The sequence below is a fragment of the Pavona decussata genome, unplaced genomic scaffold, assembly GCF_977016875.1.
Source record: "Pavona decussata unplaced genomic scaffold, jaPavDecu1.1 SCAFFOLD_107, whole genome shotgun sequence".
NCBI classification, from domain to species: domain Eukaryota; kingdom Metazoa; phylum Cnidaria; class Anthozoa; order Scleractinia; family Agariciidae; genus Pavona; species Pavona decussata.
In genome coordinates this window covers 565,171-637,259 of record NW_028145521.1, presented here as the reverse complement: position 1 = coordinate 637,259, position 72,089 = coordinate 565,171, and the positions used below count along the sequence as shown (strand labels likewise).

Sequence of the window (72,089 nt, the reverse complement as noted above, 5' to 3'; positions counted from 1 at the left end):
GGGATCATTCTGAAGTGATTTATGATGCAAAGCAGAATATCAATCCTTTCTTGCAAATTCAAGGCTATACCCTTGTGCTTAATAAGCTCAATGGTATAAGTCAAATGAGTTCAACGAGCTTGAACAAATGAAAATATGGTGCATATGTTATAGCCCTGCTTGTCTAAATCACATTTCTTTTTTGTCAAGCAATGTAACTGATGTTAACAGAGGGCCTTGAAGCCCGAACTTAGCCTGTCATTTCAGGATATGTTGTATCTAAGAGACCTGTTAGCCTTTGTTCTATGGCAGTCATTAAGGACATGATTTCTAGCCAAAAAATACAACTCTTAAAAGCACCGTTTCTTGTTCATTTCATTTCTAGGGATCATTCTGAAGTGATTTATGATGCAAAGCAGAATATCAATCCTTTCTTGCAAATTCAAGGCTATACCCTTGTGCTTAATAAGCTCAATGGTATAAGTCAAATGAGTTCAACGAGCTTGAACAAATGAAAATATGGTGCATATGTTATAGCCCTGCTTGTCTAAATCACATTTCTTTTTTGTCAAGCAATGTAACTGATGTTAACAGAGGGCCTTGAAGCCCGAACTTAGCCTGTCATTTCAGGATATGTTGTATCTAAGAGACCTGTTAGCCTTTGTTCTATGGCAGTCATTAAGGACATGATTTCTAGCCAAAAAATACAACTCTTAAAAGCACCGTTTCTTCTTCATTTCATTTCTAGGGATCATTCTGAAGTGATTTATGATGCAAAGCAGAATATCAATCCTTTCTTGCAAATTCAAGGCTATACCCTTGTGCTTAATAAGCTCAATGGTATAAGTCAAATGAGTTCAACGAGCTTGAACAAATGAAAATATGGTGCATATGTTATAGCCCTGCTTGTCTAAATCACATTTCTTTTTTGTCAAGCAATGTAACTGATGTTAACAGAGGGCCTTGAAGCCCGAACTTAGCCTGTCATTTCAGGATATGTTGTATCTAAGAGACCTGTTAGCCTTTGTTCTATGGCAGTCATTAAGGACATGATTTCTAGCCAAAAAATACAACTCTTAAAAGCACCGTTTCTTCTTCATTTCATTTCTACGGATCATTCTGAAGTGATTTATGATGCAAAGCAGAATATCAATCCTTTCTTGCAAATTCAAGGCTATACCCTTGTGCTTTCTGAGCTGATTTTCCAGAAGGTGGCTACAGAAATTGACGTTTTTGTTACCTTTTTTTAAGATATTTATTTATGTTTTTTTTTTAGCGTTTCTTATTGAATTTCACATCAGTAACTTAATAGATTACAATGGTCATTATCAAATATTTATAAAACCAAAATATTTTTCTACTACCCCCCCCCCCCTCCCTCCCTCCCTGATTTGCTAACCTAGCCCCACTCTCTCTCAAATGTCTTCTAACCGCGCAACGATTTGGCTTTGAATTCGGCGCGCGCTCTAAGATCAGAACTAAGTCATTAGACCTAGCGTTTCGTTTGGCTTCCTGAAGCAAAGTTTTCCTGAGGACATCATTAAGTCTAGTGATGGGAGAAGTCTTACGAGTGCAGTTTCTGCCTCGTACTAATATGCTTGCTACCAATAGTCCTCTTTTAAGCTAAACGAGTAATTTTCAGTTACTCGGGCTTGGACTATTAAAGGCTTGTATATTGTGGGCTTTGCTTGAGGAGGTGACAGTCTTTGGCTTTAAAAAGTAGGTCTTAGGGATGAGTTCTTTTCGGGCAACGTGAAATTTTCGCGAATTGTTTACCCAGCCAAAGACTTAATATATTTTTGTGGTGGAAAAGGGCGCTAACCCTTCCCTTTTCAAATGTTGATTTCAACATCCGGGATATAAGCTGATATGGAAAACACTAGCAAGAATGGGCAAGGATTTTCTCTTCAAGAAGCGTGAGTTTGAAAAGCTTTTCTATTATTTTTCGCCGTTATAACTGTAGCGTTGTTAGGCTAGTCATCGATTAGTCGAGAAGTGCGATTTTGGTCGGATTTCCGGACTCAATGTCATAAATAATTTCCAGATGTTCGTTCGGCGTGATTCTCATTACGTCTTGAACTTATAATTAACACGGAAAATCAATTTAAAACGCTGTCTTGCCCCGATTAAGCCGATTCTTTTGTGGAAGGCTAGTCTTGAGCGCTTAACGACCGGGTTTTGGTTGAGATTTAAGATGCGTTGGCGCCATTAATAATTACCAAGTGTTACACTTGTTTAGTCGGATCACAGGTCATGTTTCATTTCACTCGGATGTCAATGTCACGTATAATTCCAAAGAAAAGCCCCTCTTTTCTCTTGCATAGCATTTCCTGACCTTACTTTCTTGTGATGAACCGTAACTGGAGTATTGTTAATGACTAGCATATTCCTTCAGCTTAGAAAGTCTCAAAATGTGCTCAATTTCTGTAGCCACCTTTTTGAAAATCAGCTCAGAAAGCTCAATGGTATAAGTCAAATGAGTTCAACGAGCTTGAACAAATGAAAATATGGTGCATATGTTATAGCCCTGCTTGTCTAAATCACATTTCTTTTTTGTCAAGCAATGTAACTGATGTTAACAGAGGGCCTTGAAGCCCGAACTTAGCCTGTCATTTCAGGATATGTTGTATCTAAGAGACCTGTTAGCCTTTGTTCTATGGCAGTCATTAAGGACATGATTTCTAGCCAAAAAATACAACTCTTAAAAGCACCGTTTCTTGTTCATTTCATTTCTAGGGATCATTCTGAAGTGATTTATGATGCAAAGCAGAATATCAACCCTTTCTTGCAAATTCAAGGCTATACCCTTGTGCTTAATAAGCTCAATGGTATAAGTCAAATGAGTTCAACGAGCTTGAACAAATGAAAATATGGTGCATATGTTATAGCCCTGCTTGTCTAAATCACATTTCTTTTTTGTCAAGCAATGTAACTGATGTTAACAGAGGGCCTTGAAGCCCGAACTTAGCCTGTCATTTCAGGATATGTTGTATCTAAGAGACCTGTTAGCCTTTGTTCTATGGCAGTCATTAAGGACATGATTTCTAGCCAAAAAATACAACTCTTAAAAGCACCGTTTCTTCTTCATTTCATTTCTAGGGATCATTCTGAAGTGATTTATGATGCAAAGCAGAATATCAATCCTTTCTTGCAAATTCAAGGCTATACCCTTGTGCTTAATAAGCTCAATGGTATAAGTCAAATGAGTTCAACGAGCTTGAACAAATGAAAATATGGTGCATATGTTATAGCCCTGCTTGTCTAAATCACATTTCTTTTTTGTCAAGCAATGTAACTGATGTTAACAGAGGGCCTTGAAGCCCGAACTTAGCCTGTCATTTCAGGATATGTTGTATCTAAGAGACCTGTTAGCCTTTGTTCTATGGCAGTCATTAAGGACATGATTTCTACCAAACAATACAACTCTTAAAAGCACCGTTTCTTCTTCATTTCATTTCTAGGGATCATTCTGAAGTGATTTATGATGCAAAGCAGAATATCAATCCTTTCTTGCAAATTCAAGGCTATACCCTTGTGCTTAATAAGCTCAATGGTATAAGTCAAATGAGTTCAATGAGCTTGAACAAATGAAAATATGGTGCATATGTTATAGCCCTGCTTGTCTAAATCACATTTCTTTTTTGTCAAGCAATGTAACTGATGTTAACAGAGGGCCTTGAAGCCCGAACTTAGCCTGTCATTTCAGGATATGTTGTATCTAAGAGACCTGTTAGCCTTTGTTCTATGGCAGTCATTAAGGACATGATTTCTAGCCAAAAAATACAACTCTTAAAAGCACCGTTTCTTGTTCATTTCATTTCTAGGGATCATTCTGAAGTGATTTATGATGCAAAGCAGAATATCAATCCTTTCTTGCAAATTCAAGGCTATACCCTTGTGCTTAATAAGCTCAATGGTATAAGTCAAATGAGTTCAATGAGCTTGAACAAATGAAAATATGGTGCATATGTTATAGCCCTGCTTGTCTAAATCACATTTCTTTTTTGTCAAGCAATGTAACTGATGTTAACAGAGGGCCTTGAAGCCCGAACTTAGCCTGTCATTTAGGATATGTTGTATCTAAGAGACCTGTTAGCCTTTGTTCTATGGCAGTCATTAAGGACATGATTTCTAGCCAAAAAATACAACTCTTAAAAGCACCGTTTCTTCTTCATTTCATTTCTAGGGATCATTCTGAAGTGATTTATGATGCAAAGCAGAATATCAATCCTTTCTTGCAAATTCAAGGCTATACCCTTGTGCTTAATAAGCTCAATGGTATAAGTCAAATGAGTTCAACGAGCTTGAACAAATGAAAATATGGTGCATATGTTATAGCCCTGCTTGTCTAAATCACATTTCTTTTTTGTCAAGCAATGTAACTGATGTTAACAGAGGGCCTTGAAGCCCGAACTTAGCCTGTCATTTCAGGATATGTTGTATCTAAGAGACCTGTTAGCCTTTGTTCTATGGCAGTCATTAAGGACATGATTTCTAGCCAAAAAATACAACTCTTAAAAGCACCGTTTCTTCTTCATTTCATTTCTAGGGATCATTCTGAAGTGATTTATGATGCAAAGCAGAATATCAATCCTTTCTTGCAAATTCAAGGCTATACCCTTGTGCTTAATAAGCTCAATGGTATAAGTCAAATGAGTTCAACGAGCTTGAACAAATGAAAATATGGTGCATATGTTATAGCCCTGCTTGTCTAAATCACATTTCTTTTTTGTCAAGCAATGTAACTGATGTTAACAGAGGGCCTTGAAGCCCGAACTTAGCCTGTCATTTCAGGATATGTTGTATCTAAGAGACCTGTTAGCCTTTGTTCTATGGCAGTCATTAAGGACATGATTTCTAGCCAAAAAATACAACTCTTAAAAGCACCGTTTCTTGTTCATTTCATTTCTAGGGATCATTCTGAAGTGATTTATGATGCAAAGCAGAATATCAATCCTTTCTTGCAAATTCAAGGCTATACCCTTGTGCTTAATAAGCTCAATGGTATAAGTCAAATGAGTTCAATGAGCTTGAACAAATGAAAATATGGTGCATATGTTATAGCCCTGCTTGTCTAAATCACATTTCTTTTTTGTCAAGCAATGTAACTGATGTTAACAGAGGGCCTTGAAGCCCGAACTTAGCCTGTCATTTCAGGATATGTTGTATCTAAGAGACCTGTTAGCCTTTGTTCTATGGCAGTCATTAAGGACATGATTTCTAGCCAAAAAATACAACTCTTAAAAGCACCGTTTCTTGTTCATTTCATTTCTAGGGATCATTCTGAAGTGATTTATGATGCAAAGCAGAATATCAATCCTTTCTTGCAAATTCAAGGCTATACCCTTGTGCTTAATAAGCTCAATGGTATAAGTCAAATGAGTTCAATGAGCTTGAACAAATGAAAATATGGTGCATATGTTATAGCCCTGCTTGTCTAAATCACATTTCTTTTTTGTCAAGCAATGTAACTGATGTTAACAGAGGGCCTTGAAGCCCGAACTTAGCCTGTCATTTAGGATATGTTGTATCTAAGAGACCTGTTAGCCTTTGTTCTATGGCAGTCATTAAGGACATGATTTCTAGCCAAAAAATACAACTCTTAAAAGCACCGTTTCTTCTTCATTTCATTTCTAGGGATCATTCTGAAGTGATTTATGATGCAAAGCAGAATATCAATCCTTTCTTGCAAATTCAAGGCTATACCCTTGTGCTTAATAAGCTCAATGGTATAAGTCAAATGAGTTCAACGAGCTTGAACAAATGAAAATATGGTGCATATGTTATAGCCCTGCTTGTCTAAATCACATTTCTTTTTTGTCAAGCAATGTAACTGATGTTAACAGAGGGCCTTGAAGCCCGAACTTAGCCTGTCATTTCAGGATATGTTGTATCTAAGAGACCTGTTAGCCTTTGTTCTATGGCAGTCATTAAGGACATGATTTCTAGCCAAAAAATACAACTCTTAAAAGCACCGTTTCTTCTTCATTTCATTTCTAGGGATCATTCTGAAGTGATTTATGATGCAAAGCAGAATATCAATCCTTTCTTGCAAATTCAAGGCTATACCCTTGTGCTTAATAAGCTCAATGGTATAAGTCAAATGAGTTCAACGAGCTTGAACAAATGAAAATATGGTGCATATGTTATAGCCCTGCTTGTCTAAATCACATTTCTTTTTTGTCAAGCAATGTAACTGATGTTAACAGAGGGCCTTGAAGCCCGAACTTAGCCTGTCATTTCAGGATATGTTGTATCTAAGAGACCTGTTAGCCTTTGTTCTATGGCAGTCATTAAGGACATGATTTCTAGCCAAAAAATACAACTCTTAAAAGCACCGTTTCTTCTTCATTTCATTTCTAGGGATCATTCTGAAGTGATTTATGATGCAAAGCAGAATATCAATCCTTTCTTGCAAATTCAAGGCTATACCCTTGTGCTTTCTGAGCTGATTTTCCAGAAGGTGGCTACAGAAATTGACGTTTTTGTTACGTTTTCTTAAGATATTTATTTATGTTTTTTTTTTTAGCGTTTCTTATTGAATTTCACATCAGTAACTTAATAGATTACAATGGTCATTATCAAATATTTATAAAACCAAAATATTTTTCTACTACCCCCCCCCCTCCCTCCCTCCCTGATTTGCTAACCTAGCCCCACTCTCTCTCAAATGTCTTCTAACCGCGCAACGATTTGGCTTTGAATTCGGCGCGCGCTCTAAGATCAGAACTAAGTCATTAGACCTAGCGTTTCGTTTGGCTTCCTGAAGCAAAGTTTTCCTGAGGACATCATTAAGTCTAGTGATGGGAGAAGTCTTACGAGTGCAGTTTCTGCCTCGTACTAATATGCTTGCTACCAATAGTCCTCTTTTAAGCTAAACGAGTAATTTTCAGTTACTCGGGCTTGGACTATTAAAGGCTTGTATATTGTGGGCTTTGCTTGAGGAGGTGACAGTCTTTGGCTTTAAAAAGTAGGTCTTAGGGATGAGTTCTTTTCGGGCAACGTGAAATTTTCGCGAATTGTTTACCCAGCCAAAGACTTAATATATTTTTGTGGTGGAAAAGGGCGCTAACCCTTCCCTTTTCAAATGTTGATTTCAACATCCGGGATATAAGCTGATATGGAAAACACTAGCAAGAATGGGCAAGGATTTTCTCTTCAAGAAGCGTGAGTTTGAAAAGCTTTTCTATTATTTTTCGCCGTTATAACTGTAGCGTTGTTAGGCTAGTCATCGATTAGTCGAGAAGTGCGATTTTGGTCGGATTTCCGGACTCAATGTCATAAATAATTTCCAGATGTTCGTTCGGCGTGATTCTCATTACGTCTTGAACTTATAATTAACACGGAAAATCAATTTAAAACGCTGTCTTGCCCTGATTAAGCCGATTCTTTTGTGGAAGGCTAGTCTTGAGCGCTTAACGACCGGGTTTTGGTTGAGATTTAAGATGCGTTGGCGCCGTTAATAATTACCAAGTGTTACACTTGTTTAGTCGGATCACAGGTCATGTTTCATTTCACTCGGATGTCAATGTCACGTATAATTCCAAAGAAAAGCCCCTCTTTTCTCTTGCATAGCATTTCCTGACCTTACTTTCTTGTGATGAACCGTAACTGGAGTATTGTTAATGACTAGCATATTCCTTCAGCTTAGAAAGTCTCAAAATGTGCTCAATTTCTGTAGCCACCTTTTTGAAAATCAGCTCAGATATATATATATATATATATATATATATATATATATGTATATATTTTTGTTCTGCATGATCAAAAATTGCACGGTACCTCTCATTAGACGGTACGTAAATGAGCACCGGCATGCCACAGACTTAATTCGAATTTATCCTCGCCATCTTCTTATATGAGGAGTAATGCGGCAATTTTGTATCGAGTTACGATATTCAAAAACACTGTCCAGATCGCAAAGAAAGAAGTGAGAATAACACGAGCCATTCATTCTATGACATATTGGATGAGATTACTGACGCCTCAAGGAACCACAAAGATTAAATCTCTGCGTGAAGTCGTACTTACAGTAGACTTCATCTGCGTCCGGCGGGGGCGGGCGGGGGCGGTGATTTGCACTGATTCCTTTATGTTAGTTCACGGCATCTCAGAATATGTTATCTTCTTTGCTGAAGCCATTTTTAGGGGCTTCTACGCGGCTACTTACCAAACAAGTCATTTTAAAGTAATTTTATCGTGTACGGCTGATTTTTGACATTGGTTAATAATATTTAATTAAGGCCACTCTGTTCCATAACAATGGCTGTAAGGGGAATCAATCTTCAAACTGCTTGCTGAAATTGGAGCTTGGAAAATTGACTGCAAAAGTATAGTTAGGAAGCAGAATAAACAAGTAGGGCCAAGATGGACAAAATCTGTACTAAAGAAAATACACGGTATCATCATGCAGAGGTTACTTGTGTAGTTAATGCCTCTATCGTATAATTCTGACTTGTATATATTAACATTATAAACAATTGACAGTATCACTTGCTTGAGCATGTTGAGCACTTGCTGTCAATCAATAAATTGAATTAATTTAAAGTAATAAGTCAATTATTAAACTGTGTTGTAATCGATCACAATGTACAAAAGTAATTACTGCGGTTTACATTTGCTGTAAAACATTATTATGTGACGCGAGTAAATTTGTAATATAAAAGTAAAGAATTTTAAGTAATGTACCTAATTAATTGGGTGAAAAAAGACTCTTGTTATTAATCTATTAATAGCGTCTGTTCCCGCAAACTATACTTTGTGTGGGAATGTAATAGCGCAGACTGTAAACACTAAATTATTTATTAAGGTAAATTTCTGAATTCATCCAATAAAAGTAATTTAAAAAATTTTAAAAAAGGTGTCTACGTTTCGTTGCATAACGTTGTTTTACCGTTCTGCGCCCTCTGCTGTGAACTATAAGACGGATTTTGGGCTGTCTGTAGACACACCAGCAACTTATGCAAAAATAGCGTGTGTGCCCACATTTCTTCACCATGAATTAATGTCACACACTTGAATAGGGCTAAAGTGCTTCGGATCGGATAGATTTCATCTGATTATCGCAAATAAAATTAAATTCAAAATTAAACAATCTTAATAAGAACTTACAATAAGTTGAAGTATTTTAAAAGTCTGTTTTATTGGAAATTGCAACTTTACTACGTATACATGTGCTCTGAAATGCAATCATTGATTGCACAGGAACTACAAAGCAAAGAGTGTGATGCGATAGGTAGGTGTAAGATCGGCCAATACCAAGATTACCAAAGATTTAATAACCCACCATTCAGTGCTGTCAAACTAAACTTTGTTGTCAACTTTTGTAGTTTTTGTAACAGCCGCCTTCTTTATCGAAACAATTTCCTCTAAAGTAAACGTGGCCAAGCGTGAAGCCATTTGTTTCTCTTCAATGATCAGATGGCTGATTTCGGAAAAGACAGGTAAATTGTCAACCTGTTTATAAGATGATCCCATCATCGTAACCTAAGCGTCATTTACTTCGTACAGAAGTTATTCCATTAAGGAAAAGGCAGTCGAAGTGTCAGCTTAAACAGTCACTACTTGATCCTCTTTTGGGACCCCAGGGATAAACTTCAAATTCCGACCCTGGCTAAGCAAACGTATCCTGGGCACACTGATTTCTTTATCAATCGCTATGAGCAGGTAGTACAGAGACCCTTTGGTTATCTCCTCGTTGATTTAAAAACCACCAGTCAAGACAACTGTAGGCTACGAAAAACATACTACCTGGTAACATAGAGGTAACGGAAAATATCTCGCAGGATCAAATGCAGTATCTCAAGCAACAGAACCTTATGACTCCCCCAGTAATTCCATGCAGCAATGCAGAAATTACTCGACTCTATGGATCAGATCATACCTCGGAGACAATGAAAGAGCAAAGCATTACAGGCAGCTGCAAAACAAGTATTTGGCGCCTAAACCACAGTTGAATTACAGACCCAGAAAATCAAATACACACTACTCTAAAGAACACAGAGTAATTTCAAGCAATCTCCCACCAGGTGATGTGCCATCGTTTATTCAAAAACCAGTGACTGTACAGGAGAACGCTGTCCAAACACCAATGACACAGGCGACGGCTGCTTAAGAACCAATAACAGCACAAACAACTCCCGCAGAAGCCTCACTTCCCTCATCCATCTTAACACCCCCTCCCACAGTACTCTCACCTACACCGAAAAGAACAAAACTTCCCCGAATTCGGTTTAAAAATTACCCGGATCAGATGACCATGCTCGTCCATCGAGAAGATCGCGGCAAATTCGCAGAAACCAAACTTACAAGGATAAAAACTTTGCTTTGTATTTGAAATGTTAAATAATTTAATAAATAGTTATTACTAAAATCTTTGTGTGTGTGTGTTGAGTGTGCGTTGTTATTGACATGCAACAATTTGGGAGCTGGAATATTTTTATTCGGAGCACTGTATTAAATAAAGACAACAAAAGACTGTTTTTTTTTTTATTTACAGAACTGTTTAATCGCCAACAAATCTTAACTGAATTAACATAATAACCTGGGTAATGGTGCATGGTGCATGAAAGGGAACACGCGACTGGTTTGTTAATGGAGTTGAATGTTTTGAACCATCTTGCAATAAATTTACAACAACAAATGTATTTAGCAAGACTTGGCTCAGAGATAATAACGCTTGCCAAATGTGCGTCAGGTGATTATATAGAAAAAGGGGCACTTACGCTATACTTAAGGAGTTTGTACATTAATTATTTACCTAGGCAGTTTGAATACTAATGATTTACCTGGCCAGTAACATTGCAGTTTGAATATTAATGATTTATCTAGCCACTTAACTAGACAGTTTGAATATTAATGATTTACCTAGGCAATTACCTAGGCACTAACGGGGCTTATATTTTAACATATATAACTACAGTGCGCTACACAAACCCAGTTGAAAACAGACATCTGATCAGAATACAACGTTTGCAAATTTGAGGTATGTGCTACAGAGTCGAAAATTGATCTTTGTTTTGTTTCCGTGTTGTTTTTCTTCTTTTTCTTTTCCTTTCTAGCTTTTCTGTTCTTTTCTTTTTTTTTTTTTCTTTCGGTAGCCTGTCAACACTGTTTCCTCACTAAGATAACGCATCGATACGTGCAAATAAAACTACTCATCTTTCAGGCAAAAAAAGGAGAGAATAGTTCACATTGGAGTCGTATATATTGATCTTTCACCACTGCTAAATTACACAATACGAATCAGTAACTAGACTATGAGCAGCTCCTTAATTTCTTAGCCAGGGAGTAAAGCTGGCGAACCTCACAAGTGAGCGCGAAAATTGTTTCCCTTGATTATACTCCCTGAGAAAACTAAAACTTTGCTCATTGTCTACGGTAACAAATGTATAACTAATCCCCGGGGTTTTTCTTTTATTCGTTTGAATCAAGATGGCTTTTGAAAAAACAATGCTCCTTGTCTTCGTCATCACAGTGTTCCATGTGGCGGTGATGGCAAAACGCTCCATGGAGTCTGGAGGTAAATATTCATCATTTCATTAGCTTAGCCTGTGATCAGAGTTCTCCCAAGGGTGGGCGCAAACCGTAAAGCCTTTTTACCCTAAGCTGACATTTGAGACGCGAAAAGGAAATTAAGAGGTTTTGTTATGAACTGAAAAAGGCTAAAAATACGTAGTCAGGCGCAGTTTAATGGCCTAGCTCTCACGAGTCCCTTGTAGCTCAATAAATAGGTTCGACTCCTGTTGCTGTTACAACCATATATATTTTCAGGCAACAATTTAATTTACGCCAAACCTTTCTGGAGTTAATTAAGGAAACAAACACCACATTTCGTTAGTTTTCTTTTTTGTGGAAAAGAACTACAATATTTAGTTACCTAATTTCCTCGATTTAATTTCGCGCCATTTAACGTTCATATAAACGCCGGGTAAATGGGGCATAACTTAAACGTCTCGTCCGTTTATTGCAAATACCACGACTGACAGTTAGGTTTGAAATTTATTTGACAATGACGGTTGTGTACCTGATTTTCATAGACAATTTATTCCACTCATTTCCGTAGAAGAAAACAAGCCGTGTTACCCTCTTCCTCACAAACGTCTCCTTCCCAGATGTGGCCATTCAATTCCACTCCTTTCTCTTAACCAATCACATTTTATCTATCGAAGTCGGGGAAGCCCACCTCCGCTTGATATTAAAGTCGTTTGCGCGTGATACCTCAAAAAGAACAGAAACATTTTTTTCTATCTAGTGAAAGATAACCGTGGTTATTTTTTTTTAATTTATTTAAAACAGTGGAAGGCAATTTAACCTACGCTGTATTATCGTGTAGCAATAACTTTTTGCCAGCTGAAAACATCCACTTCAAAACCTCTCGTACTTAAAACATAAACACACTTAAATCTCCTTTTAAAATAACACAATCCCAACTTTGTTTGCACAAAATTATTTTTATTGATTCGAATTCAGTTTCCTTAGTTTGTCTTTAATTTAACTTCATAAGTATTGAGTCTTAGATGCTCACTCGTTTTCGCTTGAACGCAAAAGTTTTCACAGCGAGAGCAAATGGGCCTCGCTAATCTTGTACCCAGATGTTTTCTTTTCGAAGAAAACTCTGGGAAAATCGGTCACGTTCTTCAATCTGATTGGCCAATGAAAATGGCTTGTGCGCACAACTCTTCAGATCTTTGCTTTGCATGCTCGTAGAAAAATTTATCTTGACACTTCTGTCATTTTTTTGAAAGCGGTTTCGCATATCGGTTTAAATTTTTCGTTGATTAAACTGTGACAAGTTTTCATAAACATACAGCTTTTTTAATAGTGTTGTTTCTCTGTTCAAAGTCTTGTGAAAAGTTTTGTTTGGCAATGTGACCCGTACAACTCACTTATACGCGTGATACAGCGCGCACACTTTGGCTACCATTGTCAAAGTTCAAAACTTATATTAGCGGCGTCTTTGTTCTTTCCCAGAAACTTGAAATCGTTGATTTTCTTTTTCTGGATACGGAAGGTGAAATATTATTACAGACATTTAAAGCGGTAAAATTGGTATTGAAAATCCATCTTGGGCAATAGGTGAGCAAAAACGTTTTGCTACAAATGTTGAGCATGCGCAGTTATGCTGTGTCACATTCCTGACACATCAATCTTGTATGCAGAGTCCACAGGCTCTTTCGCCAGCGGCTGGTCGTCAGGGAGAGACTCTGGGGGAACTGGAATTTTATTACCGCCGGATTTCTGTGGTAAACAAAACAAGCCGTTAGGGGCAGCCAATCAAAACGTTTAATTTTTTCCGAACTCACCAGAGTCTCTCCTGGCGATCAACCGCTGACCAAAGAGCCCAAGGACTTTAGGTTCCAGATTGCTGACACATGAAAACGGACTTTACCAGTTGTTATCTCCCAAAAAATAAGAAGATTTATTGTAGGTACGGGAGAAGGTCGTCACTTTATTACAACTGCCAGAATCCTCCACTTTTTCGTTTTCTTATAATTACCCAAATTAGACCTATTGCTATTGAAATTTTTACTGGGATTATAGAATTTAAATCAAGAAAGAAAGGAATTTTGATATCTATAATAATTAAAAACGATGCCATACTTACAATAGACAACGTTTTTAAGTTATGAGGAAGAACGTTTTTGAACGTATGTATCAAGAATCGTTTAATTCCGCTATTATTTTGCCCGAAAAAGTTTCAATGTTTAAACTCCTTTCGTTTGAAAGCTTTGTTATTTGTCATAGCTCAAGGAAACTCAGACTTGGTTGATTGTGAAGCTTTCCAAACAGGATTTTGGGGAAAAAAGGTCAAGTCGGGGAGGGGATTAGGAGTACTCACGGAGTGCAAAAGTTAGTTGTTTTTGAACAACAGTTTATTGATTGTTGAATATGAAGAAAGGGATTAAACAAACAAACATAAAATGTGTTGTTTAGTCTATTATTTCTGATAAACCAAGATTATTACAACCGCGTGATAATTATAATTATCGAAAGTTCTCCTCCAGAGTTGTCAATGACTAAAATAACATTTTTCTCGTGGTATTATATGTTTTTAGAGTGTTACCAAAAACAAGTTGCAGCTACCACCGCTGAAAAGGAAGTCATTGAAGCGATTTGTAAGCAAAACGACGAGGTTAAGAAACAGCAAGAAAAGGTTAAGAACCTAATCGACAGAATAGCCGCAGAGATTGAACGCACCCGTTGCTTTGAAGGTAGGTAAAAATGACTTCACATTATACAGACAGAATCAGTTGGATCCTGAATGTTGCGTTACCATAGTAATGTTGATTAAACTGCGACAATTTTTCATAACCATACAGCTTTTTAATAGTGTTAGTTTTCTCTCTGTTCAAAGTTTTTGGGAAAAGTTTTGCTTGACAGCCTCAGGTTGAAAACAGTAAACTTACAAACTCCAAACTCGTCTCACTCATCACTGTACGTTTTATCATTGTCTTTGTCACTAAAACTATAAAGATTCACGTTGTTGCACAAACACCGTTTCAGTGAGATGACGTAGCATAGTTTAAAAGGGAGAAAAAACGGGTTGTACTACCACGCAAAAACTCTAGTAATTGATAGGCATAATAAATACTTACTGAACACATTTGAGCTTCCAGAACTGGAAACATGATAAGATGAAAATTCACACACTAAAAGACCGCCTAGAAAACATGATAGTGATTCTTCTTTTCACAAACTTTTTACCTTTATACGGACACAAATCTACACAAGCGATCTATTCAAAAACTGATCGTTTTACATCCATGCACCTCTAATAATGTTATCAGTTGCATAAAATACGTTATACATTGGTGAGAAAGGAGCGAGACTAGGTGACCGATTTCGGGAACATCTCCGAGACATTAAATAAATTACATCCAGACCGGTCGGTCGACACTCTTAAGACCCATGTACACCATAAAGGCTTTATATTGCGCGCAGAGCTAAATTTCGCACAAAAACTACCAAATAGCGAAAACAATCCACGTCCATCGAGCTTATTTCCTCAAGTATCGCTATTTTTCGCGTTATCAAGCTTTGTGCAATATCCGCAACTTCGTTCAACTTTTTGGGTTGACAATAGGACACATTTTCACTCCTTTTATGGTTATTTTTGCGATGAACTATTGTTTAAGGGAAAGACCGTTTATTGTTCGTAAACAGGGGCCATAACCTGAGTAGCCTGATCACCGACCGCGAAATTCAAATATCTTCGTACGCGACTGTGTTACAATGCCTCCTTTGAGGTAGTGAGGTGTGAAACCAATTGTCGAGGCAGAAATAATCCAACGGGAGAGGGCTGGGGAACTTGTGACGTAAACAGTTGTTTCACTCGCGCAAATGTCTCAAAACAAGGCTTCCAAGAGTTTTCGTTCAGGCATTTTTAAACACGAAACTAACCGAGTGCTTACGAAATTGTCATCTCTAAAAATAACCAGTCTTTCAGGCCCCAAAAAAATTTCAGACATTTTAAAAGTAAACACCTCAGGACAGAACAGCCGCTAAAGAGTCGACGTCCTCATCATGTCTTCCGAGCTAGGACTTTCATAGCCTGCGACTTTTAGAAAACCGTAAAAAACTGGAACGACCCCAAAATAATTTTGCGCTGAACTAAACAAAAACTAATCCATTAAGCGTTGTTCCATGCATTGCTTTCAAAATTCGCGCCCCACCAGTCGCTCTTTGTTACAAACGCGAACACAAACGCAACACTTACAACTAAGGTTTGCTTTCACTTGTAAAGTTACAATTCATATAGAACGTTGAATATAAGAGTGAAAAAAAGTTAATATCTCTAGTGGATTCCAGCTACCGCCGCTATCATAGAAAGCCGTAATAAATTAATACGAACACGCAATTATTACTGTCGCGATTGCGATGAGTGAAACTGAAACTGAGCCATTTAGCCTTGTTCCTCGTATAGCGCTTTCAAAGTTAACGTCTTTTTCACGTTATTGTTCCGAACGCTTTGAGCAATAAATTGTGCAAACTTCACCTTGAGTTTGCTCGCGAGCCGCTTAACAAAAATCGATAAAGGAAATAACGGGAGATGTAAAGAATCAACCATAAGAGGACACAGAAAACTGAAATCTGAGCCCAAGATGGGATTCGAACCCACGACCCACCATGTTCTATATTGGATGCTCTAACCTCTGAGCTACTGAGGACTCGTCGCAAGGATCATTTTTGTGGGTTGAACTTACGAACCGCATCACGCTGTCACGCAGTCCATCATAAGCAACACATTAAGGCTCAACTGCACCACGCAGTCACATTAATTACAAGAAATGCTTCGCCTATGAAGGAGCCTCCGGCCAACCAACCTATGTCACTGTATGATATTAGTATAAAGGAAATAACGGCCCTCCGTGCAAGAACGGTCGAATCCCATCTGGGGCTCAGATTTTTTCTGTGTCCTCTTATGGTTGATTCTTTACATCTCCCGTTATTTCCTTTATACTAATATCATGCAGTGACATAGATTTTGAGGATAATTGTTCAATTCACAATCTTACAATGCAGTTCCTGACTTCTACGGACAACTGACCTTGGCACGCAACTTTGATCCGTTTGACTTGATCAATTTGACCTGATTCTTCTAAATACAATTGCGAAAAGATATTTAATAAATGGAATGGTTTTCCAGGAAGGTTTCCTTCGTTTGTTCCTATTGACAAAGGCAATTGGATAATAATAATAATAATCTTTATTGAGGAAATCAATGTCACTAATAAGTGATTTACAAAAGAGTCCTCGAATAAAAAAAAAAAAAAAAAAAAAGAAAAATAAAGACTAATATATGAATATACAAAAATTAGACTAAAGACTATTTACATTTCTTACCACTCTTTTAAAACTAGCTAATGATGGGCTTTGTCTGATTGAAAGGTCTAATTTATTCCAATCGTTTGAGGCAAAATTTGTCGATGTCCAATGCCCCCAGTTCCTACTAGATGCACTCTTACGGATATTATTTTTACATCTAGTATTATAATCGTGTTTATCCTTATTGAATTCAATATTAAAACGATGAGAAAATAAGTTATTCAAACATACTCATTTGCTTAGTAAGCTGCCGGTTTATAAACGGTCGAATTAAGAATATCTCATCATTGCTATACCATCCAAGGGAGAGATAATGTAATGATAGAGCGATAGACCGGCGGATCAGCACTACACGAATTTTGAAAGCGATATTAAATGAGCTACACGTTTAATTCCTTTTCATACAAACTTCTATCAAGATCACCGTTTATCTTATACAGCAATAGGATCAACATTTCCAAACTAAAACTATCCAACGTTGAACGCTTGAACTGTTCGAGTGCTCTACCGCATCAATCAAAGGGACGCATCAAAGCGAAGCAAACCCTTGACTTCCGTTCGCAAAGACTTTCACGAAAGAAACCAGAGACAACTCCAGCGCTTTGGCGACTAAAGATCTTTTGCAGGCACAGAGATTCAAATAAATCGCAGCAACTGAAGCAAAATCAATCAGTTCGATTTGTCTCTGAATCATGTCCTATGTCTTGATCTTTTCTCACGTCGCCTGTGGCTATAAGATAACTAGTAAAGGGAAAGCCGCCGCTTTTGCTTGTACCGTTTTCACAAAGACTTACTGTATTACGGCAATTTCCAAAGCGTTAAACGGAGTCAGCTCTTTTAAACGGTTCCGTTTAAACGTTTTATTTCAAGTGTCAAACGGATACTTGTTTCCCATTTGCAGCGTTAACAATTTGGGACGTTCATTCAAGAGCGAATTTTCACCCGAACTTTCGATAAGCAATTTCGAAACTTCGCTATTCTCAACAATGTTTCGCTTGAATAGATTTATTCGCCGGCTTTTCGACTGAAGAGCACCAAGAATTTTCGTTTTGACGGAGACAATACAATCATGCGGTTACGGTGTTTCCCCGATAATTCCGTAGCGCTGATAATTTTACCCTCCTCAGCCGCTTTTGCTTCGGCCCAACAGCTTTGCTTGACGAGGTCGGCTTCAGTCCCCATTTTGTTTTTCCCATAATCATTGCAGATTCCAAAATCGACGAACGCGCACAACAAACACCGCAGATATCCAACAAAATGGTGAAGGAGTTGATTACTCTGGAACGCGAGTACGTGCAAAACTGCGAGAAAATTTTCACAGGAGGTGACTGGAAGAAAAAGTAGCTTGCAAAATGATTGGCTAATTTTCCATAAAGGCGTTAAAGGGCGGTACCTGTTTGTGTAGCGAATATTTTTTTTTTAAACACAGTTTTCTCAAATTTTAATTTTCGCTTGCAGGGGACACTTTCAAGAGTTACAACTCAACAACGATTTGGCCGATTTCAGTAAAATTTGGCCAGATGCTAGAAAAATATATAACCAACAAAAATGTGTCGGGGAATTCGATAATTCGAACAATTCTTTCCTTGAAATCCATTTCGGTGCGTTCACTCCGCATGGTTTTCTTGTAGTTTTGAAAAGGTTTTGTAACTTTTGAACAAAATCCCGACACGTTTTTTAAGCTTTTGGGATCCTGACCTGGAGAAAAAACACAAACTTCCAAAATATAAAAATCGCATTGAGTTGGAACTCTTGAACGATGACCTGGACCTTCAAGTTCCGACTTTACGGAAAACCTGGGAATTTATTTTCTTGGAAAAGCAATGAAATATTTGAATACCCAGTTCTATAAGCTTTAATTTGATATAGGAATTTGGGTATCAGTGATGTAACTGAGAGGCGCTATATCCGTTTAACTGAAGCCACCCCTGAAGGTACACGGTAATCTTAATGACTCTGCCACAAATTGAAATGTTTCATTTCCTAGTTAAACTGATTTTACATTAATTTTATTGACCAATGTTTTCGCACCAATGAAAATTTATTTCCTGATAATGAAGGGAAAAAGGTGTAATAACTGCCCACTCAAATCGCCCCAGACAGGACTGCCACAATCAAAGTGTGGTAAAATTAAGGCGTTATAGATTTGTACCGCAGTATTCGTAGAAATAACTGCTGCAGTCAGTTATGCAGATCCCTGACTGGCAGCTTGATAAAAGCTTATATTATCATTTAGCTTATTATCATTTAGATGATATATATTTTTTTAATTTCTTTTTTTAATTTAGTACGTAATACTTGAGCTTGTATTAAGCGAAGATGGATCGGGCCGCATTCACAGTAACGACTCTTTGTTTCATATCTCTTTTTTTTTTTTTCAGGATGTCCAGCAGGTTGGTCTCACCGTAAAGGTTCATGTTATCACATTATCAGTACCACATCCAAAACATTCAGCGCGGCACGGGAAAAATGCAAGGATCTTGGGGCAGACCTCGTTATCATCAAGTCAGCCGAGGAAAACGATTTTATTTCAGAGTTCCTAAAGAAAAATGGCAGAGTTTGGGCATGGCTTGGTCTCCGTCGAAAAATCCCTGGCTTGAAGTTCTACTGGGTTGATGGCACACCGATAGAAGGAAAGTATGACTCTTGGGCGCCTAACGAACCAAACAACAGTGGAGGAAAGGAGCACTGCGCCTACACTGATACATCTACAAGAAGGTGGAATGACTTCCCGTGCGAAGTAAAAAGAAAATCGGGCCCTTCTGTTGTTTGCCAGAAGTGAGGCCTGTGACGCCATCGATCCAGTCCACTTTCACACGACCTGACTCGCATATAGGGCTAGAGCAGAATAAAACTAAAGTGGCGATGTTATAGTAACTGCATGAGTGTTTTTTAAATGTCAAGTATACGTAGTCTATCAGGCATTTTTGTAAGAACGTCATATTAGAAAAATACATAGAAAAATACATAGAAAATACAGCCAACTTTTGTTGTTAGTGATGAAAAAAAAAATCAATAAAACTGGCGTTGGGATCACAACTGGTTTGATTATCTTGCGCTCTTCGAAGAGGTCAATTAATTATAAAAAGTTATTAAAATTTGATACAACAATTTAGACCCTGCAGACATCATGAGAACCCTTTGCTAATGATCATCAAGGAACAGGTGCAATGATGACGTCACTCTCTGAGCATGACCCAGAGTTTATTTACAGATCAACAAAGCTTCAAAAACTGCTTCTTTTTGTTACCGATGAAAACAGGCACCTTTTTTTCACTGAGCTGGAGATTTTTTTTTTTTGTAACAGTTTTTATTTGCTGTACATGACAGGATATTTAAGAATACTACATGTACAGATTACTTACAATAATTACATTACTTACCTACAAACTCACACACACAGGCGTGCATACAAATTTGAGATAAGACACTATTGCTTACGTGTTGTTTACACGAAAGTTAGATATCGCATATATTACTGCAAAACATCGCTACAAAGGGCAATTAAATGTTAGCCGGGATGTGCTTACGCGAGACTTAAGCTATTAATATATTTTTTCCATTTAAGAACATGACTAGGCTCTTTGTTGTTCAATTTAGCAATCTGTGATTCTAATTGATAGACGTAGGCTGGCTTGATACAGAACACTTTCAGGGATGGTCGAACAGTATTTCTTCGACAATCATAAATGTATTGTTTAGCTGTAATTAATAACTGATTGAGTATTAAAAAGTCATCTTTCCTATCCCAAATTCCAAAAAGCTTATTCGTTTGAGAGAGTTCTTTTAAGATTATACCTATATTTTTACACCAACAAATAAACTCCAGCCAGAAAGTCTGGTTAAAAGAACATGAAATAAGTAAATGCTCAAGGGACTCGCTCTCTGCATGACAGAATGAACTTTTCTCCAGGGAGCGAATACCTTGGACATTTAAAGAAAGCATTTTAAAATTAATACCAATGAACTTCTCGAATGGTTGATGCTATTAATTTCCTATTGTTTCCCAACGTAGCATGCATAGAAAGGGCGAGAAAAGGCGAGAAAAATATAATATTCCAACTAAAACACGAAGCAAAAACTTTAGCAATTTGCATTTTGCGCGATAGCGCTGCACATACAGAAAAAACACCACAAACACACAATTTTAAGAGGCCGCTAGAATAATTCCCGGATGCGACCATGCGAATTAGACTCTCTCTAGCTAGGGGTAGAGAAATTAAAAAGTAAACCCCGGCGATAACAACCGATCTACTTTTTCTCACTACTCTTTGGACTCCAAAGTCAGAGGATATATAAGAATATAACTAAGCGTAAATTTATATAGCACCTACTCTTTAGCTCATACCTAGACAACAAGTTTGCCATCGATGAAGAGTTTATCTGGCTCAGACGTACTGAACACTGCCTTTTTTCCTGCTTTTCTGGCCTCTCGAAAGGCTGGCATGTGCTTCTTTCTTAACTCGATCAGTTCTTTAGGTATATCATCGTAAATCGTGAAGTGAGTGTTCTTCAGTTTGAAGGCTTTTCTCATTACTCTTTCCCCGTCAGCATATCTTAAGATTCTTGCGATGATCATACGAGGGCGGTCACCCTTCTTTCCAATACGATGCACTCGTTGAAGTTCTATATCATCGGGATTTTGAATGCCAAGCTTTGTAGAAAGAACCTCTGCCAAGACTTTTCTTGTATCTTCTTGGCCCTCGCTAAATGAACCTCCGGGATGCCTGCAAATTTTAAGTTTGCACGCCGGCTGTATGCCTCCAGATAAAGAATGCTCTTCTGTAACTCCTCTCTTGCTTCCTTTAAATTAGCTCCTGTTTTATAGGCTTTTAGCTCCAACAATTCGACTTTACTGTGAGCAAAATCGACGCTTTCTTTAATTTCATCAACAGAATGCTGTAGGTCCGCATGCTTTTCCTTCGAAGCATTGAATTCACACCTACGTGACACCACCAAATTTTCAATTTCACTCAACTTCGTCGCGATTTTTTCTATTTTCTCTTCAATACTGTCTAGCTTGTTTATCTTCGCTCCTATTGCATCGAGTTTTTGAATCTTGAGTGAAATTTGATCCATTCTCTTTAATAGCTTTTCTGCCATGTCGAACTTCGTCACTTTCATCAACTTTGTCATCCGTCGCGTTGGTAGCGTGGTCCTTCAGTCTTTTCTCGTCGGGCGAGTTGCTGGAGCTTCCAGAAGATGACCTGCTGTAAAGCTTACGTTTAACGTTTAATACTAGTAGGTTATTTAAAGACATTTAGAGCGTTCACTCGAAATAAACAAGTCCTCGACCGGAGTTCAAAAGAGCGTGACTACATCACCATACCTCGAGCCTACCTCGAGCCCAATCTGGAGCTGGAGATGCTCAGTTAAAAATCCCGTTAATCACGATCACCGTTGTCAGTATCTTCGCCTGTGTTAACAAAATAAGAGTTTTGTTGTCATGGCCGCACGATCTTTAATGTTTGCCGACTGCTTCCATCAGGCCCCAGTTGTTCAAAGAGCGGATAACTTTATCCAGTGGATAAGTTGCAGGGGCACCCAACAGATCGTTTCGGTAAAGTATCTGTTCGGAAGGCCCTTAATCCCCTACAATTTTCTAAAGGGAATTTTCACCTCGAACCTTCGTGCTTTGGGAAATTTAAGGCCTGGTGTTTTCGGATTGATAAAAATGTCGTTTCGGGTACCGAATAAAGGTCAGCTGAGATTTTCGGAAAGGAAATACGACTTAAGGTTTTCGGGAAAGGAACAAACGATGACCTAGTAATTTCGAAAAGACTCAAGTTCCCCTAGAATGACCGAACAGATAAAAATATTATAGCGCGGCCTAAAATGAACCTACAGAGCTTTAAAGGCACTCCAGATAGCCTGAAATAGCGTTTCAAGGATCTGAGAGAAAACTGTTGTTGGGTGCCCCTGTTGTCTCGTGTGATTAATTAAGAAAACACCAAGAATTTTCACCCCAGCGGAAACATTCTGGTAAACCAATGAGATCGCAAGACTCAAAAATAAAAAAATTTGTATACAATAACAAACGCGCGAAAGGCCTTTAAGGTAAACATGGGTCTTTAACGTAAAACCAAACGTATAAGACTGATCGGACAGCTAAAAAAGGGTCATTTTATTGCCTAATATTTCGGTTAGACGAAACTAACCTTCTTCAGAGACTGCAAAAAGCTAATTAAAAATTGGAAATAAAATACTTAAAATGATACTAATGAAAAGTTGAGATATGATTGGTTGATAAACATAGAAAATAGAAACGTGTACAGAAGCCATTATAACACATTGCCATATAAACAGATTAAAGGCCCATCTCCACCCTAAATTCAATGCGTTCGTTTGATTTTGTTTTGAAATCGCGCTATTGTTAAATCGAGCTTTTCTCAAACACAACACGCAGGTTGTCCGGAAATCGAGCTGTGTTCTTGTTAAGTTGCCCAGATGGTCTCGTCGAGTAAAAATATACAAATGTAAGCTTTTGTCTTTAATAAACCGGATAAATCCATTGGCTTCATTAGGTTCGCTTAAACGAACTCTTTATCGCGTCCGTTCATCCCACAGGGTTGAAGGTCCTGCCCTTGGAAATGAAAAATGATTGTCTCATCCAAGCCCGGCCGATTACTATTAACTACACCTAATCATTAAAAACTGAATCATTGTATAATGCAATTCCAGGGATTTGATTGGCTTAGCGGCCATGGTATATGAGCCATTATACCATGCCCGAGAAGTAACGACCATAAATTGTTTTCTGGTTGCTCTTGAAAAGGAAATCAGCAAGGCCTACGAATATTACCTGATTTTTTTTTAATAAAACAGTTATTCCACTCGCGCTTCTTGGAATAATTGTTAATTATAGCAAGAAACGAATATGGAAAGCGCTAGTGCTGTTGCTCAAACATCATATTGCGGTGGTAATCATTGCATTCTTAAGTTTGTCATTTTAAGTTAATGATATTCTGCTTATATTGATGTTATATAAAAGTTCCTTTTTAATGTGAAATGGAATCTTTGTTTTCCTATCAAGATTGTTCAGGTAGAATGCTCCACTTCGAAAAATTTCAAGACCTGCTAACAAAAGGTGCTGACGCCATTGAACAGTTTAGTATCGATGGGAGTCTGTTTCTCGGCTTCGCTCACTTTTATGATGATAACAACGGATACAACACAGACTCTTACATCTACAAACTGGACGATTCAACTGGAACGTTTTACCTCTATCAGACCATAGACACCATAGGAGGACGCGACATGGAATGTTTTACGATCGCTGACAAACATTACCTTGCTGTTGCTAATCGCAGGAATAAAACTACATCTCGGTTGAACTCTGCAATCTTTCAGTGGAATGGAACCCACTTTATCGTCGTGCAAAACATTCCGACACCCGGAGTAATTAGTGTCAACTTCTTTAAAATATTGTCGGACCTGTTTCTCGTCGTCTCGAATACTTATGATGGCACTACGCGTAGTTTAAACTCAGTCATCTACAAGTTTGGCGAAAACCAGTTTAACAGGTTCCAGGAGATAAGAACCGAGGGAGCTACAGCAAGTACTACGTTTTCAATAAAAAACTGAGACTTTTCTTGTTTTTTCAAACCGCAGAAGCAACAACCAGGGTTATTCTGTCCAGTCCTCTGTGTACAAGTGGTCAGGGGACAGCTTTGTCAAACTGCCCTCTATGCAGACATATCGTGCCTATGATGTCAGGTCCTTCAGCGACAATGGTGAGACATTCCTATCTTTTGCTAATTCGTGGAATGGAAATTCTTACGGAATCGACTCGTTCATTTACAAGTGGAATGGCAGCAAGTTTGTTCTGTTCCAGTCCATTCCCACTCACAGAGCCTTCGCCTGGGAACCATTTTCGTTCATTTACAAGTGGAATGGCAGCAGGTTTGTTCTGTTCCAGTCCATTCTCACTCTTGGAGGCCGCGCCTGGGAACCATTTTCAATTTGCGGTGAAACGTTCCTGGCTGTTGCCATCTTCCAAGGGAAGTCGGTTGTGTATCGTTTGTCCGGATCACAGTTTATCAAATACCAAGAGATTTCAACTCAACATACAACTGACCTTAAAGCATTTCAACACAAAGGTTACACTTACCTGGCATTTGCAAATTATCGGGATGAAAGAGGACGTCGCCACACCAACAGTGCTCTGTACAAACTGGTATACAAATAGACAAAAAGACACTGAACAAGCCCCACATATTGACTCCGCTTGTAATTCACCATAATACCACAATTGTAACGAACACTGAGAGTACTGTAACCTTATCTAAGGTCGACAAGATTGAGATGGGTGTTTCTTTCCAAGCTCACTTTTATAAGTTTTTCATATTTGAGCAAACAAGATGAAACGTTTTGATTTTTTGTAAAAATTTCCCAGGAATGATTTCGTATGTTACATGAGGTCAGGTCAGGCAATCAATGTTTGCCCGGCAGAGATTTCAACAATAAGATTCTTCTTTTAAGACAAAATAATATTTTTTCCTAAAGTAAATTTTTGTTTTTATATACTTATAGCTGTTTTCCGTATTTATTACTCTTTGAGAAATTTGGGCGGAAATCAAAGGTTTGCTGTGAATCAATGAATCCAAGAAAAGCATTAATTTTGAAGTCGACTTAATTCCTGCGTCATGACAGCTCATTTCCCGCTGCAAACTTCAAAGGAAACGTTTTTGGAAATAATATATATTCTCCAAGTGTCACTGTCATAGCTTTTATATTTGTGAAGTTATGACAAGGGCGCTGGTTAACGGTAGAAATGGACTATTAATAATTAAAGGCTTCAAGAACTCGGTTAATCTATTTGAAATTATTCTGTATGTTATCACGGCATCTCAGGATATGTTTTCTTCTTTTGGTGAAGCCATTTTTGGGGGATTCCACGCGGCTACTTACCAAAGAAGCCATTTTTTAAGTAATTATCTCGTGCATGGTTGATTTGTCACAATGGTTAATAATATTTTAGACCATTCTGTTCCATAAAAATGCGTTTAAGGGGAATTAATCCGTAAACTGATGCTTGCTGAAATTTATAGTTAGGAAGCAGCATCAAAAAGAAGGGCAAAATTGGACAAAATCTGTAATAAAGAAAATACATATTATCATCATGCAGAGGTTACTCTTACATGTACAGTTAATAACTTTATTGTACATTTCTTGCTTGAAATGGTTGTATTAACATTAAAGACCATGACAACATTACATCCTTGAGCATGTTGAACACAATGTTGGGCACATTGATTACCATGTACGTAGGTGATCACTGTAGTTTAGATTTGCTGTAAAACATTATGTGACGCAGGTAAACTTGTATTATAAAAAGAAATAACTTTAAGTACTGTACTTAACTTTGTGGTGAAAAAAGGCCCTTATTTTAATCATAGCGTCTGTTTCCGCAAACTATACTTTGTGTGGGAATATAATAGCGCAGACTGCGAACACTAAATTAAGCTAAATTTAAAAATGATTAAAAAAATTTTAAAAAATGGGTACGTTTTGTTGCATACAGTTATTTTACCGTTTTGTGCCCACAGATGTTATCCATAAGCCGGTTTTTGGCTGTCTGTGGATACACCCCCAACTTGTGCAAAAATACCGTGTGTGCCCACATTTCTATACCATGAAGTAATGTGTATACACTTAACTAGTGCTAACCATACACTAACAGAATCAAAAACAGTACAGACGTCCACCAGCCTTTTAAGTCTCACATTCTAAGCTATTTCAGAGCTAAAACATGATAATTAGTAATGAGATAACTGCTCCCCGGGTAAGTACCACCAAGGTCTTCAGTATGACTAGTAAGACCATCCACACATGATAAAAGGCAGTATATGTGACAATTATTCCATGAGCGCGCGTTGGATATGAGATGGTAAATAGCCAACGAGGCGCGAAGCAAAAGGGTTGGCTATAACCAGTCTCATATCCAACAAGCGCGAATAGAATAATGGTTTTATTAAATTGTCCGCGTTTGGATATTGCTGTTGAAGTTTACTGAATTTTATTTTAAGGAAACATTTCTCTCAAATTAAAACGACCGGATGTTGAGGCAACTTCCGACCAAAGCGCCCGAAACGTAATGATCACATGACACGCGCAACTCTTTGCAAACGGAGTTGAATGAAAAATCGAAAGCGAAGAAAATCGGACACAGTCGGACATCTGAAATTCAAGAAACGTTTAAATATACGAGTTACACCCTTTCTGAGACAAGCATTAAAGTGCTTTTGAAGTTCCAGCTCATCAAGAAGCGTAATAGTTGTGCACATTTGAGCAAATGTTTTGCTAAGTGGTGCCAAGCGACGGAAACGAACATTATGGCCGCCGCTCGTACGGATTTCATAGATGAACTTTTCCTGAAGTCCTCGTAAATGCGTAAAAACATAAGGCAGGCATAAAGCTCTTCCTGAGAAATTTCTTGGATCGGTTTTAACCTCTTAACGCCAGGATATTTGCAAGCCATCCTGAAATTTTTGAAAGTAACCGGTTGTTGTTGTTGTTGTTGTTGTTATGTGATCTAAATCGTAAAATCCTGCAAATTTTAAAGATTTTAAAGGAAACTTCAGAGATATGTACCATTAAATAGTGTCATATCGAACTTTGTGGCTTTTATTGTAGTTGTTATATTGAGATGGCATTGTCTGGTATTTCTTTCTTTTCTTTGTTTTTTCTCCATTTTTCCGAAGAAACTTTCGCTTCCCGCAGAAAAAAAAAATTAGTTTAGCGACACCTGGGACAATCGTTTTCCGTATAAGGTCAAACTACGGTATATGAGCTGATGACCGGGATTTAGTGAACCAATCAGAACGCTACAAATGCATTATCCGAGGCTGAGAATTTAATAAATGTCGATATTTTTGAAATGGAATGATCACACTTCACGGGTGATGTTCGAAATGAACGATTATCGTAGTTGATTAGATGATTATTACGTAACCTAATCCCAATTTAGATGAAATTGGCCAAATTTCAAAAGACTGCTAAAACCTTGAAATTCCACAATAAAAGTCCGTGTTTTCTGTGTGGTATAAACCATCAGAGTGTTAAATAGTTCATGTCAAGCAACTCAAGCACATGGTGGACAACAACTCCTTATTCGTGTCCCGAATGTGGGTAACGTGAAAATATTGTGTTACATAACATCTCCCTTCCAAAGTAGAAAATCTGTAACTAACTGTAACTCTTGAAAGTAAAACTCAAGTATAAATCGCGAAGGGCAAAACATCAAGACTTGATGTCATTGAGTTCTCTAAGTTCAAAAGAAGTCTTGGAGCGTGACTATTAAGGATATACAACTGTACTGCATAATAAACTCTCTTATTGAACAAAGTCTCTCAGGAGTGTGTTTGGTTTAACAACACGTCCGGACCGGGTACGGGTTGCAGGACTGCTTGTGGGCGGTGCCACAGGATCAACAGAACTGAGCATCCTAGGGCTCTGTTTAGGCAACGGCTGGGTGGAACCATCATCTTGGTTAGCATGGTGGTTTGTATAGAAATCTGCAGTCTCGGCAAGACTGATTTGTTGCACATTTGGCTGAACTGGATTACACTGAATGGTGTCACGTAAGTGAACTCGATTTCGACGATATTTGCGGCCATTGACTTCAACTATGTAGCTGCGCGGGGCTACACTGTCTACAATAACTCTAGGTTTCCAATCACTGCGAGCCTGCTGGGGATGGGCTTTAACTCGTATAGGTTGTCCAATGACCAAAGGGGGTAGAGGTTTAGCACTGGTGTCGTAATACAACTTGGCGACTTGTCGTTTGTGTACCACTTGAGCAGGAACAGCGGACTGGACATCAGGTTTGTACATGGACTCTTTACAAGGCATGAACGAACTTGTTCTCCATGACATGAGACGTTGAATTGGAGAGCTGCCTTGGGAGGGTGTAGGCGACTTTCTCCATTCTAAGATAGCTTTCCAAACACCTGCTCCATTTTGGTTAGCTTTAGTGATGATGGATTTCATAATCTTCACTGCTGACTCAGCCTTTCCATTTGATTTCGGGTAATGGGGACTGGACGTGAGGTGCTGAAAGTCCTAGGCTTCTGTGAGCTGGTGGAATTCTGCTGATGCATAGTTAGGACCATTATCCGTGATCAGAGTGACTGGAACTCCATGGATAACAAACACTTGCTTCAGCTTCTCGACTAAGGTGGATGTGGCTAGGGTTTCCAGCTTCTGTATTTCAATGTAGTCTGAGTAAAAGTCAGCAACGACTAGATAGTGCTGGTTGTCACACTTGAAACAGTCACTAGCAACGATTTGCCAGGGTAAAGTTGGAACTGGATAAGTCATCAAAGGTTCTTTGGAGAGGGCAGGTTTGATTTGCTGGCAGGTGTCACACCTTTGCACTGCTTCAGTTAAGTTTGCTGTCATTCTTGGCCAATACATGATGTCCCGTGCAGTGTTAATCGTGTACTAGATTTCAAGGTGGGAGCGATGGGCTCGAGCTGTCATCTAAGTTCTCATAGAGTGGGGAATAATGATTCTTGTACCACGAAAGACTAGACCATTTTGAGTGGACAGTTCATCCCTGTAAGGCCTACAGTTTCCTACCAATGGCGAGCGGCCACGCGAAAACAGGCTCTGTAAACATCGCCTTGAAACTGTATCTCCTAGCTCTTTTTGTCGGTTCGCTTTTCCTGTTTGACAAAACTGGACAAGAACCATCTCTTTGGAATGCGGGAGATAAACTTCCGAGGATAACAGCCTTTCTGGTGAACCCATCAGTATTGTGCGATAAAGTTAAACACCGTGGAAAGCACTATCTTCCTGGGCGCATTCTTCACACATCGAATGGGACTAGTTCTTTTCAAATCAAGAAACACCTCCTTATTTGTGGTGATGTCTCATCAAACCCTGGCCCTGGTAAGAAGCCAACGGCGAAATATCCGTGCGGCGAATGCCACAAGAACGTTCGAAACAACCAAGACGCCATCTTGTGTGTTATATGCAAATCATGGTTCCACGCCAAATGTCTCAATATGTCTAGGAACATATTTCGTTATTATCTAGCTCACCCGGATATCGATTGGACATGTGCCCTCTGTTCTCTACCACCACTGAGTGACTCTTTTTTCTCTGAAGACTCAGTCAGGTTTGAAGAAACCGCGGTTTCTGTTGACATGCATGATCAAGCTGGTGGGGGAATTAATGCAAATCAGGATCTTATCTCACCTCAAGAACTCGAGGCCAAGCGAACAAATTCCAGCAAAGAATTGCTTTTGTGTCATCTCAACATTAACAGCATCCAGAATAAGTTCGACGAGCTTGCCTGTGTGATCCACAAATTGAAAGCGCATATTATTTTTATCGGAGAAACGAAGATTGACGCAACTTACCCGAACAGTCAATTTAATATACCAGGTTACTCACTGTTTCGCAATGATCGAAAGAAAGGTGGAGGAGGCATTCTGGCTTTTGTATCTGCTGTAATCCCCTGTAAAAGGCTAAAGTTCAGCAGAGTATACAAATGCATCGAAGCAATCGCGCTGGAGATAACAATCGGTAGAAAGGAAATGATTATGATTGGAATGTACCGACCACCGAGAGCGCTAAATGGAAACTACCAGCTTGCACTTGAGGACGAATTAAGCCATATTTGCAATTGGGCCTCTCTCCAGAAAGGAATTGTTGCTGTTATCGGCGACCTAAATCTCGATAGATTACGACCTAACAGGAGTGAAGGAAAACTGCTTATTGATTTGGAATCGGAACAGGGGTTTGAATGCTTAATAAAGGAACCTACACGAATTGAAAGGAAAGGTGCGACAACCACCAGCACCTTAATTGATGTTCTGCTTAGTAACAGACCTGAGATGTTCAAGCAATGTGGTATCTACGATACAGCCTTGAGCGATCACCTGTTAATATATGGTTTGATGAAGGAGACAGTTAAGCGCTATCAGAATAAAATTATAACTTTCAGGAACTATAAGAATTGTGATAGGGAAGTGTATGCAAATAAGCTAGCCGCAGCTCCATGGCACGTCGGAGATCTGTTTGATGACGTAGACGACCAAGAATATTATTGGAAAACACTGATGAAGGATATAGTGGATGAATGCTTTCCCCTGAAAAAGATGCGAGTGAGATCTGTGGATGTCCCTTACATGACAACATCGTGGAAAAGTGCTATAAGGGCAAAAAGAAGAGCCACTTCAAATTATTTCAAAGATAAATCTGCACACAACTGGGAGGTTAAACAAAGGTGTCGCAACGAAGCAACGAGACAACGGAGGATTGCAATTAAACAATACTGGAAAAAGAAAGCTGAAGATCTAAAGAGAAATTCAAAAGAATTTTTCAAAACCTTTAAACCGTTTTTGGGATCGAAGACTTGCACTAACAAACAAGCAGAAATTAACCTCAAAGTTAACGGTGTTGTGGTAAGTGATCAAGCAAGAGTTGCCGAGACTCTAGCACGTCACTTTGCCACCCTTGCTGACAGTATTGGCGGAGACAGAGCTCAGCAATCAGAGAAACAACTCTGTAACCATCCAAGTCTAGCGCGGATTAGATCTCACTGTGAAAATAAACAAGCAATAACTATTGAGTCTACCAACACAACAGAAGTACTGTGTGCACTTGAATCGCTTAAAACAAATAAGGCAACGGGATACGATGATATCCCGGCTAAAGTACTGAAACTGGGAGCAAAGGAACTAGCCATACCCCTCACTAAGCTATATAACTCTTGCATCTCCAGTGGAAAGTGGCCAAGTGAATGGAAAAGGGGAGAGTGGATACCCGCCTTCAAGAAAGACGATCCACTCGACAAAGAGAACTACAGACCGGTTACAGTCCTTTCTGCTGTGGACAAAGTCTTTGAGCAGCTGATTAGCAAACAAATCACTGCTCAATTCGAAAGCCGCCTATCAGATTCCATTACCGCCTACCGCAAATCTCATAGCTGTGAGACAACAGTTGTCTCACTGGTGGAGCAATGGAAACTTGCAAGGGACGAGCACCAGTGTGTAGCTATACTATCTACGGATATGTCAAAGGCATTTGACTCACTTCACCCACCACTCATGCTTAACAAATTAAGAGCCTATGGTTTTGCGGAAAACACCGTAAATCTTCTGCGCTCTTATCTCTCCAACCGACAAAACAGAATTAGACTGGGATCACTAGCAAGTTCTTGGCAAGTGGTAAACAGAGGATGCCCACAAGGATCTGCGTTAGGACCACTTCTTTGGAACATCTTCCAGAACGATCTGGCCTATGAAATTACTTTGAACCTTTCTATGTATGCAGATGACCATCAGATTTACGAAGCAGGAACGGATCTCGCAAACGTAAAGTCATCACTTAGCAGGAATGCAGAAAAAGCGTCTAATTGGTATGAAGACAACATGCTAAAGGGTAACTAAAGTAAATATAGAACCATGACAATGCAGAACAAAAGAGAGATAACAAATCCGACCATGAGTATTCAAGGCAGCGAAATCGAGTCGACAGAGAAGCTGAATCTTTTAGGAGTGACGATAGATAGTAAGCTAAACTTTAACCATCATATTAACAACGTGTGTAAAAAAGCAAGCCAAAGGATTGGGGTCCTTATGAGACTGAAAAACCTGATACCAACAGAAGCCAAGCTGCAGCTTTATAAAGCTGCTATCTTACCACACCTTACTTATTGCCACCTCACCTGGCACTTCTGCAGGGCAAGCGATAGGAGAAAGCTTGAACGCATACAAGAAAGAGGACTCAGGGCAGTTTTTAAGGACAAACATTCTAGCTACGAGAAACTACTGGCAAAAGCAGACATACCATCGTTATACAACAGACGATTACAGGACATTGCCATCTTCATGTATAAGATTAAGCATGAATTGCTGCCACAGAGACTTTGTAATCTTTTCCAATTAGACAGTGGTTCGTATTACTTAAGAAAGCGAGAATTTGTTCAACCTCGATTCTCTTCGGTGACATATGGAAAACACTCACTTCGTTACCTAGGGCCTAAACTGTGGAATGATCTCACTCCTAGAATAAGATATCAACCCTCTCTGAAGCAATTTAAAAGAGTCATACGTAATCAGGACCTTATGGCCCTAGCAGCAAATGTCAGTAACTGTCGAGGCTGCAACCTATGCCGAGAATGATTAGGGTTTGCATGATTTTTTGCGATTGATGTATGAAATTTTATCAATATGGTTTAAGATGTAAATTTTTAATTCATTTTTATAATTTTTTAGAATATTTAGAATTTAGTTAGGTGTCCACTATTAGTAGAGAGGACTTCTCCCCTCAGCTACATTTCTTGACACGTTAATAAAGTTATTATTATTATTATTATTATTATTATTATTATTATTATTAATACTCGCGCATGCAAAGGGGGGTCTGCAGTTTGTCATTTGGCCAACCAGCTGAGATCAAGGTCATCAGCGTTTGCAAGGAGGCATCTTTGTTGGTTTCTTGGCGTATTTGCTAGAGACGTTGGTCTGTGACGAAGATAGCTTCTCCTTGGTTTGTTTCTTCGACTTCTTGTCGGGATCTTTCTTCTCCTTGCACTTGAATCTTTCAGCTGCAAAGACGATAGCAAGGCATTCTTTTTCTATCTGAGCGTAGTTACGCTGCGTTTGTGTTAGCGCTCGTAAGGCATAAGCTACTGGGCAACCGTCTTGGGTGAGGACTGCGCCTAGGCCAACTGCAGAGCTGTCACAGTCGATTGTGACTTCTTTGCTAACATCAAAATAACGAAGGACTGGTGCTTGGGTAATCAGCTCCTTTATTTTGGTGAAGGCATCTTCGTGTTGAGGTAGCCAATCAAAAAGGGCCTGACTGTCAGTTAGACGACGGAGGGGTTCACAAACAGTGCTGAGCTGTGGAAGAAACTTGGAGAGGTAAGTGACTACTCCAATGAGGCGTTGAACTCCTTGTATGTTTAAAAGGCGTGGCATCTCACGGATGGCTGTGATCTTTTCAAAATCGGCTTGGAGACCATCAGCGCCTAGGATGTGGCCCATGTAAGCTACTTTGCTGAGCTTGAAGCGTAGTTTCTTCTTGTTAAGCTTTAATACGCGCTCTCTGCATCTGTCTAGGAGTGCTCTAAAGACCAGGTCAAGTGATGAAGTTGCTTCTTCTATGGAATCACCAGATCCGAAGATAACAATATCATCATGAATAACGGCAATGTTATCAAGGCCTTCAAGACACTCATCAAGGCGCCTTTCAAACTCATCGGGTGCGGACTTGATTCCGAAGGGCATCGTAACCAACGATATCGACCAAAGGAGGTCCAAAACGTTGTCAAATAGCTGGAGGGTTCATTAAGAACGACTTGTAGGAATCCATCTTTAGCATCTACCACAGAAGAGACTTACGCTTTGGTGAGCTTGGGTGCGATATCTTCCACTGTGGGTGTAGGGTAATGATTTCTAATGATGCCTTTTTTTAGGTGAATAGGATCAATACACAAGCTGAGTTTGTTGGGCTTTCTCACAACAACCATGTTGCTGATCCAAGGGGTAGGCTTCGTTACCTTGGCGATAACACCCATGGTTTCAAGTTCGTCGATCTTGCGCTTGAGCTCATCTTTGACTGGAATTGGTACACGTCCCGGGTTTTCTTGCAATGCTTTGGCATTTGAATCCATTTCAATGTGGTAGGTACTAGGTAACTTTCCAAGACCAGGGAATATGTCATGGTATTCACGCAGGACTTGTTTTTGAGTAAGTGATGGGTCACTGCTGGGGTCTACTTGCATAAGATGCTCTTCATTGAAGTGAACAGGCTTCAAAGCTTCAAATGCTCTTCCTGATAGTAGTGATGTGGATGCATGCTCAACAATCTCGAAGTGGACTTTCTTAGTTAAGCCATTGACTGTGCAGTAGAGTTTCGTACTGCCTACTGGGTGTATCACTGACTGATCATAGAGCTTGAGTTTGGTGTCAGACTGGTCAGGTGTTGTGCTAGTAATTCTCTTGTAGTCTTCGAGGGTTAGGGTACTACACGAGGCTCTGGTGTCAACTTGAAATTTAGTTTGGATGGCTTTTTCTTTCTTGTTTGCTGACACAAGGACTGATACGAGGTACTGTTTCTTGTCCCTTTTTGGTGCGTGGAGCGTGAAGATGCTCTCATCGCTGCTTAGCTCATCAGGAGGCTGGTCTTTTCCTAACTGATTTACTCGGTGGTGCTTCCCGGGATTCTTTCCTTCAGGTTTACGCTTCTTGCTGCCCCTATTAGAAGTGGACTGACAGACTTTTGCTAGGTGATTTTTCTTGTAGCATTTTGCACAGGCTTTTCCGTAAGCGGGACAGTTTCCGGCTGCATGAGCGTCACCACAATATTTGTATGGTCGCGTGTGACGTGAATTTCTTCGTGGATTCTCGCGTGGACCACGTTTTTTCTCTTCGTGAGCGAAGTGAATCGTACCAGACTGCTCCAATTTGTGTCCCTGACTAGCTGCCATTTCGTTTGTTCGACAAATGTCAATAGCTTTTTGTAGGGTTAGCGTAGATTCTCGTAGAAGACGTTCGCAATGTCCGTGGTCTCGTAAGCCAGTGACGATACGATCGCGGAGCATTTCGTCCTCAAAAGTTAACCGAACTCACAAGTAGCAGCGAGTTTGCGAAGTGCTGTCAAGAATTGATCGAAGCTTTCATCGGCTTTCTAGGAACGAGAGTTAAACACATAGCGTTCGTAGATCGTATTTCGCTTCGGTACGAAATACTCGTTGAGCTTTGTTACAAATAACATCGGCGTCTTGTCTTTCATCAGCTGTCATGGGAAGATTTCTGTATACATAGAGACATTCTTTGCCCATAACCGATCACAACGTAGCGGCGACAATTTTTTTATCCTTATCGGTCAATTTCGTAGCGGTAGCGTAATTCTTCCAACTATCTCTGAAGAACTCCCAGTTGTATACTAAATCACCCGTCATATCCATCTTGGACGGCGGAGGAATCAAAAACTGCGACATGTTTGCTTCGTTTACGCCTGGTTTCGGTAAGCGAGTCAAACTTCGGCTGAACGGCGAGCGTGCGTTGGACGAGGTCTTCACAGCCTATTTGTGCGATACCTTGAGTATTTGCCTTTGATTTTCAGCGCCTTTGGTGCTGGCTTAAGCGTTGTACGGCTGAAAATCCCGCTTCCAAACAGCATGTTTAAAAGTTCATGTCAAGCAACTCAAGCACATGGTGGACGACAACTCTTTATTCGTGTTCTGGGTGTAGATCACGTAAAAGCATTGCGTTACATAGCACAGAGAAGTACTTGTATAACTCCTCAAATGGGTGAAACAACCACAGGTTGTGCGAAAAAGCAAGAAATAGGGAATTTTTGAGCTCATCTAGGACACACAAATATGACTACAAAAACAAACCGACTGTAATGTTACACTCTTATCTTTCCTCTTTCGAAATTATCAATAATCATTAAAACAGCAAGCTGCTATAGGACTCACATTTCATGAAGATATTCGATTTTCCTACCTCACTACACCAACCACTTCATTCGATCTGTACATCACTGCTGAAGCTCTCCCAGCGCTATTCCATGGTAGTATATACTAGACAGATGAAATAAAGTCTCTCTAACTTGCAAATAACCTTGGGTGGACACAAAATGATGAAGCGGGTACTGAAGCGACGAAATATAAGGAACGACGCCATCTTGGAAACTCAGAAGCCCGGAAGGACTGGGAACTAGTTGTTTCTAAGTAGGGTAAGGTGAGCCAAGATAAGTAGAGGGTAGGGAAATGCGAGATTAATAACTTATTTTTATAACCAAAACGATTATTGTTGATTTCGAAAGAGGAAAGACAAGACAGAGTATAAATACAATCGGTTTCATTTTCTAGTCATGTTTTTTTTTTGTTGTTGTTGTTTTAGATGAGTTCAAAAATGGCTTTCCCCCACAGGACATGTGACAAACGAACTCTTGAAACGAGCAAGGTAAAACTGCATACCCTACAACGTAAAGTTAAAGGGTAATCTCGAACTTTAATTCGCAATGATGCACGTGGTAAGCTTAGATGTTTTAATGAAGTCTTTGGAATGATATATTGTTTAGCTCTAGTTACCAACGAAATTTTAACCGGAAAAGCCGATTTATCTGCACAAGCTATGAAACGGCTTGCAACTGTTGGTATAAAGACGTGAATCAATGGAGGAATCTATCAAGTTATAACAACACCAATGTCTTCCGGTTCTGATAAGGAAACAAGAAACGAAAAGGATGTTTGAGGATAAATAGTAATACTCTGTCTTGAGAAAGTTACATGAGACTGGGTTTCCAATAAGACTTGTGCATGAAGAATTGTGAAGAAGACAGCTCCTGCAGTCCGATTATTACAAGAGTGTTGCCAGTTTCAAAGATAGTAGGCTGTGGACCACAAGCCATTTTTTTTACTCTAAAGGCAGCAGATATCAATTGATCGAGGTGCTGTGTGGATGGTCCCCCTCCACCCCTTTCACCCCTCTTCCATTTCTTAGAATTTCCAATGATTTTCAGTGAGGGGGAAAGAGGAAGGTGGTTAAAATAAATAGTTCTGGAGAACCACACAGCCATGTTTTCAACTTTTTTTCCCAAATGTAAAGAATCATTATCCAAACTTGTGGAAAGCTAAATACAAAAAAAATAAACAATTTCTTTCATCAATTATACCCCTTACGTTTCCCAAATGATGTCAATATTAGCACATGTCAAGTGGCATGTGAATTAAATTAAAAACTACCTTACCAAATGGTCCAAAGAGGTTACAGGGTCAATTTATCTTCACTTGAGAGGACTTATCTGAGATTTATCTTCTGCCAATTATTGTCTGCAAGGAAAAGTATCCGCGAGATTTTCAATATAAGGTACTCAATTATATAACTTGCACAAATATCCTGCCAAAAACCGGCGATTTTAAAACGCTGATCGCGGCGAATTTGATCGCCAGCGAAAATTGCAAGCGATTTTCGCCCCCAGCTGATGCGGACAGGCATGGCGTTTTTTTCGCCGATCGCGGCGATGTGGCAGTTTTAAAAATTCATGTCATAAAATCGCCCAACCTGATAGGTTGACTTTACTGGCGATTCACAGTAATGACCGTAGGAAATCGCGTGAACAGGCACACTTGGCGAATGCCGGCGTATTTAATCGCCGAAATCTAACATGCCAGATATCGGCGATTTTATAGGCCGATTGCAACGATCGGCGAAAATCGCAATCGCTGCACCGGGCACAGTCCTGGCGGTTTTCGCCGATCGCGGTGATCGGCGTATAAAATCGTCAAGTGTGTTGCTAGCTTAAAGAAACTAGAAAAAGTGGATTCCGATGTCTACGACGTTATGAAAGAAGATATTACTTTATCTTTGCAAGATGTAATTGTGGGCGTTAGTGCATGGAAATATTCATGTGTTGCTGAGCTACTGTATTTTAGTAGGAAAATCACTAATGTATTGGCACTGCAGGCGAAATATTACAAACCCGACCATTTCCTCCTTTAAGGTCTTATTAGCTAAGAAATATCAAGTTCAATTACATATTGTAGTGAAGAATAAGAAGTAAAATGATTTTCACAACAAGTGGAAGTTCATGCCTCTGACGTAATGTTTTCTTACTCGAAAAGTAGTGTAGCCAAAGCTTCAAATAATTTCGATATAATTGTAATAACTAATTTTTGCACATTTGGCGCCCTACAAAAGCCTTTCTGCTACAAAAAGTCTTCCAGGCTTTGTTAAGGAGAAAGTTGTAAAAATATGTATGGATTAGTTTTGTATATACGTGTGTGTCGCAAGTTTCCACAATATTCTCCTGTATTTTTTTTTTGTTTAATGTCAATTATAAATAAAGATAGAGAATACATTTTAAAAAAGTCGCATGTGAAACTTTCAATTAGTTTAAGACCGCCTCTTTTCCAGGTGGTGTTGACGCCTTATAAGGATTAGTTTAATGACACCCCTCTTTTCCTGACTACCAAAAACACCTGCTTTATTTGAGATTAAATAATTAATTTCCTGAATTATTTTTACAGAGCATAGAAGCCTTGTGCTAATAAATACGCCTCAAGATTTGCCAGAGACCAAGAATCTAAGTATTTTATTGCCCAACTAAACTGAGTGCAGTTCAAATAATGTACAAAAACCCAAGTACAAAGATGACGTAATATTCATACAGTTGGTTATTCGCACAGTAAAAGAAAAATGCGCACGCCTAAGTTAATTTTTCCCTTGTAGTTTTCTTTGTTACATATCAGAAAAGCGAAGTTAGATATTAAATCTCTTATCAGATGTTTTAATATGCAGTATCACTGTATATTTTTAAAGAACGGTTTGTATTGACTCCCCCAAAATTGCAACACAATTCGTAAGAAAATTCAGTGATACTACACAGTCTGGCTCCAACTTTGCTAAAATACCCCACATTTGAACTAAATCGTTAGCTATCATAAAAAGTCATTTATTGACAATGGTGTTAATAATGTCATAAAAAGATCACATGAAATATTGCTCTTTTTTAACCATTTTTCACCAATGTGGAGGTGAATAAATAATCGATATTTGCAAGCCGCTAAGCGGCCAGATAAATATCGACCAGTTTCACCGACACTGAAGTAAATAATTGTGTTAGTATATACTAAACAAGCTGATTAAAACAGGTGGGTCAAAAAATACCTCAATTATACCGACTCGCGACAACGCTTTCTTATTATAAAATTCAAATTTCGCCGTCTCCTACGGATAAGTAGAACTTCTGCCTGGCAGCCATTTCTCAAATTGGCGTTCATCGTCGTCTCGAAAAAATGCTGCAAAACATATGATGTATCATATTTTACTTTTATAGCGCTCGACAGTTTACGGTATAGAATATGAGGTTGAAAAGAATAATTAACTTGCCATTTAATGCCGTCCAGCCAAACTTTGTTGCCATTTTTGTATTTATTGTAACAGCCGCCTTGTTTATCGATACTATTAAGTGATCTTGGCGAAACGGAATCTTGTTTCTCTTCGACTGCTCGGAGGTGAAAATTAAAGTACTTGGCTTATCACCTTCAAAAATAGCCAATCAGCGAAAAGCACTATTCACTTGTCTGGTATATATTAATAATCATAACTATTTTTTTAACTCTTTATGTTGCTTGAAATTCTTTCTCTGATAAGACAAAGTTTTTTATCCCAAATGAAAAACAAGAATGGCAGTAATTTTTATTAATGACGGAAGAAAAATTATGCGATATCTTGTTTCAAGTGACTTTTCTATTGCACAAAAACTATTCATAAATGTATTCGGAATCGGATAGTTAAGAGTGAAATAGAAGCCCTAATAAAACGCCACCGCGCGATTGCGGCCAATTTTGTCCGTCCCAATTAGGGTTCTGTTAATTAGTGTTTATGCCAAACACTCGATCTACATAACTAGGATTTTTTCCGATGTCTCAGTAAACGATCATCTGACTTGAAATTTCTCCTTTTGAAGTTTTTATTCTAACCATGCAGATCTGATCGACTTAGATTCTACTTTATATTGGTTGACAGATGCTACCAAGAGTTCTCGATAAAGAAAAAAGCGCGCCAGAGGGGAGACATTATCTACAAATAAAAAAGCGGATTCTTGCTGAGCAGTTAGACAAATTTATAATATGCCTGAGGTAAAGTGTTCTAATCATTTTATGATGAATAATTAAAGAGTGTGCGTTAATAATTCAAACCGGCAAAATCCTGTTATCCTTTAGACAGTGCGCTACACACACCCAGTTGAAACAAGGACATCTGATCAGAATACAGCGTTTGCAAATTTGAGGTATGTGCTACAGAGTAGAAAATTGATCTTTGTCTTGTTTGCGTGTTGTTTTTCTTCTACTGCCTCTCCCTCTCTTTTCTCTTTTTTTTCCTTTCGTTGCTGACCTGTCAACATTGTTTTTTTCACTAAGATAACGCATCGATACGTTCAATGAAAGCGACTTATATTTCTGGCAAAAAAGGAGAAAATAATTCACATTCAACTCGTTTATGTCCTTTCGCCACTGGTAATTTATTCAATACGAACCAACAACTAGACTACGAGCGGTTGCCTCTTTTTCTTTGGAACAGTAAAGCTAGCAAACCTCACGAGTAAGCGTAAAAATTGCTTCCCTTGGCGCGTGATTCACCCGCCTTACTGTACGTAAGAAAACGAGACACTGCCCAACGTCCACAGTAACAACATGTAAAAAAAAGTACCTTGGGAAGGGGCAAACTGTTTCCATAAAGGTGATTAAAAATATCATAGACAAAAATGAAAATACATGTAGCTTGCGTGAATCGATCAAAAATCTTAAAATCTTGGTTCGCTCGAAATAATAACAAGCGAAATACCGAAGGAAGGTGCGAAATGTTTTCTTCCAAGTAACTGAGAAAATATATAAAAAAAGGGTTTTTTTTCTTTACTTGCAAGGAGAAGTAGTTTGCGCATATTTCTCCAGACACTCGAATCTGGTATACTTTTACCCAAAGATTTTCCAGTGGCTAGCCTTGTTTACTTTCATAAGTTAAGCTAGTGATCAGAGTTCTCCCGAGAGCGGGTGCTGACCGTAAAGCTTTTTTTTTCCCTAAGGTGACCTTTGAGACGGAGAGTGGAAAGAGGGTTTTTTGTGAGCTGAAAGAGTAGAAAAACCTAGTATCCGGTTTAATGGCTTAGCTCCCACGTATCCTCTATAGCTCAGTGCATAGGTTCGACTCCTGTGAGGAGCACTCGGACTTCCTTTTTCTGAGTATGACTGTGTCACTCTCTGAATTCTAAAAGTAGAAGTTGCTGTGACAACCATACAAATTTGCAGCCGAACAATTAATTAACGCCAAATCTTTCTTGAGTTAAAGAGACAAAAACCACATTTCGTTAGTTTTATTTTTATGGGAAAGAACTGCAATATTTAGTATCCCAATTTCCTCGATTTAATTTCACGCCATTTAACGTTCAAATAAACGCCGGTTAAAAAAAAGGATAAATTAAAATAAACGACTCGTCCGTTTATTCCAAATACCACGACTGAATGTTAGGTTTCAAATTTATATGAAGATGACGGCTGTGTACTTCCGAGTTTATTCTCATAGATAATTTACTTCATTCATTTCACGTAAAACAAAACAAGCCGTGTTACCATCTTCCTTACAAACATCTCCTTGCCAGATGTGGTCATTCCGCTCCTTTCGCTTCACCAATCACCTTTTATATATCAAAGTCTGGGAAGACCACCTTAATTCTATCGATTTTGAAGTCCTCTTCGCGTGATACCTCTAAAACAAATGTTTTCTATTTAGCCGAAGGATAACCGTGAAAATTTTTTTAAATTATTTAAAACAATAGAAACTAATTTAGTCTAAGCTGTAAGAGCGTGTAGAACTTATGCCAGTTTGTCAGCTGAAAACATTCGCTTCATAAACACACTGAAATCTCCTGTTAAAATAAAACTTCCAACTTTGTTTCCACGAAATGATTTTTACTTATTTCACTGAATAGTGTCATCAGTTTGTCTTTAATTTAATTTCATAAGTAGTGAGTCTTAGGTGCTCATTCGTTTTGGTTGAATACAAAAGTTTTCGTTATGATTTGACTGAGGTACAACAGCGAGAGCAAAGGGGCGTCATTAATCCCTTACCCAGATGTTTTGTTTTCAAAGAAAACATCTGGAAAAACTCAGTCACGTTCTTCAATCTGATTGGCCATTTATGAAAATGGCACGTGCGCACAACTTTTAGATCTTTGCTTTGCATGCTCGAAGAATAATCTATCTTGACACTTCTGTCATTTTTGAAAGTGGTTTCTCATATCGGTTTAAATTTTACGTTTTCCTAAACATACAGCTTTCTAATAGTGTTTTCTCTCTGTTCAAAATTTTGTGAAAAATTTTGCTTGGCAATGTGACCCGTATTTCTCGCGGCTTAGCCGCTCGTTTCTAGCAGCTCCGTCGCCAAAACTTTATTTCGCGTGCCCCTACAATACTACCAGCTACGCAGGCTAGAGTACTCACGGAGTGGAACGTTGCAGTTTTGCAACAGTTTATTTACTGTTAAATATGAAGAAAGAGATTGCACAAACATAAAATGTATTGCTTAGTCTCTTATTTCTGATAAACCAGAATAATAACAACAGCGCAGCGATAATTATAAATTATCAAAAATTCTCCTGCAGATTTGGCAGTGATTGAAATGATATTTTTCTCGTGGTGTTACATAATGTATTCAGAGTGTTGCCGCAAACATTTCTTGCAGCTTTCTTTCTTTGCTTTGCTGCTTGCCCCGCGGAAAAGGAAGTCCTTGATGCGATAAGGAAACAAAACGACGAGGTTAGGAAACAGCAAGAAAAGGTTAAGAACCTAGTCGACAGAATAGCCGCAGAGATTGAACGTAGCAGTTGCTTTGAAGGTAGGTAAAAATGACTTCACATTATACAGACAGAGTAAGTTGGATGATGAATGTTGCGTTACCATAGTAACGTTGATTAAACTGGGACAAGTTTTCATAAACATACTGCTTTTTAATAGTGTTTTGTTTTTGCTTGACAGCCTCAGGTTGAAAACAGTAAACTTACAATCTCCAAACTAATCTCACTCATCACTATACGTTTAGTCATATCTTTGTCACCAAAACTATGAAGATTCGCGTTGTTTGCCCAAACAACGTTTCAGTGAGATGACGTAACGTAGTTTAAAAGTGTACTACCACGCAAAAACACTAGTAACTGATAGGCATAATAAGTACTTACAGAACACATTTGAACTTCCAGAACTGGAAACATGATAAGATGAAATTTCACACACTAAAAGACCGCCTAGAAAACATGACATTCCTCAGTTACACAAACTTTTTTCCTTTATACTGACACAAATCTACACAAGCGATCTATTCAAATTACTGTTTGCTTTACATCCACCTCTGATAATGTTATCAGTTGCATAAAATACACGCTATGCAGTTGGTGAGACAGGAGGGAGACTAGGTGACCGATTTCGGGAACATCTCCGAGACATTAAAATAAATTACATCCAGAACGGTCGCTCGACACTTTTAAGACCCATGTTCACCCTGAAGAAATTGCGCGTCAAGCTGAATTTCGCACAGAAAATCGCTAGCGAAAACCAGATAGTGAAACGATCCACTTTCATCAATATGTCGGTTAGACAACCTTCTTCAGAGGCTGCAAAAAGCTAGGTAAAAATGAAAAAACCGCTTGGAATATTTAAAATGATACTAATAAAAAGTTGAGATATGATTGGTTGATAAACATAGAAAGCAGAAACGTGTACAGAAGCCATTACAAAAATACCGATATAAACAGATGGAAAGCCCATTTCCACCCTTGATTCAATGCGAACGTTTGTTTTTGTTTTGAAATCGTGCTATTGTTAAATGGCGCAACCCGATAGGTGAACTAGTTTTATTGTCGGTGGTAATCATTGCATTCTTAAGTTTGTCATTTTAAGTTAAAGATATGCTGTTGATATTGATGTTACATAAAATTTCCTATTTCATGTTAAGTGAAATGTTTGTTTTTCTATTAAGATTGTTCCGGTAGAATGCTTCACTTCGAAAAATATGAAGACCTGCCAACCGAAGGTGCTCACGCCGTTGAAAAGTTCAGTATCGATGGGAGTCTGTTTCTCGGCTTCGCTAGCTATTATTATGGTAACAACGGATACAACACAGACTCTTACATCTACAAACTGGACGATTCAACTGGTAGGTTTGACCTCTATCAGACCATAGAAACCATAGGAGGACGCGACATGGAATATTTTACGATCGCTGACAAGCATTACCTTGCTGTTGCTAATCGCAGGGATAAAACTACACATCGATTGAACTCCGCCATCTATCAGTGGGATGGAACTCACTTCATCGTCTTGCAAAACATTCCGACACTCGCAGCAACTAGTTTTAACTTCTTTAAAATATTGTCGGACCTGTTTCTCGTCGTCACGAATAATTATAATGACACTACGTATAGTTTAAACTCAGTCATCTACAAGTGGGGCGAAAACCAGTTCAACAAATTCCAGGAGATAAGAACCGAAGGTGCTGGAGCAAGCACAACGTTTGCAATAAAGACTGAAACTTTTCTTGTTTTTGCAAACCGCTACAGCAAGAATCAGGGATATTCTGTCCAGTCCTCCGTGTACAAGTGGTCAGGTGATCGCTTTGTCAAACTCCAGTCTCTTCAGACATATGGTGGCTATGATGTCAAGTCTTTCAGCTACAATGGTGAGACATTCCTCGCTTTTGCTAATTCGCGGAAGGGAAATTCTTTCAACATCGACTCGTTCATTTACAAGTGGAATGGCAGCAGGTTTGTTCTGTTCCAGTCCATTCCCACTCACTCAGCTAGTGCCTGGGAACCATTTACGATTTGCGATGAGGCGTTCCTGGCTGTTGCCAAATTTGAAGGGAACTCGGCAGTTGTGTATCGTTTGTCCGGATCACAGTTTATCAAATACCAGGAGCTTTCAACTCAACATGCAGCTGACATTCAAGCATTTGAACACAAAGGTAACACTTACCTGGCAATTGCAAATAATCAGGATGAAAGAGGGCGCCAAAACATCAATAGTACTCTCTACAAGCTGGTATACAAATAGACAAAAAACACTGCACAAGCCCCGCAAATTGACTCTTGGAATTCGCCATACTATCACAATTGTAACGAACACTGATAGTACTGTAACCCTGTCTAAGGTAAACAAGGTTGAGAAAGGTGCTTCTTTCCTCGCTCACTTTTATAAGTTTTTCATATTTGAGGAAATAAGACGAAAAAGTTTTGATTTTTTATGAAAATTTTCTAAGAATGACCTCGCATGTTACATGACGTCGGGTCAGGCAATCAATGTTTGACCGACAGAGTTTTCAAAGATCAGATTCGTTGTTTTTAGGAAAAAAATAATAACTTTTCCTAAACTAAATTTTTGTTTTTATATAATTTTAGCTGTTTTCCATTTTAATTACGTTTGGGTCAATTTGGGCGGAAATCTTAGGTTTGCGGGAAATCAAAGAATCCAAGAAAAGCATTAATTTTGAAGTCGCGACTTCAGTAATTCCTGCCGCACATGACAGCTCATTTTCTGCTGAGAACCTAAAAGGAAACGCTTTAGGAGATACTATATATTCTCCAAGGGCGCTTTTAACGGTAGAAATGGATTAATAATAATTAAAGGCTTTTCAAGAACACGGCCTAATCTATTTGCACTGATTCTGTGATGCTAGATCACGGCATCTCAGGATATTTTATCTTCTTTACGTGGCTACTTACCAAACAAGCCATTTTTAAGTAATTATCTCGTGTATGGTTGATTTGTCACATTGGTTAATGATGTTTTAGACCACCCTGTTACAAAAAAAATGGGTTTAAGGGCAATTGACCTGTAAAATGTTTGCTGAAATTGAATCTCGGAAATTGCATAGCAAAAAATATAGTTAGGAAGCAGCATCAACAAGTAGGACTAAATTGGACAAAATCTGTAATTATTATAACAAAATACATACTATCATCATGCAGAGGTTACTCTTATAGTTAATGCCTCTATCGTATAATTCTGGCTTGAAATGGCTGTATTAACATAATAGACCATTGACAGCACTACTTCCTTGAGCATGTTGAACAAGTGCTATCGATTAAACTGTCTGTGATTGATCACGATGTACGTAGGTAATCACTGTAGTTTAGATTTGCTGTAAAACATCATTATGTGACGCAGGTAAACTTGCAATATTAATTATAACAAAACTTCGATATAATGCGCGCGCTGATTGGTTGAAACAGCGTGCTTTATCAGAGTACAGATGCACGGAGCAACGGTGTCACGCCACCGGCCCGTTTGTGAAATTCCTGGACTTCTCTCTCGGTTTTATTTATTTATTTATTTATTTATTATTACTATAATTTTTCGATCCAGACGTCTTTTATAACCTAGAAAACGTAAACGAGCTCTTAGCTTAAAATGGCCGTAGACCATCCTGTGCGCATAGAAGGTAAAAAAACACTACAAATAACACGGTGATTGAAAGTGAAGTCTCCGAAGAAGTTAGCGACTAAAACACAGAGTCAAGTAGAAATATAAACAAACAGAGATTTGCAAACATGTCAACCGCCGAAATGGTCGAAATTACATCGAAGGCAGAGACGATAAACACCAACGATAGCATAAATGGACAGCTCAAGTTTTAGAACGAAAGATGGAAAAATGTCTCAAGCTTAAAAACAGTGCTCGTTAGCTATATTCTCGTACAAAAAGATCAAACAAAAAATTGAGAGAAGTAAAAATTTAATTAGCTAGCGAATACACAAATAAATAAGCTTACAAGATCCTTACCAGTTTCGGTGCAAGTTCCATCACGCCGCATCATGGCCACCTCCGCTCACCGCAGTGAAGAAAGCCTCAGAAATTACAACGCTCGCCCTTCGAGTGAACAACTAACAGCTTGTTGAGATATCCTCTCTGGAGGATTGAGTGGGAGGCCACAGCAGTCACAGCAGCCCTTTTCCAAACGGTGTCAACAGTTCGAGCACTCCTCTTGCTCCCGTGAATTCGAATGTTGTTCATTCTTAAAACACAGCGAAGCAGTTGGTTTATTACCGGCCGCAAGCTTTAAAGCAGTTTGTTTTCGAATTGCCATGTTGATTACGTCCAGATTTTCATGGGCCACAAATCCACCGGATTTCAATGAACATTTTACTTTTCCATCCTGATTTTTTAATGGGAAAACTGAAGAAGCGCTGACACTACTGGCTTTACATTCGAACTGAGCAAACTTTGATGCCTTGTTTTGACATGTGACAGCTTTCGTGTTGTTCAACCAATCAAATCATTCGAAACATTCTAACGAGGATTGTGATTGGCTTATTTTAGCGTGCTTTATCAGAGTACAGATGCACGCTGACGTCAGATCTGTTCGTTCGGAAAATGAAGTTGGTTTTGAAAATGAGGGTGAATGCGGGGGGAAATAAAAGAAGATGGGAGAAACACTCGACTACACTTCCCTACACTTCTTTCGAACTCTAGCCGCTTCCTGCGTGCTTTACAACAGAACAGAGCACAGTCGAGGCTTCTTTATTTGTTAAAGAAAAGAACTTTAAGTACTGTACTTATCTTTGTGTGGGAATATATTAGCGCAGACTGCGAACACGAAATAAACCTAAATTGAAAAATGATTAAAAAAAATGTGAACGTTTTGTTTCACACAGTATATTTTACCGTTTTGCGCCCACCAATGTTATCCATGAGACGGTTTTTGGGCTGTCTGTGGACACACCGCTATGGTTAGCCATTCGTTTCAAAATTATGACATGATATACGTGGGTATTTTTGCTGCGTATACTCGTAACATCAGTTATGTATGGGCTTTTATCCCATATGTATGCGTACTAAAATACACGTATATATGCGTCACCACCAGCGCGCATATATGCGTAATTAATGCCCATATATACGTGTCCAAAAAGGGCCCATATATACGCTTGCTAAAATGCGCGTATACGCGGGGTCTCGAAATTTCGTCTGTGTATGTAGGCACGAAAAGTACCTTTATTTGGGAAGGCCTCTATGTATGATGGCAATGAAAAAACATGGCGGCGATCTCTTGTTGTAGCCTTTCTTCTTCTTTCTTCTTGTCACTGCTCTCTTCTACAACAGAACTTTTGAAGACTATTACTCGGCTTTTAACCGACTGTTCAAGGTTTTATCCTCACGCTAGTGATCGCAACATGGCGGAGAATTTGATCGTCCGCCTTGAGGTTGCTGTAGATTCTCTTCGCCATTTGGTTGATTTGTTGGACAGAAATGATCAAGCGAACGACAAGATAATACCACATCTTGAATCCCTAGTGAGACAGCTTCAAATCTTATTAAACAGATGGGAAATGTTTGCAATAAGAGCAGTTTCGTGCACCTCTTTACGCCCCACTGTTAGGGTTTTGCCAGGTGTGTCAGCTACACCCAATCCAAGAGTGGGTCGCCCGGCGTACGAGATTTCAATACCTCAATTGGAGTTTCTAAGAAACAGAATGAGATTTAATTGGTCCCAGATAACAAGAATGTTATTAGTTTCCAGAACTACACTTTGGCGTAGAGTTTAGAACATGGAGTCATGTTCCCTTCAAAGTCGTTATACAACCATCTCAGATTCTGATTTAGACGAATAAATTCAACATGTGAGACGTGGGTTTCCTAATTCTGGTATCAGCATGATGCTGGGATATTTGCGAAGAAGAAATATCTATGTTCAGCGTCAACGTGTAAGGTCTAGTTTGGTTCGAACTGACCCAGTGGGGAGTGCTATGAGGTGGTTTAATACTATTACAAGGCGCGTTTACAGCGTCAGGGGACCTAATTCTCTCTGGCACATTGATGGACTGCACTGCCTTATCCGTTGGAGATTTGTAATAGATAGCGGGATAGATGGGTTTTCCAGACTTCTAGAGTATTTAAGTTGTGCAACAAACAATTATGCCTCGACAGTGCTTGCCCTCTTTTTAGAAGCTGTTGTGAGGAATGGATGGCCCTCTAGAGTGCGTTCAGACAAAGGGGGGGGGGGGGGGGGTGAAAACATAGAGGTTGCAAGAGCTATGCTAAGGCACAGGGGGTTCGATAGGGGGAGCATAATTGCTGGGCTGTCTGTACAAAATCAAAGAATTGAGCGTCTTTGGAGAGATGTCTTCATTGAAGTTGGCCATTTTTTCTACACCCTGTTCTACCAAATCGAAGAAAATGGTATCCTGGAATCGACGAGTATTATCGATCTGCTTTGTTTGCATCACATCTTTCTTTCAAGAATCAACCATCAGTTAAATCTCCTTGTTGAAGAATGGAATAATCATCCTGTACGCACAAAGGGTAATTGGACTCCTCAACAAATCTGGGTGAATGGTATGATTTCTCAAGATCAATGCAGGGCATACTGCAGTCAGGGGCATTTTTGATGACAACAGCCAACCAGATGAGTTATATGGTGAAGACCCAACAGGACCAGCACCAAATGAGTTTGACCTGGGCAGTGTTGAGGTACCAGACACAAATTTCCCATTAACTGACACAGAACTTGCAGCTATTTCGTATATACAATCTCTTGCCATGAGTAACAACTATGGAGTGGATCTCTACTTGGAAACTCGACAACTTATTTTGGTACTCAGGCAAGTTCGCCAAAATTAAGGGCCCATGTTCACCCAAGAGACATTGCGCGCCGAGCTGAATTTCGCACAGTCTAACATTCAGAAAATTACCAACGAGCACTAAATAGCGAAAGTAATCCACGTTCATCGAGCTCATTTCCTGGAATATCACTATTTTTTGAGACACTAAGCTTTGTATAATATCCTCTCGCTTTATTTATGTGGATATTTTCAAGAACAGTCTTCGTGTGGAAAGGAAAATCGGAAAATCGTCGGTCGCTTCTAAGTAACATCTCGCCGTTGACAATGTAGTTGTACAGTTGTTATTCCGAAGGAATATATTCTTCTCAGGGACTCTTCGCATAGCCTTTATTCTGAAACAAAGAAGCAGGAGGATTTGTTGTCTCCATGCATGCATATGTTGTAGCGATGTTCCTGATTTCTACGGATGTCTGACCTTAACACGTGAGTTTTTTTAGCTCCATTCGATGTTATTCTCCCAATGCATGTAAACAGCGTTGCGAAGAGACGTAATAAACTGTATGGTTTTCTAGGTGGCGTTTCTTCGTTTTTTCTTATTGGCACAGGCAAATAAATTAAAATACTCGTTTGCTTAGTAAGCTGCAGATTCATTCGTAGCATCGTTGCTTTATCATCAAAGGTAGAAATAATTTCATGATAGTAAGATAGACCGGATCGGCGCAGCGCGCTATTATTTTGAAAGCGATATTAACTGAGCTAACATAGAGTCCAGCACTGTTAATTTCATTTCATGTCAGCTTCAATAATAATCGAAAGGACCCTTTAAGATTACTGTCTAACTTATACAACAATAGAATGAAAATCTTCGGACAAAATTGTTTCATGTTGAGGGCTCAGTGCCAGCTTTAACTGTTCGCCTGTTTCGCCGCGTCGCTCAAACGAATGAATGCAGAAAAACGAACCAAACTCTCGACTTTTTTTCACCGAGAATTTTACACAAAGGAGTACAAAGGACGGGAGCGCCTTGGAGAGTAAATATTTCTTGTAGGTGCAGAGATTAAAATAGATCAGAGCGACTGAAACGAAATCAACCAGTCCGATTTGCCTGGTGTGATTTATTTTGAATACGCCAGGACTTTCATCCCAGCGGGAATATTCTGGTAAACCAATCAGATCGCATTTCTAAACTTCTAAACTTGAGCTTGTAAACAATAAAAAACGGCCCCAAAGCCGAATGGGTGAAACTGGGCCTTTAAGCCACAAACCTTTGACTTATCAGATAATCTCAGTGGAAATACATGTAACTTGGACAGAAACATGGATTATGAAATGAAGTACTTCAATGAAGAAATGTTGAAATTGTTCTGGTCAACGTTGCATTTTATAATGCACATATAAAAATCATGATCTCTTCTTTTTTGTTTATATTAAGCAAACATTTACTTTTGAACATTTTGCAGTTCAATAAGAATAAGGTTGAGTTTGTGGGAAGAATTTGCATGACTTGTTATAGTTTAGCTAGAAAATTCCTTGGGGGGGGGGGGGACTCCTATATGGATGGGACAGGGATGCTCATCGGAAATTTTGAATTAAACCTTTAAAGCAGACCAATCTAGGCGTGGCTCAAGCTTTATTTGACCCCTATAGGATACCATTCTAGGGATTCCAAAAATGACAGACAAGTAAGACGTATAGAGATTAGAATGAAGTTGCAATCGATCTCCGGTAATCAGACCTCTTACGCAGTGTGACAGTATTTTTTATTTCTTCGCGTACAACCCTAAACGATAATTTGATACATGTAGCTAATAATATAGGCATTTCGTCCTGAACACCCTAAGTGATGCCAAAATCTGTAATTTACACCCCTAAACAATATGACGAGCATCCCCATCACTTCCATATGGGAGCCCCACCCCCATGATTTTCCAAACTGTTTTGTTAAAAATTTCCCTCAAAATAATATCATAATCCCTGCTTTTTCCTTGCGCTTGTGTTCTGTTCCCTTTTGAACTACGACGCAAGCACCAGCACAAAGATCAAATCTATTTTGATGCTTGTGCCTGTGCTTACATGTACATGTGATGTATGCTTGCGTCAAGGTGGTTTTCCTGACAAAATATGGGCTCGTGCTTAGGTAGCTTGTGCTTGTATTGTTGCTTGTACTGCTACTGAAAACCAGGCTTACATAAAAATTTAATGAGCTGCCATGGCAACAACAGGTGGTCAAGCATACCCTTTTGGTAAAGCTATAATTATTGTGCGGTGGAAGAAAATATCCATACCCACCCCAAGTTTATTGTAGGCCCGGAGCAGGTGCTCCCCAAAACCAAACTTCTTAAAGGAGAACATGTTTCAAGAAGTATTTAAGAGCAACTTTCCCTAACCACCGCGTGAGGGGCGGCACAAGGTCGGAAAAATGGACCCCTTGATATTTCGTCCAGAGATAACGTATGGTATGCTAAGAATCGTGATATAAGTTTTAGGTTCTAGAGATTTTGCATTTTTGAGAAAATTACGAAAAACCGTCGACAACCGGTGAAGCCGAAAAATCACAGGAATGAGGTCAAATTTCATGATCAGATAATGGAACTCGCGTGAAGGCGCATAGCAAATTATGGTTTTTCTTAGTTTATAATGTTAATCAGGAGGTATTGCTAAGCTGCTTTGATGATAGTTTAGACTTACAATTGTAATTTCGAATTCCTGGAGAGCAAGCGAAGAGAACCGAAATTTGTAGACTTTGAAAATCAAAAATTCCATACCGTTTTCAAATATCTCAAAACATACTCGGTATTATGTAGAATTCTTTCAAAATTCAATTCTAGCAAGTAAAAGAGCTGTTTGTGAACGTGATATAATTTTTTTCTTGGCAAAAGTTATTTGTGAGGCGAGCGGCCCCATGCAAGTTGACCCAATTTGACCTTTCGAGGAGACCTTGTTTAACCAGGAAATGTAAACAATTCTACTATTCTTAGCTCGCTTTCTGAGCAAACCATTGTAAAACCCTCCCATTTCCCATTAAAACTACCCAGTTAACCTGAGATAATACTTCGGTTACAGCTTACCTTCCAAATGGGTGTTTGAAGGCAAATAATTTTGATGTTCTTCGCTAATTTTCCCGTGTCTTGCTGCCGTGCTTAGCCACCGGCCTTTTCATCACTACGGCATTTTCTAAGCGTCACCTCTTTCTGGGTTGTCCAATATTTTTGTAGGACCTGGATCCATGTCTTGCATTTAAGGCATCCTCTGGGTATCTACTGAGTTTTGTATTGAATATTTCTAATGAAAAGAGGCAAGAATGTGAAGGAACTAATTGAACTGAAAAACAGAGGCAGATCGATGTTACGCAATCTTTACATCCAAGTGATCACGTGCCGCAAATACATCTGCGGGGATATTTTTGTCTTGCTCTTGCTCATTTCTTCATTTTCTTCCTTACTAGCATACAATGTTTTCCTTTTGATTTTTTGTAACTTTTTTATTTGTAAGCACAAGCCTATTTCGAAGTAGAGTTCTTTGTATGCAATACTTTGAGTCGGTGTATATACACGCAACACATTTACTTTTCCCATTTATTTCGAGTGACTGTGCAACAAATTAGAAATCCTATCTAGTTTTAGCTCCAAAAGTCAAATGCCTGGGAGGGTCCATTGCTAATGATTTCCTAAAGCAGAAGAAAGGGAATAGTAATATATATCTGAAAAAGGGCTAGTTACTGGCCGCAAAGCGAGTTTTTGTAATTTGTATTAATTGTATTTACCGATTTGCCCATGGTAGGTGAATACGCAAATAGGTCCCCTTCGTGGCGTATCTAACTTTTTAGGATTATGTTCGACAAGATACGTTTTGAGAATGATGAATTGTTCTAGAAAGTGACACAGGCACACTCGCAAAAAAGAAATCCGAGTGCTCCTCGGATTTCTTTTTTCCGAGTATGCCTGTGTCACTTTCTAGAATAATTTATCATTCTCATTCATTCACCAGGCTGGAAATATACCATCACATTTATTTCATATACGACACGTTCGACATTCAAATCCTAGCAGTATGCAGGATGTTTTTCCCGTGAACCTAGTTTAATGGCCCTAGCTCCCACGAGTCTCCTGTAGCTCAGTGGTGCAGCATCCGAACTACTAATCGGAAGGTCTTAGGTTCGACTCCTGATAGGAGCACTCGGATTTCTTATTTCCGAGTATGCCTGTGTCACTTTCTAGAATAATTAATCATTCTCATTCATTCACCAGGCTGGAAATATACCGCATCACATTTATTTCAAAAAGGCAGGGCTGTCAACTCTCCGGGAAAATCCGGGAGTCTCCAGATTTTGAACCTTATCTCCCGATCTCCAGATTTATGTCTGTAATCTCCAGATTTTGAGCCGTATCTTCTGGTCTCCAGATTTATGTCTGTAATCTCCCGGATAATTGACGAAGTTTTCTATTTGTCGTAGACTCGAATTTGCTGACAAGAATATGTAAAATGTTTAGCGTTGTTTCTTTTAGTGTTAAATGTCCTCCCCCCCCCCCCCCCCCCCCCCACTGCTCACTGAACCCGTGACTTTGGCCTGGATGGGACGCCTCTGTAAGGCTCTTTGTTATTGCTGTCCGGGGAAGTCATATTCTCCATATTTGAAGACGTTTGAGGTTGACAGCCCTGTAAAGGTGCCTTTTGATGCAGAAGTAGACGCACGCTTTTATATGATTCTCGAAAACTATCCCTATGGAAACTGAAAATGATTTGCTTTTGGGTTCACACAGTACAAGACATGTTTCTTTTTGCACGAGTAAAGAGCACGTAAAACTGTTTTGAGAGTTGCCATCGAGAGAGATCTGTGGCAAACGGTTTGTTTACCTCTATTAAAAAGGTTCTAAATATAGAATTCTCACTTATTGATCGTTCGCCCGATAAGCAAAGCTACGTAGCACGTGCGAGGCTCCTAACTTTTTCTTAAATTCGGCAAACCGTATTACGCGGACAAACTCCACTAGATTAAAATCTTTTCAACTTACAAAGATATGTGCAGGAAAATGAGTTTAGGTCTTTTAAAGTGCATTGTATAACCTTGAGCGCTCACTTTGTCAAAAAAAAAAAAAAAAAAAATCCTTTGAAATCAAACATTATTTACGATTCGGCAACAGTAATTAGGACGCATGTGTTTACTTCTGCCGAAATTGAGTCATTTGCTTTTGACCGCTTTGGCTACCAACTAGCCGCTGAAACGAGCAATTTCTCTCCATCTTCCAATTTTTCAACCGATGACGCAGAGCAAATGACTCAATTTCGGCAGAAGTAAACACATGCGTCCTAATTACTCGGAATGCCGAATTGTAAATAATGTTTGATTTCAATTTTTTTTTTGACAAAGTGAGCGCTCACGGTTATACAATACACTTAAAAAGACCTAAACTCATTTTCCTGTACATATCTTTGTAAAGTTGTAAAGATTTTAATCCAGTGGAGTTTGTCCGCTTAGTAAGGTTTGCCGAATTTAAAAAAAGTTAGGAGCCTCGAACGTGCTAGCTTCGCTTATCGGGCGAGCGATCGAAGATCACAGCTCGAACGCCGTGAGAATTCTATATTTAGAATCTTTTTTGTAGAGGTAAACAAACCGTTTGCCACAGATCTATTTGTGTTCGATAATTATCGGTTTTAAACTTAAAAAAAAGATCTCTCTCGATGGCAACTCTCAAAACAGTTTTACGTGCTCTTTGCTCGTGCGAAAAGAAACATGTCTTGTGCGAACCCAAAAGCAAATTATTTTCAGTTTCCAAAGGGATATTTTTGGAGAATCATATAAAAGCGTGCGTCTACTTCTGCATCAAAAGGTATCTTGTTGAACATATAACTCCTAAAAAGTTAGATGCGCCACGAAGGGGACCCATTGGCGTGTACACCTGCCATAGGCAAATTGGTAAGTACAATTAATACAAATTACAAAAACTCGCTTTGCGGCCAGTAACTAGCCCTTTTTCAGATATATATTACTATTCCCTTTCTTCTGCTTTAGGAAATCATTAGCAATGGACCTTCCCAGGCATTTGACTTTTGGAGCTAAAACTAGATAGGATTTCTAGTTTGTTGCACAGTCACTCGAAATAAATGGGAAAAGTAAATGTGTTGCGTGTATATACACCGACTCAAATATTGTATACAAAGAACTCTCCTTCGAAATAGGCTTGTGCTTACAAATAAAAAAGTTACGAAAATCAAAAGGAAAACATTGTATGCTAGTAAGGAAAAAAATGAAGAAATGAGCAAGAGCAAGACAAAAATATCCACGCGGATGTATTTGCGGCACGTGATCACTTGGATGTAAAGATTGCGTGACATCGATCTGCCTCTGTTTTTCAGTTCAATTAGTTCCTTCACATTCTTGCCTCTTTTCATTAGAAATATTCAATACAAAACTCAGTAGATAACCAGAGGATGCCTTATATGCAAGACATGAATCCAGGTCCTGCAAAAATATTACACAACCGAGAGAAAGGTGACGCTTAGAAAATGCCGTAGTGATGAAAAGGCCGGTGGCTAAGCACGGCAGCAAGACACGGGAAAATTAGCGAAGAACATCAAAATTATTTGCCTTCAAACACCCATTTGGAAGGTAAGCTGTAACCGAAGTATTATCTCAGGTTAACTGGGTAGTTTTAATGGGAAATGGGAGGGTTTTACAATGGTTTGCTCAGAAAGCGAGCTAAGGATAGTAGAATTGTTTACATTTCCTGGTTAAACAAGATCTCTTCGAAAGGTCAAATTGGGTCAACTTGCATGGGGCCGCTCGCCTCACAAATACCTTTTGCCAAGAAAAAAATTATATCACGTTCACAAACAGCTCTTTTACTTGCTAGAATTGAATTTTGAAAGAACTCTAAATAATACCGAGTATGTTTTGAGATGTTTGAAAATGGTATGGAATTTTTGATTTTCAAAGTCTACAAATTTCGGGTCTCTTCGCTTGCTCCCCAGAAATTCGGAATTACAATTGTAAGTCTAAACTATCATCAATGAGCAGCTTAGCAATACCTCCTGATTAATATTATAAACTAAGAAAAACCATAATTTGCTATGCGCCTTCACGCGAGTTCCATTATCTAATCATGAAATTTGACCTCATTCCTGTGATTTTTCGGCTTCACCGGTTGTCGACGGTTTTTCGTAATTTTCTCAAAAATGTAAAAACTCTAGAACCTAAAACTTACATCACGATTCTTAGCATACCATAGGTTATCTCTGGACGAAATATCAAGGGGTCCATTTTTCCAACCTTGTGCCACAGGTTTTCAATCTCACTCGGTCCCTATAGAGAGTCGCTCTTAAGAGTAACTTTTAAAACCACTTGAAACATACAGGCTCAAAAACAGTACAGACGTCCACTAGTAGAGGTAATTGCTCCCCGGGTAAGTACCGCGAAAGGCCTTCAAATGACTATTAAGACCATCCACACATGGAAAAAGGCTGCATAGAAGTCGATATGGTTTTCAAGCCGAAACACACTAGATCGAATTACTTTCTTAGTGAATATTGACGTGGCGTTTTCCGTCTGCTCTTCAAAGCCGATAATTAATTATTGTCGGTAGTGTTCAATGAAATGATCACACTTTACGGGTGATTTTCAAAATGAACGATTATTTTAGTTGATTAGATGATTATCACGTAACCTAATCTCAATTTTGCTCAATTTGGCCAAATTTCAAAAGCCTGCTACAACTTTGAAATTCCACAATAAAAGTCCGTGTTTACTGTGTGGTATAAACCGTAAGAGAAGTACTTGTATAACTCCTCAAATGGGTGAAACAACCACAGGTTGTGCGAAACAGCAAGGAATAGGCCATTTTTAAGCTCATCTAGAACACACAAACATGACTACAAAAACAAACCGACTGTAATGTTACACTCTTATCCTTCCTCTTTCCAAATTATCAATAATCATTTTGGGTTATTGAAACAGCAAGCTGCTATAGGACTTACATTTCATGAAGATATTCGATTTTCCTGCCTTAACACCAACCACTTCATTCGATGTGTGCACCACTGTTGATGCTCTCCCAGCGCTATTCCTCAGTAGTATATACTAGACAGATAGAATAAAGTCCCTCTAACTTGCAAATAACCTTGGCTGGACATGAAACCAACACAAAATGATGAAACGGGTGCTGAAGCGAGAAAATAAACAGAACGACGCCATCTTGGAAACTCAGAATCCCGTAAGGATGGGAACTAATCGCTTCCAAGTAGGGTAAGGTGAGACAAGATGCGGCAGAGGGTAGGGCACTGAATGCGAGATTAATTAACTTATTTTTAAAACCCAAACGATTACTGTTGATTTCGAAAGAGGAAAGACAGGAGAGAGTAAAAATTACAATCGGTTTTAATTTGTAGTCATGTTCTTGTGTTTTAGATGAGCTCAAAAATGGCTTTCCCCCACAGGACATGTGACAAACGAACTCTTGAAACGAGCAAGGTAAAACTGCAGACTCTACAACGTAAAGTTAAAGGGTAATCTCGAACTTTGATTCGTAATGATGCACGTGGTAAGCTTAGACGTTTTAATGAAGTCTTTAAAATGATATATTGTTTAGCTCTAGTTACCAACGAAATTTTAACCGGGAAAGCCGATATACCTGTACAAGCTATGAAACGGCTAACAACTGTTGGTATAAAGACGTGAATCAAGGGAGGAATATATCAATCTATAACTACACCAATATATTCCGGTCCTAATAAGGAAACAAGAAACGAAAAGGATGTTTGAGGATAAACAATAATACTCTGTCTTGAGAAAGTTACATGAAACTGGGTTTCCAATAAGACTTGTGCATGAAGAATTGTGAAGAAGACAGCTCCTGCAGTCCGATTATTACAAGAGTGTTGCCAGTTTCAAAGATAGTAGGTTGTGGACCACAAGCTATTTTTCTTTTTAATCGAAAGGCAGAAAATATCAAGTGATCAAGGTGCTGTGTGGATGGTCCCTCTCCACCCCTTTCACCCCTCCCTCATTTCTTAGAATTTCCAATGATTTTCAGTGAGGGGGAAAAAGGAAGGTGGTTAAAATAAATAGTTCTGGAGAACCACAGAGCCATCGTTTCAACTTCTTTCCCAAAAGTAAAGAATTATTATCAAAAGTTGTGGAAAGCTAAATACAAAAATAAACATTTTTTTCATCAATTATAGCCTTTACTTTTACCAAATGATGTCATTATTAGCACATGTCACGTGGCATGTGAATTAAATTAAAAACTACCTTACCAAATGGTCCAAAGAGGTTACAGGGTAAATTTATCTTCACTTGAGAGGACTTATCTGAGATTTATCTTCTGCCAATTATTGTCTGTAAGGAAAAGTATCCGCGAGATTTTCAATATAAGGTACTCAATTATATAACTTGCACAAATATCCTGCCAAAAACCGGCGATTTTAAACGCTGATCGCGGCGAATTTGATCGCCAGCGAAAATCGCAAGCGATTTTCGCCACCTACTGATGCGGACACACATGGCGTTTTTTTCACCGATCTCGGCGATGTGGCAGTTTTAAAAATTCATGTGATAAAATCGCCCGACCTGATAGGTTGACTTTACTGGCGATTCACAGTAATGACCGTAGGAAATCGCGTGAACGGGCACACTTGGCGAATGCTGGCGTATTTAATCGCCGATATCTGACATGCCAGATATCGGCGATTTTATAGGCCGATTGCAACGATCGGCGAAAATCGCAATCGCTGCACCGGGCACAGTCCTGGTGGTTTTCGCCGATCGCGGTGATCGGCGTATAAAATCGTCAAGTGTGTTGCTAGCTTAAAGAAACTAGAAAAAGTGGATTCCGATGTCTACGACGTTATGAAAGAAGATATTACTTTATCTTTGCAAGATGTAATTGTGGGCGTTAGTGCATGGAAATATTCATGTGTTGCTGAGCTACTGTATTTTAGTAGGAAAATCACTAATGTATTGGCACTGCAGGCGAAATATTACAAACCCAACCATTTCCTCCTTTAAGGTCTTATTAGCTAAGAAATATCAAGTTGAATTACATATTGTAGTGAAGAATAAGAAGTAAAATGATTTTCACAACAAGTGGAAGTTCATGCCTCTGACGTAATGTTTTCTTACTCGAAAAGTAGTGTAGCCAAAGCTTCAAATAAATTCGATATAATTGTAATAACTAATTTTTGCACATTTGGCGCCCTATAAAAGCCTTTCTGCTACAAAAAATCTTCCAGGCTTTGTTAAGGAGAAAGTTGTAAAAATATGTATGGATTAGTTTTGTATATACGTGTGTGTCGCAAGTTTCCACAATATTCTCCTGTATTTTTCTTTGTTTAATGTTAATTAAGATGACGCAATATTCATACAGTTGGTTATTCGCACAGTAAAAGAAAAATACGCACGCCTAAGTTAATTTTTCCCTTGTAGTTTTCTTTGTTACATATCAGAAAAGCGAAGTTAGATATTAAATCTCTTATCAGATGTTTTGATATGCAGTATCACTGTATATTTTTAAAGAACGGTTTGTATTGACTCCCCCAAAATTGCAACACAATTCGTAAGAAAATTCAGTGATACTACACAGTCTGGCTCCAACTTTGCTAAAATACCCCACATTTGAACTAAATCGTTAGCTATCATAAAAAGTCATTTATTGACAATGGTGTTAATAATGTCATAAAAAGATCACATGAAATATTGCTCTTTTTTAACCATTTTTCACCAATGTGGAGGTGAATAAATAATTGATATTTGCCAAGCCGCTAAGCGGCGAGATAAATATCGACCAGTTTCACCGACACTGAAGTAAATAATTGTGTTAGTATATACTAAACAAGCTGATTAAAACAAGTGGGTCAAAAAATACCTCAATTATATACCGACTCGCGACAACGCTTTCTTATTATAAAATTCAAATTTCGCTCTCCTACGGATAAGTAGAACTTCTGCCTGGGAGCCATTTCTCAAATTGGCGTTCATCGTCGTCTCGAAAAAATGTAGCGCTTTTATAGCGCTCGACAGTTTACGGTATAGAATATGAGGTTAAAAAGCATAATTAACTTGCCATTTAATGCCGTCCAGCCAAACTTTGTTGCCATTTTTGTATTTATTGTAACAGCCGCCTTGTTTATCGATACTATTAAGTGATCTTGGCGAAACGGAATCTTGTTTCTCTTCGACTGCTCGGAGGTGAAAATTAAAGTACTTGGCTTATCACCTTCAAAACTAGCCAATCAGCGAAAAGCACTATTCACTTGTCTGGTATATATTAATAATCATAACTATTTTTTTAACTCTTCATGTTGCTTGAAATTCTTTCTCTGATAAGACAAAGTTTTTTAACCCAAATGAAAAACAAGAATGGCAGTAATTTTTATTAATGGCGGAAGAAAAATTATGCGATATCTTGTTTCAAGTGACTTTTCTATTGCACAAAAACTATTCATAAATGTATTCGGAATCGGATAGTTAAGAGTGAAATAGAAGCCCTAATAAAACGCCACCGCGCGATTGCCGCCAATTTTGTCCGTCCCAATTAGGGTTCTGTTAATTAGTGTTTATGCCAAAAACTCGATCTACATAACTAGGATTTTTTCCGATGTCTCAGTAAACGATCATCTGACTTGAAATTTCTCCTTTTGAAGTATTTATTCCAACCATGCAGATCTGATCGACTTAGATTCTACTTTATATTGGTTGACAGATGCTACCAAGAGTTCTCGATAAAGAAAAAAGCGCGCCAGAGGGGAGACATTATCTACAAATAAAAAAGCGGGTTCTTGCTGAGCAGTTGAACAAATTTGTAATATGCCTGAGGTAAAGTATTCTAATCATTTTATGATGAATAATTAAAGAGTGTGCGTTAATAATTCAAACCGGCAAAATCCTGTTATCCTTCAGACAGTGCGCTACACACACCCAGTTGAAACAAGGACATCTGATCAGAATACAGCGTTTGAAAATTTGAGGTATGTGCTACAGAGTAGAAAATTGATCTTTGTCTTGTTTGCGTGTTGTTTTTCTTCTACTGCCTTTCCCTTTCTTTTCTCTTTTTTTTCATTTCGTTGCTGACCTGTCAACATTGTTTTTTTCACTAAGATAACGCATCGATACGTTCAATGAAAGCGACTTATATTTCTGCCAAAAAAGGAGAAAATAATTCACATTCAACTCGTTTATATCCCTTCGCCACTGGTAATTTATTCAATACGAACCAATAACTAGACTACGAGCGGTTGCCTTTTTTTCTTAGGAACAGTAAAGCTAGCAAACCTCACGAGTAAGCGTAAAAATTGCTTCCCTTGGCGCGTGATTCACCTGCCTTACTGTACGTAAGAAAACAAGACCCTGCCCAACGTCCACAGTAACAAATGTATAACTAATCCCTTCGGTTTTTCTTTTATTCGCTAGAATCAAGATGGCTTTTGAAAAAACATCATTCCTTGTGTTCGTCATCACAGCGTTCCATGTGGCGGTGATAGCAAAACAGTCAATGAAGTCTGGAGGTAAATATTCATAATAATCAACAAGAAGCCAAGAAAACCGACAACATGTAAAAAAAGGTACCTTGGGAAGGGGCAAACTGTTTCCATAAAGATTTTCCAGTGGCTAGCCTTGTTTGCTTTCATAAGTTAAGCTAGTGATCAGAGTTCTCCCGAGAGCGGGTGCTGACTGTAAAGCTTTTTTTTTACCCTAAGGTGTCCTTTGAGACGGAGAGTGGAAAGAAGTTTTGTTGTGAGCTGAAAGAGTAGAAAAACCTAGTATCCAGTTTAATGGCTTAGCTCCCAGGAATCCTCCATAGCTCAGTGCATAGGTTCGACCCCTGTTAGGAGCACTCGGACTTTCTTTTCCTGAGTATGACTGTGTCACTCACTGAATTCTAAAAGTAGAAGTTGCTGTAACAACCATACAAATTTTCAGCCGAACAATTAATTAACGCCAAATCTTTCTTGAGTTAAAGAGACAAAAACCACATTTCGTTAGTTTTATTTTTATGGGAAAGAACTACAATAATATTTAGTAACCAAATTTCCTCGATTTAATTTCACGCCATTTAACGTTCAAATAAACGCCGGTTAAAAAAAAGGATAAATTAAAATAAACGACTCGTCCGTTTATTCCAAATACCACGACTGAATGTTAGGTTTCAAATTTATTTGAAGATGACGGCTGTTTACTTCAGTTTATTCTCATAGATAATTTACTTCCCTCATTTCACGTAAAACAAAACAAGCCGTATTACCATCTTCCTTACAAATATCTCCTTGCCAGATAACCAATCACCTTTTATATATCAAAGTCTGGGAAGACCGCCTTAATTCTATCGATTTTGAAGTCCTCTTCGCGTGATACCTCTAAAACAAATGTTTTCTATTTAGCAAAAGGATAACCGTGAAAATATATTTTTTAATTATTTAAAACAATAGAAACTAATTTAGTCTAAGCTGTAAGAGTGTGTAGAACTTATTCCAGTTTGTCAGCTGAAAACATTCGCTTTATAAACACACTGAAATCTCCCGTTAAAATAAGACTTCCAACTTTGTTTCCACGAAATGATTTTTACTTATTTCACTGAATAGTGTCATCGGTTTGTTTTTTATTTAATTTCATAAGTATTGAGTCTTAGGTGCTCATTTCTTTTGGTTGAATACAAAAGTTTTCGTTATGATTTGACTGAGGTACAACAGCGAGAGCAAAGGGGCGTCATTAATCCCTTACCCAGATGTTTTGTTTTCGAAGAAAACATCTGGAAAAACTCAGTCACGTTCTTCAATCTGATTGGCCATTTATGAAAATGGCACGTGCGCACAACTTTTAGATCTTTGCTTTGCATACTCGAAGAATAATCTATCTTGACACTTGACACTTGACACATTTGAAAGTGGTTTCTCATATCGGTTTAAATTTTACGTTGATCAAACTGCGACAAGTTTTCCTAAACATACAGCTTTCTAATAGTGTTTTCTCTCTGTTCAAAATTTTGTGAAAAATTTTGCTTGGCAATATGACCCGTATTTCTCGCGGCTTAGCCGCTCGTTTCTAGCAGCTCCGTCGCCAAAACTTTATTTCGCGTGCCCCTACAATACTACCAGCTACGCAGGCTAGAGTACTCACGGAGTGGAACGTTGCAGTTTTGCAACAGTTTATTTACTGTTAAATATGAAGAAAGAGATTGCACAAACATAAAATGTGTTGCTTAGTCTCTTATTTCTGATAAACCAGAATAATAACAACAGCGCAGCGATAATTATAAATTATCAAAACTTCTCCTGCAGATTTGGCAGTGATTGAAATAATATTTTTCTCGTGGTGTTACATAATGTATTCAGAGTGTTGCCGCAAACATTCCCTGCAGCTTGCTTTCTTTACTTTGCAGCTTTCCCCGCGGAAGAGGAAGTACTTGATGCGATAAGGAAACAAAACGACGAGGTTAGGAAACAGCAAGAAAAGGTTAAGAACCTAGTCGACAGAATAGCCGCAGAGATTGAACGTAGCAGTTGCTTTGAAGGTAGGTAAAAATGACTTCACTTTATACAGACAGAGTAAGTTGGATGATGAATGTTGCGTTACCATAGTAACGTTGATTAAACTGGGACAAGTTTTCATAAACATACTGCTTTTTAATAGTGTTTTATTTTTGCTTGACAGCCTCAGGTTGAAAACAGTAAACGTACAATCTCCAAACTAATCTCACTCATCACTATACGTTTAGTCATATCTTTGTCACCAAAACTATGAAGATTCGCGTTGTTTGCCCAAACAACGTTTCAGTGAGATGACGTAACGTAGTTTAAAAGGGAGATACGCAAATACCCTGGTATCTGATATAGGCATAATAAGTACTTACAGAACACATTTGAACTCCCAGAACTGGAAACATGATAAGATGAAATTTCACACACTAAAAGACCGCCTAGAAAACATGACATTCCTCAGTTACACAAACTTTTTACCTTTATACTGACACAAATCTACACAAGCGATCTATTCAAATTACTGTTTGTTTTACATCCACCTCTGATAATGTTATCAGTTGCATAAAATACACGCTATGCCCCAGTTGGTGAGACGGGAGGGAGACTAGGTGACCGATTTCGGGAACATCTCCGAGACATTAAAATAAATTACATCCAGAACGGTCGCTCGACACTTTTAAGACCCATGTTCACCCTGAAGAAATTGCTCGTCAAGCTGAATTTCGCACAGAAAATCGCTAGCGAAAACCAGATAGTGAAACGATCCACTTCCATCAATATGTCGGTTAGACAACCTTCTTCAGAGGCTGCAAAAAGCTAGGTAAAAATGAAAAGACCGCTTGGAATATTTAAAATGATACTAATGAAAAGTTGAGATATGATTGGTTGATAAACATAGAAAGCAGAAACGTGTACAGAAGCCATTACAAAAATACCGATATAAACAGATGGAAAGCCCATTCCACCCTTGATTCAATGCGAACGTTTGTTTTTGTTTTGAAATCGTGCTATTGTTAAATGGCGCAACCCGATAGGTGAACTAGTTTTATTGAGCGTTTCTCAAACGCAATACGCAGGTTTTCGGAAATCGCGCTGTGTTCTTGTGAAGTTGTCCGAACGGTCTCGTCGAGTACAAATCTACAAATGTAACCTTATTTCTTCATTAAATCCGATAAATCCATAGCCTACGTGTAGCCGTACCCACCCAGGTACGGCTACATGTAGGCTAATAAATCCATTGCCTTTTTTTCATTTGAAGATTCGCCTTGAGAACGAACTCTTCATCGCGTCCGTTCATCCCATAGGGTTCAAGAGTCCTGCCCTTGGAAATTAAAAAATTTTTATCTTATCCAAGCCCACCCCTTTACTATTAACTTCACACAATTATAACAAAATAAATAAAATAAATAAATAGGAATTTCAGTGGAATCCACGGGGTGGCTCTTCTATCCACTGCTTCCAGGTCGAATTGGAATTTGGAAATGTTGGTTTTTGTGGAGGGAGGAAAACCGGAGTACCCGGAGAAAAACCCTCGGAGCAGGGACGAGGACCAACAACAAACTCACACCGAGACCGGGAATCGAACCCAGGCCACATTGGTGGGAGGCGAGTGCTCTCACCACTGCGCCATCCCTGCTCCCACCTACAAGGAAATGCAACGAATATGGAAAGCGCCAGTGATGTTACTCAAACATCATATTGTCGGTGGTAATCATTGCCTTCTTAAGTTTGTCATTTTAAGTTAAAGATATGTTTTTGATATTGATGTTATATAAAATTTCCTATCTCATGTTAAGTGAAATGTTTGTTTTTCTATTAAGATTGTTCCGGTAGAATGCTCCACTTCGAAAAATATCAAGACCTGCCAACCGAAGGTGCTCACGCCGTTGAAAAGTTCAGTATCGACGGGAGTCTGTTTCTCGGCTTCGCTAGCTATTATTATGGTAACAACGGATACAACACAGACTCTTACATCTACAAACTGGACGATTCAACTGGTAGGTTTGACCTCTATCAGACCATAGAAACCATAGGAGGACGCGACATGGAATATTTTACGATCGCTGACAAGCATTACCTTGCTGTTGCTAATCGCAGGGATAAAACTACACATCGATTGAACTCCGCCATCTATCAGTGGGATGGAACTCACTTCATCGTCTTGCAAAACATTCCGACACTCGCAGCAACTAGTTTTAATTTCTTTAAAATATTGTCGGACCTGTTTCTCGTCGTCACGAATAATTATAATGACACTACGTATAGTTTAAACTCAGTCATCTACAAGTGGGGCGAAAACCAGTTTAACAAATTCCAGGAGATAAGAACCGAAGCTGCTGGAGCAAGCACAATGTTTGCAATAAAGACTGAAACTTTTCTTGTTTTTGCAAACCGCTACAGCAAGAACCAGGGCTATTCTGTCCAGTCCTCTGTGTACAAGTGGTCAGGTGACCGCTTTGTAAAACTCCAGTCTCTTCAGACATATGGTGGCTATGATGTCAAGTCTTTCAGCTACAATGGTGAGACATTCCTCGCTTTTGCTAATTCGCGGAAGGGAAATTCTTTCAACATCGACTCGTTCATTTACAAGTGGAATGGCAGCAGGTTTGTTCTGTTCCAGTCCATTCCCACTCACTCAGCACGTGCCTGGGAACCATTTACGATTTGCGATGAGGCGTTCCTGGCTGTTGCCAAATTTGAAGGGAACTCGGCGGTTGTGTATCGTTTGTCCGGATCACAGTTTATCAAATACCAGGAGCTTTCAACTCAACATGCAGCTGACATTCAAGCATTTGAACACAAAGGTACCACTTACCTGGCAATTGCTAATAATCAGGATGAAAGAGGGCGCCAAAACATCAATAGTACTCTCTACAAGCTGGTATACAAATAGACAAAAAACACGGCACAAGCCCCGCAAATTGACTCTTGGAATTCACCATACTATCACAATTGTAACGAACACTGATAGTACTGTAACCCTGTCTAAGGTAAACAAGGTTGACAAAAGGTGCTTCTTTCCTCGCTCACATTTATAAGTTTTTCATATTTGAGAAAACAAGACGAAAATTTTTTAATTTTTTATGAAAATTTTCTAAGATTGATTTCGCATGTTACATGACGTCTGGTCAGGCAATCAATGTTTGACCGACAGAGTTTTCAAAGATCAGATTCGTTGTATTTAGGAAAAAAATAATAACTTTTCCTAAACTAAATTTTTGTTTTTATGTAATTTTAGCTTTTTTCCATTTTAATTACGTTTGGGTCAATTTGGGCGGAAATCTTAGGTTTGCGGGAAATCAAAGAATCCAAGAAAAGCATTAATCTTGAAATCGCGACTTCAGTAATTCCTGCGGCACATGACAGCTCATTTTCTGCTGAGAACCTAAAAGGAAACGCTTAAGGAGATACTATATATTCTCCAAGGGCGCTTTTAACGGTAGAAATGGATTAATAATAATTAAAGGCTTTTCAAGAACACGGCCTAATCTATTTGCACTGATTCTGTGATGATAGATCACGGCATCTCAGGATATTTTATCTTCTTTACGTGGCTACTTACCAAACAAGCCATTTTTAAGTAATTATCTCGTGTATGGTTGATTTGTCACATTGGTTAATGATGTTTTAGACCACCCTGTTACAAAAAAAAAATGGGTTTAAGGGCAATTGACCTGTAAAATTTTTGATGAAATTGAATCTCGGAAATTGCATAGCAAAAAATATAGTTAGGAGGCAGCATCAACAAGCAGGGCCAAATTGGACAAAATCTGTAATTATTATAACAAAATACACACTATCATCATGCAGAGGTTACTCTTATAGTTAATGCCTCTATCGTATAATTCTGGCTTGAAATGGCTGTATTAACATTATAGACCATTGACAGCATTACTTCCTTGAGCATGTTGAACACGTGCTATCGATTAAACTGTCTGTGATTGATCACGATGTACGTAGGTAATCACTGTAGTTTAGATTTGCTGTAAAACATTATGTGACGCCGGTAAACTTGCAATATTAATTATAACAAAATTTCGATATAACGCGCGCGCTGATTGGTTGAAACAGCGTGCTTTATCAGAGTACAGATGCACGGAGCAACGGTGTCACGCCACAGGCCCGTTTGTGAAATTCCTGGACTTCTCTCTCGGTTTTATTTATTTATTTATTTATTTATTATTACTATAATTTTTCGATCCAGACGTCTTTTATAACCTAGAAAACGTAAACGAGCTCTTACCTTTAATGGACGTAGACCATCCTGTGCGCATACAAGGTAAAAAAAAAACACTACAAATAACACGGTGATTGAAAGTGAAGTTTCCGAAAAGAAGTTAGTGACTAAAACACAGAGTCAAGTAAAAATATAAACAAACAGAGATTTGCAAACATGTCAGCCACCGAAATGGTCGAAATTACATCGAAGGCAGAGACGATGAACACCAAAGATAGCATAAATGGACAGCTCAAGTTTTAGAACGAAAGATGTAAAAATGTCACATGCTTAAAAACAGTGTTAAAAGGTCCCGTAAACGCTCGTTAGCTATATTCTCGTACAAAAAGATCAAACAAAAAATTGAGAGAAGTAAAAATTTAATTAGTTAGCGAATACACAAATAAATAAGCTTACAAGATCCTTACATTTTCGGTGCAAGTTCCATCACGCCGCATCATGGCCACCTCCGCTCACCGCAGTGAAGAAGGCCTCAGAAATTAAAACGCTCGCCCTTCGAGTGAACAACTAACAGCTTGTTCAGATATCCTCTCTGGAGCATTGAGTGGGAGGCCACAGCAGTCACAGCAGCCCTTTTCCAAACGGTGTCAACAGTTCGAGCACTCCTCTTGCTCCCGTGAATTCGAATGCTGTTCATTCACAAAACACAGCGAAGCAGCTGGTTTATTACCGGACGCAAGCTTTAAAGCAGTTTGTTTTCGAATTGCCATGATGATTACGTCCAGATTTTCATGGGCCACAAATCCACCGGATTTCAATGAACATTTTACTTTTCCATCCTGATTTTTTAATGGGAAAACCGAAGAAGCGCTGACACTACTGGCTTTACATTCGAACTGAGCAAACTTTGATGCCTTGTTTTGACATGTCTGAGAGCTTTCGTGTTTTTCAACCAATCAAATCATTTGAAACATTCTAACAAGGATTGTGATTGGCTTATTTTAGCGTGCTTTATCAGAGTACAGATGCACGCTGACGCCAGGTCTGTTCGTTCGGAAAATGAAGTTGGTTTTGAAAATGAGGGTGAATGCGGGGGGAAATAAAAAAAGTAGGGAGAAACACTCGTCTACGTCTCCTGTTTTCCCCTACACTTCTTTCGTGCTCTAGCCGCTTCCTGCGTGCTTTACAACCGAACATAGCACAGTCGAGGCTTCTTTATTTGTTAAAGAAAAGAACTTTAAGGGCTGTCCTTATCTTTGTGTTAGAATATATTAGCGCAGACTGCGAACACGAAATAAACCCAAATTGAGAAATGATTAAAAAAAATGTGCACGTTTGGTTTCACACAGTATATTTTACCGTTTTGCGCCCACCAATGTTATCCATGAGACGCTTTTTGGGCTGTCTGTGGACACACCCCTATGGTTGGCCATTCGTTTCAAAATTATGACATGATATACGTGGGTATTATTGCCGCGTATACTCTTAACATCCGTTATGTATGGGCTTTTATCCCATGTATATGGCCATTTATATCGCGTATATACGCGTACTAAAATACGCGTATATATGCGTCACCTCCAGCGCGCATATATGCGTAGTTAATGCCCCTATATACGTGTCCTAAAAGGGCCCATATATACGCGTGCTAAAATGCGCGTATACGCGGGGTTTCGAAATTTCGTCTGTGTATGTAGGCACGAAAAGTACCTTCATTTGGGAAGGCCTCCATGTATGATGGCAATGAAAAAACATGGCGGCGATTTTAAGATCTCTTCTTGTGGCCTTTCTTCTTCTTTCTTCTTGTCACTGCTCTCCTACAACAGAACTCTTGGGGACTATTACTCGGCTTTTAACTGACTGTTCCAGGTTTTATCCTCACGCTAGTGATCGCAACATGGCGAAGAAATTGATCGTCCGCCTTGAGGTTGTTGTAGATTCTGTTCGCCATTTGGTTGATTTGTTGGACAGAAATGATCAAGCGAATGACAAGAGAATACCACATCTTGAATCCCTGGTGAGACAGCTTCAAATCTTATTAAACAGATGGGAAATGTTTGCAATAAGAGCAGTTTCGTGCACCTCTTTACGTCTCACTGTTAGGGTTTTGCCAGGTGTGTCAGCTACGCCTAATCCAAGAGTGGGTCGCCCAGCGTACGAAATTTCAATACCTCAATTGGAGTTTCTAAGAAACAGAATGAGATTTAATTGGTCCCAGATAACAAGAATGTTACTAGTTTCCAGAACTACACTTTGGCGTAGAGTTAGGAACATGGAGTTATTTTCCCTTCAAAGTCGTTATACAACCATCTCAGATTCTGATTTAGACGAATAAATTCAACATGTAAGACGTGGGTTTCCTAATTCTGGTATCAGCATGATGCTGGGACATTTGCGAAGTAGAAATATCTATGTTCAGCGTCAACGTGTAAGGTCTAGTTTGGTTCGAACTGACCCAGCGGGGAGTGCTATGAGGTGGTTTAATACTATTACAAGGCGCGTTTACAGCGTCAGGGGACCTAATTCTCTCTGGCACATTGATGGACTGCACTGCCTTATCCGTTGGAGATTTGTAATACCTGGCGGGATAGATGGGTTTTCCAGACTTATAGTGTATTCAAGTTGTGCAACAAACAATTATGCCTTGAAAGTGCTTGCCCTCTTCTTAGAAGATGTTGGGAGGAATGGATGGCCCTCTAGAGTGCGTTCAGACAAAGGGGGGGGGGGGGGGGGGGCGGTGAAAACATAGAGGTAGCAAGAGCTATGCTGAGGCACAGGGAGCTGGATAGGGGGAGCATAATTGCTGGGCTGTCTGTACACAATCAAAGAATTGAGCGTCTTTGGAGAGATGTCTTCATTGGAGTTGGCCATTTTTTTACACCCTGTTCTACCAAATTGAAGAAAATGGTATCCTGGAATCGACGAGTGTTATCGATCTGCTTTGTTTGCATCACATCTTTCTTTCAAGAATCAACCATCAGTTAAATCTCCTTGTTGAAGCATGGAACAATCATCCTGTACGCACAGAGGGTAGTTGGACTCCTCAACAAATCTGGGGGAATGGTATGATTTCTCAAGATAATGCAGGGCATACTGCAGTCAGGGGCATTTTTGATGACAACAGCCAACCAGATGAGTTATATGGTGAAGACCCAACAGGACCAGCACCAAATGAGTTTGACCTGGGCAGTGTTGAGGTACAAGACACAAATTTCCCATTAACTGACACAGAACTTGCAGCTTTTCGTATATACAATCTCTTGCCATGAGTAACAACTATGGAGTGGATCTCTACTTGGAAACTCGACAACTTATTTTGGTACTCATGCAAGCTCGCCAAAATTAAGGCCCATGTTCACCCAAGAGACATTGCGCGCCGAGCTGAATTTCTCACAGTCGAAAATTCAGAAAATTACCAACGAGCACTAAATAGCGAAAGTAATCCACGTTCATCGAGCTCATTTCCAGGAATATCACTATTTTTTGTGTCACTAAGCTTTGTATAATATCCTCTCGCTTTATTTATGTGGATATTTTCAAGAACAGTCTTCGTGTG

At 38.9% G+C, this 72,089-nt stretch overlaps 2 protein-coding genes across 3 annotated transcripts; both read left to right on the top strand.

Moving 5' to 3' along the window:
- Positions 1-11,410: 11,410 nt before the first annotated feature.
- On the top strand, positions 11,411-67,345 carry LOC146471005 (uncharacterized). 2 transcript variants are annotated; one of them, XM_085121312.1, is made up of 4 exons: positions 61,596-61,848; positions 62,291-62,385; positions 64,257-64,388; positions 66,177-67,345. In XM_085121312.1, exons 2-4 carry the CDS (start codon positions 62,298-62,300, stop codon positions 67,247-67,249), a joined length of 1,293 nt encoding a protein of 430 aa, XP_084977438.1. In that variant the 5' UTR covers positions 61,596-61,848; positions 62,291-62,297; the 3' UTR covers positions 67,250-67,345. The 2 variants fall into 2 exon arrangements, with proteins under 2 accessions (XP_084977437.1, XP_084977438.1); XM_085121311.1 differs by lacking the exons at positions 61,596-61,848; positions 62,291-62,385; positions 64,257-64,388 and adding exons at positions 11,411-11,500; positions 14,037-14,192.
- LOC146471006 (uncharacterized) lies at positions 43,041-45,382 on the top strand. Its single transcript, XM_085121333.1, has 2 exons — positions 43,041-43,172; positions 44,310-45,382. Exon 2 carries the CDS (start codon positions 44,324-44,326, stop codon positions 45,380-45,382), a length of 1,059 nt encoding a protein of 352 aa, XP_084977459.1. The 5' UTR covers positions 43,041-43,172; positions 44,310-44,323.
- Positions 67,346-72,089: the final 4,744 nt, after the last annotated feature.

Bases quoted from the DNA above. Each gene is read 5' to 3' on its own strand.
- LOC146471005 (XM_085121311.1), top strand. From the start codon at position 11,413: ATGGCTTTTGAAAAAACAATGCTCCTTGTCTTCGTCATCACAGTGTTC. The intron at 11,501-14,036 runs GTAAATATTCAT...ATATGTTTTTAG, and splicing joins ACGCTCCATGGAGTCTGGAG to AGTGTTACCAAAAACAAGTT. The intron at 14,193-66,176 runs GTAGGTAAAAAT...TTTTCTATTAAG, and splicing joins ACGCACCCGTTGCTTTGAAG to ATTGTTCCGGTAGAATGCTC.
- LOC146471006 (XM_085121333.1), top strand. From the start codon at position 44,324: ATGCTTCACTTCGAAAAATATGAAGACCTGCCAACCGAAGGTGCTCAC.